Here is a 71,013-nt window from a genome sequence, read left to right on the forward strand (position 1 = left end):
GACCTTGAAACCTCAGGGAGATTGCCTGCATGGATTTCAGAGCTGATTCACGCAGGTGATTCCTTCTAACTCCCATTTTATCTCTTTGGAATGGAAGTGTCCATAACTGTTATCATGTGCCTGCCCTGCAGTTGTGTTTTAGAAGAAGATAACTTGTTTTCTGGTATTGCAGGTGGGCAGATGGAGGATTTACGCCAGGATGGATTATAGTCAAAATCTTTCCCATATCTGATGTAGATAATTAAATTTAGGACTTTTGAGATGATGGTTCTTGGATAGATTTTGCACTTGATTTAATGTTTTAAGGATTGACATTTGGGGACATATCCAAAGTGTTAAATATAATGGACCTGTGGGTTGGATGTAATTCTTTGGGGGCTGAGGGTGGACTGTGGCAGTGTGAGTTATTCTTTGAATCTGTGGATAGACTTTTTTATGGCAAAAGCATCTTCGCCGAACTTGATTAATTTAGAGACCCTCAGATCCCAATACTTTCCTGAATTATTTGGAAATGTAGTCACAATTGTTTATGTTAGAGGCAGGCAGAGGGATATAAGACTACAGAATAAGAAGTAAACAGTGCGACCACTGATGTAAGGTAATTTACTCCAGGCTGTGAAGATGGAGGAAGGGGCCATGAGCCAGGGGATACAAGGAACGCAGCTCTAGAAGCTGGGAGAGGCAAAAAATCCCAGACCCTCCCTGTTTGAATCCTTTTGGAGTTTTATAGCAAAATAGCACAGCCCAGGTAGTTTATAAACAACAAACATTCATTTGTCACAGTTCTGGAGGCTGGGACGTCCAAGATCAAATTGTCAGCGTGTTCAGCTTCTGGGGAGGGTCCTCTTCCCAGTTGGTAGTTGGCAACTTCTTGCCGTGTCCTGGCATGGTGGAAGGGACAAATGAGCTCTCTGGGGTGTCATTAGAAAGGCACCAATCCCACTCATGAGTCCTCCACTCTCATGAACTAAGCACCTCACAGTGACCCCATCAACTAAAATCATCATATTTGGAGGTTAGGATACAACAGATGAATTTTGGGGCGACACACATACCCAGACAATAGCACTCCCCTACAGTCTCTGGAGGAAGTATAGCCCTGCCCCTTCCTTGATTTCAGACCAGGGAAACTGATTTCAGGCTCTGACTCCAGACTGTGAGAGAAGAAATGTGTGTTGATTTATTTAAGCCTCAATTTTGTGGTAATTTGACACAGTGATCATAGGAGAGTCACACAGGCTGGGATGTGAGTCACGTTACCAAGGGTCCTCACATGCTGCTCCCTGCTGTGTGGTGACCATCAGCACTGCCCAGGGACTGGAACACTCTCAGGGTTGTGGTCTGTGTGGATGCGCCTTTCCAGGAAATCACCACTGAAGGAGAGGCCTGAAAGAATGAGGTGCTGATGTAGACTGTGCTTCAACCTGGCACAGCTGTCCACCCATGACTTTGTCACCATGTGATCATGATTGTCCTACCAGAATGTCATGTGAGTGATGCTGGGCCAGAGACTAGAAACAGAACCCATCCTGGACTTTTATATCCTTGCTTTCCCCAAGCATAATTCCAGGTTTCAAAAATACTGTGAAAGATAAATTTTAGGGAGAGATCTACAGTCCAAGAATCTCAAATCCGACAGCAACCAAATGTTCCCAGATGACCCCACAACAGACACTTCCAAAGAACAAAGAAACTCTTCATCCCCACTGAAAAACATGAATAAATGACAAGGGTCTTTTGGCAAAATATCCTCCCTGGATTTGGTCAAAGAGCACTTGGGATCTTAAAATCTTTGTGGAAAAGACTAGTGTCCCCAGGGAACATCATCCTTTGTCTCAGATTCCTGGCTCTTTGCTCTGAGGAGTCATGAGAATCATCATCCCTGCATCTCCTCAGCCAGCACAGCTGCCCTCTCCCTCAGGGTTCTGACACACTCAGGATGTGGATTATCACACTGTGTCTCACGCAGGAATGCACGGCTGTGTCCTTAGATCTCAGACTTCTCAGCTTCATGTAGGCTGTGCTCGTGGATGTGTCCCTGATCATGATGACTCTGCCCTGGAACTTCTGTGCATAGCTTGTGCCACCACTGCTTGGGTAGATCCATCCCATTACTCAAGCCCTTGCCCAGGGGCCTGTCGCACTCTTTTCATATAGCAGCTGGTGAAGGTGTATCCAGATGCCTTGCAGGAGACCTTCTATGATGCCCTCCAGGCTTCCTCACCTCAGCCCCAGACTGCACCAGCTGCACTTGGGAGTGGACACCTGTGGAGAGGAGACATGAGTGTGTGGAATCCTCCTTCACTGCTCCTGGTTCCCTGCTCAACCCAGGGACTGGGGAGCCGCTAACTTGTAGCCACTTCCCTAACCAGGAAGAGGGTTCTCCATCTCCAGTCCATGGTGAGGGGCTGTGCTCTCCGTGCTTCTGTAGGGGATGGGGCGGTTGTTGGGTGATGCTCTCAGGAAACAGACATATCTATATGTACCTCAATAGACCCTGATCATTTGCATATTCATGAAGCAGCATACTTCATAGCTGAATTTGTGGCCCAATCTGAGAATGAGCAGACAGATGATACAGTGACCATGTTCAACAAGATGAGGAGGGTCCTAGTCTTAATCTTTGTTTTAAGATGTGTGTTTCCTGATGTATCCAGAACTGTGTGCAGACCCTAAGGAACAAGCGCCCACAGGACATGCTTCTCACTGTGAACCCACCTGAACCTGTTCTGGGCTTTGATATCTGAATGTCTTATCTTGGGATCAGAGTATCTGACAAAATTTTGGAACCTTGACCTAAAAACAACATCTTTGTCATTCAGATTGTCACTATTAAGATATCTAGGGGCCGGCCCCGTGGCATAGTGGTTAAGTTCACATCTCTGCTTCGGTGCCCTGGGGATGAAAGGTTGGGTGCGGATCTACACACTGCTCATCAAGCCATGTGTTGCAGCGTCCCACATACAAAATAGAGGAAGATGGGCACAGACGTTAGCTCAGAGCCAATCTTCCTCACCAATAATACATCTATATCTATCTATATCTATATCTATATCTATATCTATATCTATATCTATCTATATCTATATCTATCTATATCTATATCTATATCTTTATCTATATCTACCTATATCTATATCTATATCTATATCTATATCTATATCTATATCTATCTATATCTATCTATATCTATATCTATATCTTTATCTATCTATATCTATATCTATATCTATATCTATATCTATATCTATATCTATATCTATATCTATATCTATATCTATCTAGAAGTCCTTGAAACCTCCTTTTTAATGTGGTTTTCCTTTTCTTATTGTGTTTAGTAAATTCTCCCAATAGAATCAGATATTAAAAGACACTTCAAAAATCCTTGCCTAAATCTGTTTTTAGATTGTTTGTTTTTGAAAAAACAGAAACCCAGACTTGATAGGAAAGCCCCAGCCCCTTGGCACCTGCTCCTGAGGCTGGAACCCTGTGCTGGGTAGTCTTGAGCGACCCCTGCAGTCCAACCCCTGCCCTGCAGGAAGGGTCTTGTCTGGACTCACAGGGCATTTACCTCTCAGCGTCTCTTGTCCAATATTAATGGCCATGCACAGGCTTCAGAATGCTGCTTCCTGGGGCACTGAGAACACCATCTGGAGCATGAGCCAGGGACGGGGCTGTGGACAGACATGGACATAGTGACCCTTGGCCACCCTCATCTGATCACCCTCCTCTGACCACCTTTATCTGATCACCCTCAATACCTTACCACCCTCATCTGTTCACCCTCCATATCTGATGACCCACAATATCTGATCCCCCTCATATCTGATCACCCTCATATCTGACCACCCTCAACTCCGATCACCCTCAATATCTGACCACCCTTGTGTCTGATCACCCTCATGTCTGACCACCCTCATCTGTTCAACCTCCATATCTGATGATCCTCAATATCTGATCCCGCTCATATCGGATCAGCCTCACATCTGGTCACCCTCATATCTGATCACCTTCATCTGTTCAACCTCCATATCTGATGATCCTCAATATCTGATCCCGCTCATATCGGATCAGCCTCACATCTGATCACCCTCATATCTGATCACCCTCATGTCTGACCATCCTCATATCTGACCACCCTCATGTCTGACCACTCTCATCTGATCACCCACATATCCAATCATCCTCATATCTGATCACCCTCAAAATATGATTGGGTTCCCCATCCCCTCCACCGCAGTGATGTCTGACCTCCTGGCCAGCCTTCAGCCAGAATCCTGTTACATGGGTTAAACCAGGATGCCCCAGCTCTGATGATTCCTCTTAGTAGTTTCCATCCACTCCCCCCACCTGCCTCTTGGCTGTTAATCCCACTGGCCGCTCCTGCTTTCGTGTTTGAGCCCAATCAACACCCCTCGTGCAGTGGGCACTACACCTATCATGATGACCACTTGGAATAAAGTGTGCCTTACCACCTTCAACAAGTGACATGAATGATTTTTCGTCTGGCAGGATCAGATGGGCAGCCCCAATGCCCCCTGACCTCCAGCCCTTTCTCTGGATGCTGGCTGAGAACAGCAGAGGATGGTGGGCTAGCTCCTCCAGCTCAGCCAGGAAGGACACCTTGGGACAAGGACAGTCTGTGTGAGACACTCACCTTGCACACCAGCCCTGTGCCAGTTTCTGCAGGTCTGGGCGCCTGCTCTGTGAGGTGCCACAGGCAGAGGGATCCCCCCCGACAAGGATTCAGCTTGTCCTGTGAGCGTCAGCAGGGCCCCTGGGGAGCGGGCCCTCAGGCTCGCTTTAGTGTGTGTGGGAAAGAGCAGATTTTCTACATGGGGGTCTGGAGCCGCATCTTTGTACCAAGGCCTGTGCTTCTGTGTATCACATCTCCCGTTCCATGAAGGGCCACATCATAGTGGGCTCTCAGGAGAGCGAAGGTCTGTCTCTAGTGAGGGGCAGGCACATGTGGTGTCAACATATCCAAGAGAACCAGGATCACAGCAAAGCCAGACCCTTCCCCCAATAGCTCCCCTCACCCCAACCTGCTACTGCTGGCCCATTAGCATAGCTAAAATCTGCAGACCTGACTGTGCCAACTGTTGGCAAGTATGCTATGACACCCCAGTAGCAAAGAGCACACCAGCGCCAAACTCTTGGTTTCTAATACCATTCCACAACAAAAGAAAACAGAATTATCTAGAGAAATGGCTAGTTCTAGGGCTTGGACAGGAATATGAAACATGAGGCTGGAGCATCATGTCGTTGAGGGAATAAGGAATTGTTCAGAAAACAAATCACAGGGGAATTTCAAAAAGATCTAGGAGCCAAGCCCAAAATGCCCCCAAAGGGTACAAAAGTATCCATACTGATACTAAAAAATGAAGAAACGAAACACATGGGGGGAGGGGACCAATCTCCCACAGAGAAGAATTCAAAGTAACTGATGCAATTCCCCCTTCAGGATGGAGCTGAAGCCCCAGCCCTTGACGGTGGCCTCACATAGGGACTTGGGAGAGCTTCTGGATGTCCTCAGATTTGTGGACAAGCTCTTACAAATGATACCCAAAACATGTTCTCTGAAAAAAATTGATAAATAGAATGCATCACAATCAGAAATGCTTGTTTTGCGGAAGGCAGAATTATAGGAATCTAAAGGCAAGCCAGAGACAGAAAGATACATTCTCAAATAGCATATTTGGTGCAGACTTGTACCGTGAATACACAAGGATACTTACAACTGATCAAAATAAAACAGACCACTCAATTACAAATGGACCAAATGCCTGAACCTCATCAAAGAAGTTACACAGATGGAAAATAAGCCGATGAAAAGATGCTCAACATCATAAGTCACTAGGGAATTGCAAATTAAAACAAGGAGATACCACTACCCACCTATTAGCATGGTGGGAATCTAAAACACTGACAGCACCAAATGCTGGAGAGGATGTGGAGCAGCAGGAACTCTCACCCAGGGGAGGGGGTGCAACATGGCAGAACCACCTGGACGGGATTTTAACACTCTCTGTACTACTATAGTAACCTAGACTTCTCACCTGATGGAGCGGACCTGATCTATGGTAGTCACCCCAGTCATTTAAATACTTAGGTTCAAACAAAACCCGGCATGGGAATGCTGCCATCTGCCATATTCACGGAGAATCTCCTCACCCACTACAGTTTGCTCTCAGGGTGATTATTGAGTGGAGAATCCCCCATGAAGTACATGTATACATGGTTCTGTTGGTCATTTCCTCGATTTCTTACCCCAGTTTCCTAAGAAAGCCTTGAACCTAACTGTCCCTGTCATCTCCTCAGCCCAGCACAGCTGCCCTCTCCCTCAGGGTTTCTGACACGCTCAAGATGTGGGTTATCACACTGTGTCTCACGCAGGAATGCACAGCTGTGTCCTCAGATCTCAGACTGCTCAGCTCCATGTAGGCTGTCTCGTGGACATGTCGCTGGTCATGGTGACTCTGCCCTGGAGCTTATGTGCGTAGTCTGTGCCACCACTGTTTCGGTGGATCTGTCCCATCCAGTCAAGCCCTTGTCCAGGGGCCTGTTGCACCCGGTGCATGAAGTACTCAGTGAAGGTGTATCCAGAAGCCTTGCAGGAGACCTTGACTGATGCCCCAGGCTTCCTTACCTCAGCCCCAGACTACACCAGCGGCACCTGGGAGTGGACACCTGAGGAGAGGTGACGCGAGTGGATGGAATCCCCCTTCACTGTTCCTGGTCTCCTCCTCACCCCAGGGACTGGGGATCCCCTTACCTATAGCCACAACCACCAAGAGGAGGTTTACCATGCTCTGGTCCACGCTGAGGGTCTGTGCTCTCGGGGCCTCGATAGGGGCGTGGGTTGGTGCAGAGTGATGCTCTCAGGGCACAGACACGTCCATATTTAACCTAGTACTCATCACTTATTTGCGTGATCCTGAGGCTAAATATTTCATAGTCAAGACTTGTCTTAACCTGAGAGAAGAAGATCCGTGACACAAGAACCATGCTCAGTGGGATGATGGGAGCCCAAGTCCTAATCCTTGTGTGAGGATATGTGTCCCCTGCCATGTCCCTGAACTCTGTGCAGACAGAGCTCCTCCCACTGAGGAATAACCCCCCACATGACATGATCCTCATTGTGAACCCACCTTTGAATGGAACAGAGTCCACCTGAACCTGTTCTGGGCTCTGATGTCTGAAGATGTTGTTCCTGGGATCAGTGTGTCTCCCAAAATGCTGCTCTCATTGAATTCATAGAACCATCCCGGTCTTCCAGCTCCTTACACTTAAGATATCTAGAAACCCTAGAAATGCCCCCTTAGAGTGTGGTCTCACTGAGTCATGGAGTCAGGTAAACACTTCCAGCAGATCTGATTATTTATAGACCTCAGCAGTCTTTGGCGTGGGGTACGAGGTGGTGTGGGATGTGGGGGATATGGGGGATGTGGGGGATGGGGTGGTGTGGGGTGTAGGATGTGGTCAGGTATGGGGTGGTGTGAGTGTGTTGGGTTCGTGTGGTGGTTGGTGTGGGACCCACAGTGGTGTGGGATGTGGGGTGGGGTTGGGTATTGGGTGTGTGAGTGGCCTGGGGCACACAGTTGCGTGGGGAAAGGGTGGTGTGTTCAGGTGGCCCAATGGCCGCATGGCAGGTGTAGTGCCAGCTCATGGGGCCAGCCCCATATTCGTGCTGCCCCTGCTCAGCCAGAGAGGCTCACAGATTCCTGGCACGGTGGGGTCGCTGTGCCTTCCAGCCGCGGTCCCCACGTGTCCCGAGGGAGGGAACATCCTGAGCTGTTGGACAGATGCCAGCAGATGGTGGCCTAGTGCCCTCCTGGTCTGGGAGGTCGAGCAGGGATGCACTTCGGAGGGAGGTCTGGCTGAGATTTGGGTGGCTCGGCTTGGTTTCAGGGACTGATGGACTTGGACAAGAGCCTTGGGGTGGTGACCGCTGCCGAGTTGGGGAAGCATGGGAAATTGTGGGCCGTGCCTGTGTCTGTCTCCCCAGTGGGTTTGGGTTCCGGTGCACTGCTGTGGGAGTCACTACACCCCGGGGATATGGCACCGTTCAGAATCCTGGGGACAGCGTCACTGCCTCGTGAGGGCAGGGCAGTGGCTTGGACTGTGGGGACTGAGGTTTTAATGGGTCCTGTGACACTGTGGCCATAATCATACGTAGAAGAGCAATAACACAGTGACACAGACCCACCCTTTAACCCTTCTGAGAGGTGGCGTGGGTGGGGGCCTGGGAGGTAGAGGCGGACCTGTGGACAGAGGCAGAGATCAAGAGGGGCTGGGGTGGGCTCAGCAGGCAAGTGTCCTGCTGGGAGCACGGGGAGACTCAGGTGCAGGTGCAGGGGAGGACTCGGTGTCTCTTCTGCCTGACCCCATATCCCCTCTGCTCCTCCTGCCTGAGGGTCCCTGCTGGAGCACCCAGAGCCCTGTGAGGGGGCAAGTGCCGTAGTGCTGTCCTCCAGAGGGGCAAGGGGGTTCCCAGAGCGGCTGCAGTGAGGTCTGCTGGCCAGACAGCTGCGTCTCTTGCTTCGGACAGGATTCCAGATCTCCCAATTAGTCCTGTGTCTTCAGGGGGCCAGCAGGCGGGCTAGGGCCGCCCTCCCCAGGCCCAAAGTGCCGGATGCCTAGGTGAGTGTGGTGATCGGCCTGCATCCTTAGAGTCGGCTGTGGGGACTGCGGTTGTCCTGAGGAAGGGATGAGCTGTGAGGGCTGCAGGGATGGCTTCTGCCACCTGGGATCCTCATAGCCTGGTCTCTGAGTTCATTGGGCCCTTGCTGTCCATGGCAGGCGTTCACTCACTGACCGTCAGGGGCCTTCCACGTGAGTTAAGTGGTGGAAACAGGTTCTTTCAGTCACTACTGACGGTAGGGACAGGGTGATCATGATCTGCATCTGGCTTTGCACAGAGCACATGGTCGTGTCAGAGGGAGAGTGAGGGGCCTGGAGGGCGGAGCGGGGCTCCCATGAGGGATCAGACGGGTGGTCTGTGTAGACCCCATGAGGCCGCCGAGTCCGCTGGCCGGAATGAAGAGTCCGCTCCTGTCCTCACAGAGACTGGGGCCCCAGGCCTATCTTTCTTGGTGATTCTGTCTCCGAGGAGCGGGTCTCAGTCCTGGATGGAGACTCTCCTGTGTTGTGGTGACACACGCACCTCAAAGGGAAGAGGCAGGATCTCAGAAAATGCTCTGAGGACTGGGCCAGGCTGTCAGGTGTCTGCTGTAACCCACGGCTGATTTTCTTGGCAGTGCTGAGATTTCTCAGGCCGGCCTTTTATGGGGGCCAGGGTCTTCCTGGGGATGTAGGCTTGAGGTGCGGTAGTCTCTTGGTGCAGGGGTCTGGATGGACTCCCCTGGCCTGGGCTCTCGGACCTCAGTGTGCACGCACGGGCACAGCATGGCTGTCATGGGAGGCCTCAGGTTCTAGCCTTCAGGGTTACAGGACTTTGTGTGGGGGCGTTGTATGTGGATTGGGCTGTGGGCGGGACCTTGGAGGGGTTTGCTGAGGGGCTCCCAGGGCTGAGGACAGGCAGGGCTGACCCTCAAGCCCTTGAGGGAAAAGTTGTCACCAAGACGGATGACAGCTCCACTGTGGGTGTGCTATGTATTTGTAGTGTGACGAACATGTCCGAGCCCTGGGGTCTCTCAGCTGCCGCTGCATTCTCCGGGGGCGGTTGCCTGGTTAGAGGCCGGGTCCTCAGTGTGGGGTTTGGCAGGAGGTGTGGGTGGGCCAGCTCCTCGGAGGGGTTTTCCCTGGAGGACACTCTCTGCGGTGGATACCTAGCACGGTGGGCCTCCTGGCCATGACCTTAGCGAGACACCACTCAACTGAGAGCCTGCACAACCCCGCTCCTCAGGGAGAGGCCCCTGTAGCCCTCTCAGGCCAGGCCAGGAACGGGACCCACCTGCCCCAGGATCGGTAGCAGACTTGAGGTGCTCCCACCCTGCGTGAACGCTGCCTCCTGTCACATTGGTCGAACTCCTATACAGCTGAGCACAGGCCCAGCTCCAGCGTCCACTCCTGTCAGCCTCCCCAAGGGCCTCTGGTTTCGTTTTGGGATCTTGACCTCGGAGGGTTTGCCCGGGACAGGCTCTGTCCTTCCTGACTCCTTTGTCCAGTGGTGTTGAGAGCCACGGTGCTTTCTGTCAACTTGCCGGGCTCTGTGCCTGTGGCTGTGGGAACAGTGTGGTCATCGCAGAGTGCTTTGAAGCCCCCATGGCAATGAAGGCTGTGGCTGGACACGAGCCCATGGGCTGAGTGGTTAGGGGCGGCCCTGGAGGCTCAGGGTCTGGGTTCTGAGCCCGGGGAGCACTGCATCCTCAACTTGAGGACCCATGGACCCCAGCAGGTTTTTGCTGCAGGGTCTGTCACTGTGGTAGTAATCAGAGTAGCTATCATAGTAACACAGTAGGAAGGACCTTGACAAAAATCCCTGTGTGTGGCAGGAGGGGCCCCACCCTGCAGGAGCCTCCTGGCCCACGTGTCCAGGGGGCCCGTCCACCCAGGTGCCCAGTGCATCTGTCTCCTCCATGATCGTGTGCAGGTGGGGTGGTCAGGCTGCCACGATCAGCTCTTGTTTCTCCAAGAAGCACGTGGGTGACCCCCCCCCCACTGAAGGGGTGGGCAGAAGCAAGCCTTCATGGGAGGGTCCCCAGGGCTTGGGGGCACCCCAAGTCCTTTTAGGGTCCAGGCAGAGCTGGGCTGAGGCAGCTGACCCAGAGGACGGCCCCATCTCCTGCTGGTGGTCTCACACAGGCTCGGGGTCCTTGTCCGGATCCGGCCGAGGACTGGCCTTGGGGAGGGTGTCCATCCCGGAAGGTCCTTGTGTCTGAGTGTGCGGCGAGTGTCCTCAGTGGGCCCCCCTGGGGAGGTCGGGTTCATCCCAGGCCGACAGGGCTGCTGGGCTCTGGGGTGGACGGTCCAGCCTGGTGAGTCCCAGGGCCGTGGGCACATGGGTCCACGCCTTCTCCTGAAAGTAACATTTCCAAAATCAAATTCAATCATCTTTTCCTGAAGCGGAACCCATGCCACCTTTCTGGTACACAGAGGGCCGAGCCCCAATTCTCTTGGGGCAAGGCATGTGGAACTGGTGGTGCTGGATGTGGGGTGCTGTGGGGTACTGGGTCGTTAGGTGTGGGTTTGTTTACGGTATGAGGTAGTGTAGGATGTGGGGGATGTTGGTATGGAGTGGCGTGGGGTGTTGGGTTTTTGTGGTGTGGGTGGTGTGGGGCGCAGAGTGGCGTGGGATACGGTGGTGTGTCCAGGTGGCCCAATGTCCACAGGGCAGATGTAGTGCTTCTCGTGAGGCTAGCTCCTTCTTGTGTTGTTCCCGCCCAGCCAGGGGACACAGAGAGTTCTGGCAGAGTGGGGTCTGTGTGCCTTCCAACTATGGCCCCCACCTGTTCTGAGGGAGGGAGCTTCCAGAGCTGCTGGACAGATGCCAGTGGACGGTGGCCTGGGACGCTCCTGCTCTGAGCGGTCCAGTAGAGGTGCCCCTCGAAAGGAGATGTGGCTGAGATTTGGGCGGCTTTTGCTCGATGGGTTCACAAACTGATGGACTTGGACAGGAGCCTGGTGGTGGTGACCACCACGGCGCCGGGGAAGTGTGGGGGGTTGTGGGCCGTCCCTGTCCAGTCGCCCCCAAGGGTTTGGGTTCTGGCTGCACCTCTGTGGGAGTCACCACACCCCTGGGATGTGGCCCCGTTTAGAATCCTGGGGGCATCATCACTGCCTCGGGAGGACAGGGCTGAGGCTGGGGCTGCAGTGGTGGGGTTTTTGATGGGTGCTGTGACACTGTGGCCACAATAACTAGAACTAGAATGGTAATCCCACAGCGACACAGACCCACCCCCAAACCCCTCCAAGGGGCAAGGTGGTTGGGAATTGGGGGTGGAGGTGCTGACCTGTGGCAGAGGCCAGGAGTCCAGAGTTGAAAGCAGGCAGGGGTCATTATTCTTGTTGCCACTGACCCTGGGACTCCGGCTCCAAATTGTGCTCCAGGTCCTGTGAGGGCCACTGAGGGAACGGCAGCAGCCTTAGCTCCTCCTGGACACAGACCTCTGGCTCTGCCTCGGGTCAAGCCATCTCCTCCCTGGCCACCTCCTTTGCTGTCCATCTGTGCCTCTGTCTTGTCTAAAGCCTTTGGGGAATTCACGTCTGTGGCGATAGGAGACCTCAGTGATTCTCCAGGAGGCCTGCTCTTCGCTGGATGCAGCTTCAGGCCTGTCTGGTCCAGCAGGGCCTGAAACAGGTGCTGGGGATTAGACCCAGGTGTAGTGAGGCCCAGGTGTGGGGAGGCCCTGCCCCTGGGACCCTGGGCCACCTTCCCTGGGTGGCGGGTGGGAGGTGGCAGGTAGTGGTGTGGAGCCTGGGCCCAGTGCCGCTGGGGCAGAATCCGCATGTCCAGCACCTGATGCCCTTCCCAGCACCGCCAGGCTGTAAGGTTTAAAGATCCATTTACATCAGATTTTTAAAAATCTCTTTACAAACACTTGTCTGCACTTGGTGACAATTTGAGGAGACAAAGCACAAGGGAGGCCGCTCTCCTCATGCCCTCTGCCCCCCCCCCTCAGAGAACTCAGGCCCTTGTATGGTCTTAGGTGTCCCTCCTGGATTCCCTGTGCAAAGACCTTGCCCCCTGCCTGCTGTCCCACCTCCTCTATGGGGCCGGCGGGACGTCCTGCTTTGCCTCTCGGGGGTCTCCTTTTCTATTATAATCAATGAGCTGCTCTCTGACCCTAGGGGAGAGATTTCGGGTCAGTAGCCGGGTGTGCTTTGCTCGGGGATGGAGACGGTGGCCCTAGTGCCCTTGTCAGATGGAGTTTCCAGACGGGGGCTGTGTCACTGTGGGAGTAGCAGTAACCATCTCTACAGTACTGTCAGGGTGAAACACCGCCCGACAAAATCCTCCTTCCTTGCCCTGTGCCTGCTCTACTCCTGCTGGCTCAGGGCTGGCTCTGGGCAGGCAGCCTGTGTTTCTGGTGGTTTCTGCTCTGAAACTCGGGGTGAGTGGAGGATGAGCAGGTGGAGACTCTGTAGGTGCAGAGGCGGCTCTGCACACGACCTCCTGTGTTCACTGGCTGGCGAGCTCTGGGAGGTATGGCCCTGTTGTAAGAGGCGGGTGGTGGTGGACGAGGAACACCTGGCTCTCTAGCGCAGGCGGCCCTAGTGTCCACCGTGGCCTGCCCAGTGGCCGGTTTCCCCGGCTCGGGGGTCTCGCTATTTCAGTCCTTCCCTCTGCGCCCCTCTCTGACACTGTCCCTGGTGTGGCCAGCGAGGGGCCTCCTCCCCCGCCCCTGATCTCAACTCTGCTGGAATTTGCCAGAAGGCTTGGTGCTCTAACTGGTGAGGTTTCCAGAGGACTTCATCCTGAGAGGCCGGCTCCCAGCAGTGGGCACGAGGAGACTCCCCACCTGTTCCCTCCGCACCTGCCTCAGCCCCACTGCACGGCCCAGGTGTCTCCCTGGTCTGGGTGTCTCTGAGATGAACATCCTGGACACTTTCATTTCCTGGCTCCGGATAAGCGTGGACTTCCTCCCCAGAGACTCTTGTGGCGTCTGCATGCTCAGAGTACCTCGTGTGCTCAGAAGACCTCAGCCTTTGACCTGGGATCTGGAGCCCTGCCCACAGTGCTGTCCTCCCGAGGGGCAGTGGGGTTCCAGAGCGGCTGCAGTGAAGTTGCTGGCCAGACAGCTGTGTCTGCTGCTTCGGAAAGGACTCCAGAGGTCCCCATGTGTCCTGTGTCTTCAGGGGGAATGAGCAGGTGGGCGGGGGCCGCCCTCCCCAGGCCCAAAGAGTTGGATGCCCAGGTGAGTGTGGTGCTCGGCCTGCAGCCTTCGAGCCGGCTCTGCAGTCAGGTCTAGCCCTGAGAGAGGGATGACCTGTGAGGGGCTCGGGGATGGCCTCTGCCACCTGGGATCCTAATAGCACTGCTCTGAGTTCATTGGGCCCTTGCTGTCCAGGTCAGGTGTTCACTCAGTGACCGTTAGGGGCCTTCAATGTGAGGTAAATGGTGGAAACAGGTTCTTTCAGTCACTATTGACAGCAGGGATGGCGTGAGCTGCATCCTGGTTTACACAGATTGCAGGGGTGTGTCAGAGGGAGAGCAAGGGTCAGGGAGCGGGGAGCGGGGCTCCTTTGAGGGATCAGGAAGGGAGGTCCGTGTAGATACCCAGAGGCCGCTGTGTCCGCTGGCGGGAATGAAGAGTCGGCTCCTGTCCTCACAGACACGGGGGGCCGAGGCTTGGGCCAGGCCAGGAACGGGACCCACCTGCCCTGGGATTGGCAGCAGTCTGGAGGTGCTCCCACCCCTTCTGACCCTCCCCAGCCTCTGTTATCTGGTGAGCTCCTAGGCAGCCAGGCACAGGCCCAGCTCCAGTGTCCACTCCTGTCAGCCTCCCCGGATACCTCTAGGGGTCCTGTTGGGAGCTTGACCTCTGACTCTTTGCCCGGTGTGGGCTCTGTCATTCCTGATTCCTTTGGCTGGTGGTGTTGAGAGCCAGGGCGGTTCCTGCCAGCGTACTGGGCTCTGGGTGTGTGGCTGTGTGGGGTCACTGTGGTCACCTCAGAGCCCTTAAGCTGCCAGCCATGGGTGAGGGCTGTGTCTAGACATGAGCCCATGGGCTGTGTGGTTGTGAGCAGCCCCTCCTTGCCTTGAGGCTCCGCGGATCCCAGCAGGTTTTTGCTGCGGGGTCTATCACTGTGGTAGTAATCAGAATAACTATAGCCACGGAGTAGGAAGGTCGTTGGCAAAAAATCCTGCTCATGGCAGGAGGTCCCACTCCATGCTGGAGGCCCCTGACCCAGGTGTCCCCGGGGTCTGTCCACACAGGTGCCCAGTGCATCTGTCTCCTCCACGATAGTGAGCAGGTGGGGTGGCCTGGCTGCCACCCAGAGCACCTGTCTCCCCAGGAAGGGCAAGAGTGACCCCCATTGAAGGAGTGGGAAGCTGCAAGCCTCTGTGGGAGTGGGCTCTGGGGCTATAGGGGGCACAGTCCTTTTAGGGTCCAGGCAGAGCTGGGCTGAGGGGCCACCCCAGAGGGTTGCCTTGTCTCCCGTGGGTGGTCTTACCTGTCTTGGGGTCTGTGCCCAGATCTGGCCAAGGCCTGGCCAGGGGGTGGGTGTCCTTCCTGGAAGCTCCTTGTGTCTGTGTGTGCAGTGAGGTTCCTCAGTGGGCCCCCTAGGGAGGTTGGGCTAGGACCAGGCTGACTGGGCCATGGGCTCTGGTGTGGACTGTCCAGCCAGGTGAGTGCCAGGGACGTGGGCACTTGGGTCCACCCCTCCACCTTGAAGAAACATTTCCAAAGTCCAATTCAATCAGCTGCCCCAGAAGGTGAGCCCCGCCAACCTTCCTGGTACCCACAGGGCAGGGCCCCAACCCATTTGGGGCCGCACGTGGGGAATGGGTGGTAGGAGGTGTTGGGTTCAGTGGTTGATGTAGGGTGCAGGGTGATGTGGAATGTGGGGCGCTGTGAGGTGTGGATGGCGTGGGGCGCACAGTGGAGAGGGGTAAGGGTGGTGTGGCCAGGTGGCCCAATGGTGACAGGGTGGAGGTACTACCAGCACACTGGGACAAATCTACCTTTGTGTCGTCCCTGCCCAGCCAAGTGGCTCACAGGGACCTTGGAGAGTGGGATCTCTGTGCCTTCCAACCCTGCTCCCCATGTGTCCTCAGGGAGGGAGCTTCCCCAGCTGCTGGCTGGACACCAGCAGACGCAGGGTTTCCGTCCCCCATGGCCTGGGAGTGCCAGCAGGGGTGTCCCTCAGAGGGTGGTCTGGCTGACATTTGGGCGGCTATAGCTTGTTGGTTTCACGATCCGATGGATTGGGACAGTGGCAAGGCAAGGCGACCACTGCTGTGTCTGGAAAGCATGGGGGATTGTAGGCTGTCCCTGTCCTGTGGCCCCAGAGGGTTTGGGATCCTGTGGCACTGCTGTGGGGGTCACCACACCCCTGGGATGTGGCCCCGTTCACAATGTGGGAATGGCGTCAGTGCCTTACAATGGCAGGGGTTAGGGTTTTTGATGGGCACTGTGAGGCTGGGGTTGTATCATGTATACCCATGATAGTAATGCTATAGTGACATGGACCCACCTCCAAACCCCTCCGAGGGGCAGGGTGTGTGGGAACCTAGGATGTAGAGGCTGACCTGTGGCTGAAAGCAGAGCCACAGGGAGGCTGTGGGTGGGCTCAGCATGCGGGTACCCTACTGGGAGCACGGGGAGACGCCTCCTGGCAGGGGATGACAACCATGCCCAGCCCTGTCTTGAGGCTCCACGGCCACGTCGGGCTGGCATCTGTGCCCATTTTGGAGCCCAACTCCACTGTGATGGCCTCTGGGTTGATAAATTGTCCCCAGACTATGGATGGGTCATCTTGGGGCCAGCAGGTGCCTCCCACCCAGGAGGCCAGAGGTGGTAGCAGGCAGGAGTCATTATTATTGTTGCAGCTGACCCTGGATTCTGGGTACAAATGGTGCTCCTGGTCCCGTGAGGGCCACTGAAGGTCTCGCACCAGCCTTTGCCCCACCTGGACATGGGCCTCTGGCTCTCCCTCCTGCCAAGCACAGCCTCACTGGCTATCGTCACTCGCCGTCCCACTGTAGCTCTGTCCCGTCTAATGCCTGCCTGGATTTCACAGCTGTGGTGACAGGAGACCTCAGTGATTCTCTGGGAGGCCTGTTTTTCCCTGGATGCAGTTTCAGGCCTATTGAGTTCTAATAGGGCCTGAAGCAGGTGCAGTGGTGGAGGTACAGGTGCAGGGAGAAGGTGCAGGTGGATGGGAGGAGGTACAAGTGCAGTGGAGGAGGTACAGGTGGAGGGAAGGAGGTGTAGCTGCAGTGGAGGAGGTGCAGGTGGAGGGAAGGAGGTGCAGGTGCAGTGGAAGAGGTGCAGGTGGAGGGGAGGAGGTGCAGGTGCAGGTGAAGCCCAGATGCACCAGATGCCCAAATGTCTCTCCTGCCCTACCCCACATCCCCTCGGCTCTGCTTGCAGGGGGGTCCCTGCTGGAGCACCCAGAGCCCTTTAAGGGGGACGTTTGTTGGGCCAGCACAGGACCCTGCCTCCTTGAGCACACATGGGTCTCCTGAGCCTGGAGCTCGGCCGAGTCTGAGCCTCTTTACGGCCCTCTCTGGCCTCTGGGCCTTGACTCCATGGTGAATGTGGGTGACTCTCCATCGTTGGGCCCGCGAGCTCTTGTTTGTTCAAAGGCGTTTTCTGTCTGGAGCAGGGACGTTGTTCCCTATCTAGTCCCCCGTCAGAGCCACCTGGAGCCTCCAGAGAGTGCCAGCAGCTGTCAGGGATGCCTGGGGCTGTGCTTGATATTTGTATTCTTAAGTCCCCCCAGAGATCCCGGAGCTGTGTGCTGGCCCTTTGCTGGGACACTGCCCTGCTGGCCTATGTCCCATAGGGTCTTCAGGCCTGGGGAGCGAGTCTTCCCTGGAATTCCGCCTCCTCCGCACCTCGTGTCCCTTCCCAGGTCCAGGCTGTGTCTTTGCTCTACAGTCTCAGCGGGTGATGCTCCTGGGACCCTGGCCCATGTCCTGCCTGTGGCGGTGGTGTGGAGCCTGGGGACCAGCCCCGCATGGGGCTGAAGCCGCAGGTCCAGGACCTGGTTCCCCTTCCAGTACCATCAGGGGAAATGTTTTAAAGACACATTTATGTCAGCTATAAAAAAAATGTCATTATAAATGTAGTGTCTGCACTTGGTGACAGTTAGAGGAGACAAAGCACAGGGGAGGCTGCTCTCCTTCCCTCCACTCTCCTGACACCGCCCGCACCCCCCGACGCTCCACAGAGATCTCAGGCTCCCTTGTGCTCTTAGGCGTCCCTCCTTGATTCCCTGTGCAAAGTCCCTTTAACCCTTGCCTGCTGTCCTACCTCCTCTGTGTGGCTGTCGGATGGTCCCCCATTGCTTCTCTGGAGTCTCCTTTTCTTTTATAATCAGTGAGCTGCCCTCTGACCCCGGGGGAGAGATTTTCTGGTCAGGAGCCAGGTGTGTTTTACTCAGGGACGGACACGGTGGTGCTGAGCGGGTGTGTTTGGCGGGGCTTTTGGACGGGGGCTGTGTCGCTGTGGGTGTAGCAGGAACTCAAACTGCAGCACTGTCACGGTGACACAGGCCCCCACAAAATCCTCTTGCCCAGCTCTGTGCCATCTCCACCCTTGCAGGCTCAGGGTGGCTCTGCTGGGACAGCCTGTTTCCAGGGTTTCTGCTCTGAAACTCGGGGTGCGTGAGGGACGAACGCCCCCGAGCCTCCACAGGTCCAGGGGTGGCTCTGCACAGGGCCTCCTGTGTTTCCTGGCTGGCGAATCTCGGGGGCAGGGCCCTGGTGTAGACGGGGCTTGGTGGTGAATGAGGAACACCCGGCTCTCCAGCTCAGGCAGCCCTGGGTCTCCTGTGGCCCGTGTGCTGTCCACTTTGCCTGGTTAGGGGGTTCTAGCTGTTTCTCTCCTCTCTCTGTGCCCTTCTCAGAAACTGTCCTTGGCGTGGCCAGTGAGGGTCTGCCTACCCGCCCCTGATCTCATCTCTGCTGGAATTTGTCAGTGGGTCTGGCGTTGTAACTTGTGAGGTTTCCAACAGACTGTACCTGGGAAAGGCTGACTACATCATCAGATGCCGGCTCCCAGCAATGTGCATGAGGAGACTCCCCACCTCTTCCCTCTGCGACTTTCTCCGCGGTGCTCCCACCCACACAGCACAGGTGTTTCCTTGGTCTGGGTATCTATGAGGCCAACCTCCAGGACACTTTCATTCCCCATTTCAGGGTGAGCATGGACTTCCTCGCCAGTGGCTATCCTGGTCCCCTGCACCCCAGGGCACCTCCTGCTGCGGGCACCTGGTGTGCTCAGATGACCTCAGCCTTCTGCCTGGGAGCTGGAACCTTGGCTACCTGCTGTCCCCGGTGCTGACCTCCTGAGGGGCAAGAGGGTTATCCGAGCGGCTGCAGTGAGGTCTGCTGGCCAGACAGCTACATCTGCCCCTTCGGGCAGGATTCCAGGGCCCTTGACCGGCCCAATGCCATTGGAGGTGAGTGGGAAGGACGGGATGACCTCCCCAGGCCCATGGAGGTGGATGCTCCAGAGAGTCCAGGGCCAGGCCTGTAGCTCTTGAGCAGGCTGTGGGGTCAGGTCTTGGCCTGAGGGAGGGGTGACCTATCAGGGGCATGGAGATGCCCTCTGCTACCTGGGATCCTCATAGCATGGGCTCTTGGTTCACTGGGCCCTTGCCATCCAGGAAAGGCATTCACTCAGTGACCGTCAGGGGCCTTCCACTTGAGTTAAGTGCTGGAAACATGTTCTTTCAGTCACCATTGATGACAGGGACAGAGTGACTTGCATCGGAGTTTTCAAAGAGGACACTGGCGTGTCAGAGGGAGAGTGAGGGGTAGGGAGGGGGAGCAGGGCTCCCATGGGAGATCAGGAAGGCTGGTCCGTGTAGACCACACAAGGCTGCTGTGTCCGCGGGCTGGAATGAACAGTTGGCTCCTTTCCTCACAGAGACTGGGGGCCAAGGACCATCCTTGCTGATGATTCCGTCTACGAGGTGCAGGTCTCAGTCCTGGATGGACACACTCCTGGGTTGTGGGGACACACTTCCCTCAAAGGGCAGAGACAAGATCTCAGGAAATGCTCCGAGGACGGCTCTGGGCTTTGTCAGGTTCGGCTGAAACAATGGCTGAGTCTCCCAGCAGTGCTGGGCTTTCTCAGGCCAGGATTTATGGGGGCTGGGGTCTTCCAGGGCATGCAGGCTTGGGCTGCTGGCAGCCATCCTGGGGTACAGTCATCTCTTGGTGCAGGGGTCTGGATGGCGTCCCCCGTGCCTGGGCTCTGGGATGTCCGTGCACACACACGGGCACAGCACGGCTGTCATGAGAGGCCTCAGGTTCTAGCCTTAAGGGGTCCAGGGCTCTCGGAGGGGCCATTGCAGGAGGACCTAGCTGTGGGCTGGAGCTCTGAGGGGTTTGCTGAGGGGCTCCCAGTGCCGAGGCCAGGCAGGGCTAACCTTCAAGCCCTTTGGGGAAAAGTTGTCCCCAGGACAGATGACACTCAAGTGTGGATGTGCTGTGTAGTTGTATCGTGAGGGACACGTTCCAGCACTGGGGTCTCTGAGGCTGGTGCAGCCGCCACTGCGTTCTCAGGGGAAGGCACCTGGTTAGAGGCCAGGTCCTCTGTGCATGGTTGGGCAGGAGTTGTGGGTGGGCCGGAACCTCCGAGGGGCTTTCCCTGGAGAGACTCACTGTGGTGGATATCCAGCATCGTGCGCCTCCTGGCAATGCACTCGGTGAGACACACCTCAACCGAGAGGCTGCACAACCCCGCTCCAGGAGGAGAGGGCCCTGGAGGCCTCTCGGGCCAGGCCAGGAATGCAACCCAGCTTCCCCAGGATCTGCAACAGATGGGGAGGTGCACCCACACCCCAGGACCCCTGTCCCCCAACCTTTGGGCGAGCTCCTATGCAGCTGAGCACAGGCCCAGCTCTAGCGTCTGCTCCTGTCAGCCTCCCCGAGGGCCGCTGTGGGTCCTGTTGAGAGCTTGACCTCTGAGGGTTTGCCCGGGACAGGCGCTGTCCCACCTGATTCTTTTGGCTGGTGGTGTTGAGAGCAGGGCGGTTTCTGCCAGCTTGCCAGGCTCTATGCGTGTTGCTGTGTGGTCAGCGTGGTCAATGCAGAGTTATTTGAAGCCCCCATGGGGGTGAAGGCTGTGCCTGGACATGAGCCCATGGGCTGAGTGGTTGGGAGTGGCCCTGGAGGCTGAGGGTCTAGGTTCTGAGCCTGGGAACAGCCCATCCTAGAATTGAGGCCCCACGGATCCTAGCAGGTTTTTGCTGCCCGGTCTGTCACTGTGGTATCAGCCGTAGCTGTAGTCTCTATATTAACATAGTAGGAAGGTCCTTGACAAACAGTCCTGCATGGAGCAGGAGGGGCCCCAGCCTGCAGGAGCCTCCTGCTCCATGTGACCAGAGGGGCCCATCCTCACATGTGCCCAGTGCATCTGTCTCCTCCATGATTGTGAGCAAGTTGGGTGGTCTGGCTGCCACCCTCAGCCACTGTTTCCCCATGAAGGGTGTAGGTGACCCCCCACTGAAGGGGTGGGCAGAAGCAAGCCTCCATGGGAGCGGCCCCAGGGCTTGGGGGGCACCCCCAGTCCTTTTATGGTCGAAGCAGAGCTGGGCAGAGGCAGATGCCCCAGAGGGCAGCCCCATCTCGTGCTGGTGGTCTCACACAGGCTCGGGGTCTGTGTCCAGATCTGGCCGAGGATGGGCATGGGGGCGTGTGTCCATCCCTGGAAGCTTCTCATGTCTGAGTGTTCAGCGAGGGTCCTCAGTAGGCTCCCTGGGGAGGTCGGGTTCAGGCCATTCCAACAGGGCTGCTGGGATCTGGGGTGGACGGTTCAGCCTGGTGAGTCCCAGGCATGTGGGCACGTGTGTCTACCCCTCTTCCTGGAGGGAACGTTTCCAAAATCAAATTCAATCTGCTGCCGTGACGGGGTGCCTTGCCCACCTTCCTGGTCCACAGGAAGTAGGGCCCCAAACCACTGGCGGCAGGGCATGGGGGCTGGTGGTGTGGGGTACTAGGTGGCGTGGATTTGGAGTGCTATGGGATGTAGCATGTGGGATTTGTAGGGTGTGGGCTAGTGTACGGTCCAGGGTGCTGTGGGATGTGGTGAATATGGGGAGTGGGGGTCCAGTGATGTGATGTATGTGGTTAATGGGTTGTGGGGTTTGTGCAGTATGGGGTGCTGTACTGTATGGAGGAAGTGGGGTATGGGGTGGTGTGGGCGTTGTGTGGTGTGGGGTAAACAGTGGCGTGGGAAACAGATAATGTGGCCAATGGCCACCGTCTGAGAGTAGTACCTGCCCCACATTCGTGTTATCGCTGCCCAGCCAGGCCGGCTGCAGGGTCCTGGCAGAGTGGGGTCAATGTTCCTTCTAGCCCTGACCCCCACTGTTCCAAGGGTGGGAACTCCTGAGCTGCTGGCCAGATGCCAGTGGACGGTGACCTTGTGCCCATCCTGGCCTAGGAGGTCCAGCAGGAGTGCCCCTTGGAGGGCGGTTTGGCTGAGATCTGGGCGGTTCCTGCTCGTTGGTTTAACGGTCCAACAGACTTGGACAGCAGCCAGGCGGTGGCGACGGCCGCCGTGTCGGGGAAGCGGGGAGGTTGTGGGCCCTCCCTGTCCTGTGGCCCCAGCGGGTTTCGGTTCCAGCTGCACCACTGTGGGAGTCACCACTCCCACGGGATGTGGCCCTGTTCAGAATCCTGGGATGACGTCACCACCTCGGAAGGACGGGCGTAAGCTCAGGCAGCAGGAACGGGGTATTTGATGGGTGCTATGACGCTGTGGTCATAATCATATGTAGAATAGTCATACCACAGTGACACAGACCCACCACCAAACCCCTCTGTGGGGCTGTGTGGGAGGGAACCAGGGGTGGAGGGGCTAACCTGTGGTTGGAGGTAGAGCCCAGGAGGCCAGAGGGGGCAGCAGGCAGGAGTCATTTTCTTGCTGCTGCGGACCTGGCTCTCCGGGTCCAAACTCTGCCCCAAGTCCTGTGAGGGCCACTGAGGGAACGGCACCAGCCTTAGCTCCACCCAGACACGGGCCTGTGTCTCCTCCTCCCTGGCCATCTCCTTTACTGTCTGTCTGTGCCGCTGTCTTGTCTAAAGCCGTTGGGGAATTCACGGACCAGGTGACGGGAGACCTCAGTGATTCTCCAGGAGGCCTGCTCTTCCCTGGATGCAGCTTCAGGCTTATCTTGTCCAGCTGGTCCTGAAGCAGGTGCAGGGGAGGAGCTGCAGGTGCAGGGTAGGAGGTGCAGGAGCAGGGGAGGCCCAGGTATACGGATGCCGAGGTTTGAGGATGCCCTGGTGTGTCTCCTGCCCAACCCCACATCCCCTCTGTTCCGCTTGCCTTGATGGGTGTTCCCTGCTGGAGCACCCAGAGCCCTGTGAGGGGGATGCTTGCTGGGGCAGCACAGGGCCCTGCCTCCTGAGCACACACGGCCCTCCTGAGTCCTTGCAGCTCCAGGCCTGGAGCACAGCTAAGTCTGAGCCTCCTTAGGCTCCTCTGTGCCCTCTGGGCCTCGACTCCATGGTGAATGTGTATGAGTGACCATCATCAGGCCCGCCAGCTCTGGTTTGTTCAGGGGCATTTTCCCTGTGGAGCAGGGACACTGGTCCATATCTAGTCACCCCTCACAACCACCCGGAGCTTCTAGAGAGAGCCGCCATCTGTTGGGGATGCCTGTGTCAGTGTTGGCGTCTGTTTTTCTCAAGTTCCCGAGGAGGTGCTGGAGCCAGAGGGCGAGCCCTTTGCTGGGACTACCACCCTGCCGGCCCCTGTCCCCAAGGGTCTTCAGGCCTGGGGAGCAAATATTCTCCAGAATTCTGCCTCCTCTGCACCTCAGTGTCCATCCTATGGCAAGGCTGTGCGTTTGCTCTTTAGGTTTTTTACTGGCCACACACATAGGTTCTTTGCCCACCACACAAGAGAGAGACCAAAATAGAAACTGGAACGCCAAGCTTGTGGGTGGAAATGTTTCATTTCGGGTAACGTCAGTCGGGAGAGGACAGTAAGCCCTTGGTCATCTCCTCCAAAGATGTGGGGTGCGCGTTTTTACAGGTTTTCAGGAACGTGGCTGCTTGTGGGGAGGGGAGCCTGTGGCCTTGCTGGTTGGCACTTTCCCTTCAGCCTGTGTTTGGCCTTGGGAGGCTGCTTGCAGGGAGGGGGACGGCGAGATGCGGGAACCGCAAGTGGACGTCCTTTGCCCTGTGCGTCTGTGATGTGCCGTGGATGCTGGTGCCAGTAGCTGGGGAGCTGGGTGCTGGGAGCATTCAGCTTCTTGATATTCTCTGGATATGCGTTTCCCTGTGACAAACTTCAAGGATACAAAGTTTAGAGAGACCGATATTTACATATGAATGCACCTTAGAGAAGCAGGGAGAGGAGAGGGCTGCTCTGGGTTTTATCCTCATATATACTGGGTTTAATGTAGGGGAACTGATGTCAGGGCCGGCATCAGTCTCAGTGGGCAGCGCTGCTCCTGGGACGCTGACCCATGTCCCCTGGGTTGTGGTGGCCGATGGCGGTGGCAGAGGCCACCTGGCCCAGCCCCACTTGGTTGCGGGTGGCACTGGCTGTGTGGAGCCTGGTCCAGCCCCACAGTGGGGGGAAGCCACACGTCCAGGACCTGGTGCCCTTCCCAGCACCACCAGGTGGTAAGTTTTAAGGATACATTTCCATCAGATTTTAAAAAATCTCTTTATAAACGTGTGTCAGCATATGGTGACAATTTGAGGAGACAAAGTACAGGGGAGGCTCCTCTCCTTTTCTCCACTCTCCTCACATTCCCTGGGCTCCACCCCAGAAATCTCAGGCCCCCTCATGGGCTTAGGTGTCCCTCCTGGGTTCCCTGTGCAACGTCCCTTGCCCCTGCCTGCTGCCCCACCTCCTCTCTGGGGCCTGTGGATGGTCCCCCTTTGCTTCTCTGGAGTCTCCTTTTCTATTATAATCAGTGAGCTGCCCTCTGACTCGGGGGGACAGATTTTGGTCAGGATCCAGGTGTGTTTTGCTTCGGACAGACACGGGGGCCCTGGGAGCCTGTGTTGGGAGGAGATTTTGGATGAGGGCTGTGTCACTGTGAGTGGAGCATGAAATACTATCACAGTAGAGTCACGGTGAAACAGGCCCCCACAAAATCCTCCCGCCCTGCCTTGTCCCCTCTCCACCCTTGCAGGCTCGGGAGGGCTCTGCGGGGACAGCGTGCATTTCCAGTAGCTTTTGCTCTGAAACTCAGGGTGACTGGCGGATGACCCCACCTGAGCCTTTGTGGGTCCAGAGGTAGCTCTGCAGAGGGCATCCTGCGCTCGCTGGCTGGCGAGACCCCGCGGCATGGTCCTGGTGTAGGAGGGTCTTGGTGTTGGATGAGGAAGACTTGGTCCTCCACCACAGACACCCCTGATGTCCACCGAGTCCAGTCGGCAACCGGTTTCCACAGCTCGGGGGTTTGGCTGTTTCTGTTCTGCTCGCTGCGCCCCTCTCAGAAACTGACCCTGGCGTTGCCAGTAAGAGTCTGCCTCTCCCACGCCCATCTCATTTCTGCTGGAATTTAATGATGGGGCTGGTGTTCTGACCCACAAGGTTTTCCACTGACAGGCACCTGGGCACGGCTGACTGCTTCCTGAGAGGCCGGCTCCCAGTGGTGGGCACAATGAGACTCCCCACCTCTTCCTTCTGTGCCTAATTTGGGGAGACCTGTACCCGCACCACACGGGTGTTTTCCTGGTCTGGGTGTCCCTGAGATCAACCTTCCGGGGCACTTTCATTCCCCGGCTCTGGGTGAACATGGACGTCCTCCCCAGAGACTCTTGCAGCCTCCCGACCCCCAGGGCACCTCCGCTGCTCACAGGGCCTCAGCCTTCCTCTTGGGAGTCAGAGGCTCGGCTCAATGTCCACAGAGCTGACCTCCTGAGGGTCAGGTGGGTTCCCAGAGTGGCTGCAGTGAGATCTGCTGGTCCGATGACTCTGTCTGCCCCTTTGGACAGGATTCCAGAGTTCCGGAGGAGCTGCTGCCTTTGGGGGGCAATCAGTCGACCTGGGTCTCCCCAAGATGCGCGGGGAGGTGGATGCCAGGTGAGTCCTGTACTCAACCTGCAGCTCTTGAGCCGGCAGGGAGATCAGGGCTTCGTCTGAGGTGGGGCAGGCTATTAAGGACTTGAGATGGCCTCTGCCACCTGGGATCCTAATAGCATGAGCTCCAGGTTCCCTGGGCCCTTGCCTTCTAGATCAGGAGTTCACTCAGTGACCAAAAGGGGCCTTCAGTGTGAGTTAAATGGTGGAAACAGGTTCTTTCAGTCACGTCAGGGACAGGGTGAGCTGCATCCGGTTTTGCACAGAGGACAGGGGCGTGTCAGAGGGAGAATGAGGGACAGGAAGCGGGGAGCGGGGCTCCCAAGAGGGATCAGGAAGGGTGGTCTGTGTGGACCACACGAGACCTCTGTGTCCGCTGGCTAGAATGTGGGGTTGGCTCCTGTCCTCACAGAGACTGGGGGCCGAAGCCCGTCCTTCCTGTTGGTTCCGTCTCCGAGGAGCGGGTCTCAGTCCTGGATTGAGATGCTCCTGGGTTTTGGGGACACCTGCACATCAAAGGGAAGAGGCGGGGTCTCAGGAAATGCTCAGAGGGTCCGGCTGTGGTGTCAGGTGTCTGCTGGAACCAATGGCACTTTCTCCCAGCAGCACTGAGCTCTCTTGGCTGGCTGTTTAGGGGGGTGATATCTTCCTGGGTATGCAGCCTTGGGCTGCCAGAAGCCGCGTTGTGGTGCAGTCGTCTCTTGGTGCAGGTGTCTGGATGGAGTCCCTTTGGCCTGTGCCCTGGGATCCTGGTGTGCACGCACGGGCACAACACGGCTGTCACGAGAGGCCTCAGGTTCCATCCTTCAGTGGTCTGGGGCACTGGAGTGGATGTTGCAGGAGGACTGAGCTGTGAGTTGGCCCTCTGAGGGGTTTGCTGAGGGTTCCCAGGGCTGAGGGCAGGCAGAGCTGACCCTCAAGCCCTTTGGGGAAAAGCCGTCACGAGGACAGATTACACTCAAGTGTGCGTGTGCCATGCAGTTGTAGTGCGAGGGACATGTCCCAGCACTGGGGTCTCTGAGGCTTGTGCAGCCGCCACTCGGTTCTCTGGGGCTGGCGCTTGGCTGGAGGACGGGTCCTCAGCGCATGCTGGGCAGGAGGTGTGGGTACGCTGGCTCCTCCCAGGGGCTTTCCCTGAAGGCCACTCACTGTAGGCTGATATCTAGCACTGTGTTCATCCTGGCCATGACCCTAGCGAGACATCCCTTGACCAAGAGCCTGCGCAATCCACTTCCTGGCGGAGAGGCCCCTGGAGCCCTTTTGAGTCAGGCCAGGAATGGGACCTACCTGTCTCAGGGTCAGCAGGAGACTGTTAGGTGCTCCCACCCCCAGGGAACACTTCCCCCCCAACCTATTGGGTGAGCTTCTCTGCAGCTGAGCACAGGCCCAGCTCCAGCACCTGCTCCTGTCAGCCTCCCCGGGGGCCTCGGGGCATCCTGTCGGGAGCTTGACCTCTGAGCGTTTCCCAGGCACAAGCTCTCTCCTTCCGGATACCTTTGGCTGGTGGTGTTAAGCGCAGGGCGGTTTCTTCCAACTGGCATGCCTTCAGGCGTGTGGCTGTGGGGACAATGTGGTCACCACAGAGCTCTTTGTAGCCCCCATGTGGTGAAGGCTGTGCCTGGACACGAGCCCATGACTGAGAGCTTGGGAGTGGCGCTGGAGGCTCAGGGTCTGGGTTCTGAGCCTGGGGAGCACTGCATCCTGGAATTGAGGCCCGGCAGACCCCAGCAGGTTTTTGCAGCTGGGTCTGTCACTGTGGTAGTAGCCGTAGCTGTAGCCGTAGCTACCACAGTAACACAGCAGGAAGGAGCTTGGCAAAAAGCCCTGCATGTGGCAGGAGGGGCCCCCCTGCCGGAGCCTCCTGGCCCAGCCGATCTGTGGGTCCCGTCCGCACAGCTGTCCACTGCATCTGTCTCCCTCATGATTGTGAGCAGGTGGGGTGGTCAGGCTGCCAACCTCGGCCCCTGTCTCCCCAAGAAGGGTGTGGCTGACCCCTCTGCTGAAGTAGTCGGCAGAAGCAAGCCTCCATGGGAGGGGGCACAGGGCTTTGGGGAACCCCAAGTCCTTTTAGAGTTTAGGCAGAGCTGGGCAGAGGCAGCTGCCCCAGAGGGCAGCCCCATCTCCTGCTGGTGGTCTCACACATGTTTGGGGTCCATGTCCGGATCCTGCTGAGGACTGCACTAGGAGAGGGTGTCCATTTCTGGAAGCACCTCATGTCCGAGTGTACAGTGAGGGTCCTCAGTGGGCCCCGCCGGGAAGTTGGATTCAGGCCAGGACGACTGGGCAGCTGGGCTTTGGGGTGGACGGTGCAGCCAGGTGGGTCCCAGGGACGTGGGCACATGGGTCCACCCCTTCTCCTGGAAGGAACGTTTCCAAAATCAAATTCAATCAGCAGCCCCAGAAGCAGATCCCCTCCCACCTTCCTGGTACCCAGTGCACAGAGCCCCAATTCCCTTGGGGCAGTGCATGGAGCACAGGTGGTGTGTGATGTGTGGGGTACGAGGTAGTCTGGGACGTGGGGGATATGAGGTATGGCGTGTTGTGGAGTATGAGGTAGTGTGGGATGTTGGGTGCGAGGGGCTGTGGGTTGTAGGGTGTAGTCGGGCACAGGTTGGTGTGAGTATTTTGGTTTCCTGTGGTGAGCGTGGTATGGGGGGCACAGTTGGTGTGTCCAGGTGGCCCAATGGCCACAGGGCAGGTGTAGTGCCAGCTCATGAGGCCAGCCCCACCTTCACGCTGCCCCTGCCCAGCCAGGGGGGCTCACAGAGTCCTGGCAGAGTGGGTTCTCTGTGCCTTCCAGCCCTGACCCCCACGTGTCCTGAGAGAAGGAACTTCCCGAGCTGCTGGCCGGATGACAGTGGATGGTGGCCTTGGGGGCCAGCAGGGGTGCCCATTGGAGGGGGATCTGGCTGAGGTTGGGCGGCTTTGGCTCGTTGGTTTCATGGTCTGATGGACTTGGACAGGAGCCTGGCGGTGGTGACAGCTGCTGTGCGGGGAATGTGTGGGGTGATGTGGGCCGTCCCTGTCCTGTGTCCCCAGAGGGTTTGGTTCCGGCTGCACTGCTGTGGGAGTCACCGCACCCTGGGATGTGGCCCCGTCCAGAATCCCTGGGACGGCGTCACTGCCTGGTGAGGGCAGGGCTGTAGCCTGGACTGCGGGGACGGGGTGTTTGACGGGTGCTGTGATGCTGTGGTCATAGTCACGTGTGGAAGAGTACTACCACAGTGACACACGCCCACCACAAACCCCTCCAAGGGGCGGGTGGGCAGAGACCTGGGGTGGAGAGGCTGACCTGTGGACGGAGGCAGAGCCCCAGGGAGGCTGTGGGGTGGACTCAGCCTGCGGGTGTCCTGCTGGGAGCACCGGGAGACCCCTCCAGGCAGATGGTGGCACCCACGCCCGGCCCGTCCTGAGGCTCTGCGATCACATCAGGCTTGCGTCTGTGCCCATTGTGCTGAGCGGAGCAGCTGCGTGGAATGAGGGTGCTGGGTGTCCCGGCTTTGAGCTGGACGTGTTCCCAGACTCTTCTTTCAGAAATTTCTGCCTCTGCCTTTCTGTGGGACCAGCTGGGGGTTTCACAGGCTGTAAAGCAAGGTGGCCATTTGTGGGTGATGTGCTGGTGAGGGCAGGATTCAGGGAGGATGGAGGCAAGTGGTGTGAGCAATTGTGTGTGAGTGAGCGAGTGGGTGTGCTCACGAGTGTGTGTGAGTGAGCGAGTGGGTGTGTGCAGGAGTGTGTGTGAGTGTGAGCAAGTGTGTGAGTGAGTAAGAAGTGGGTGTGTGCAGGAGTTGAGTGTGAGTGAGTGTGAGTGTTGCTCCAGTACACAGTAAGCGAGGTGTGGGCTCCCCGATGGTCTGCAGCATCCCAGGCCCAAGGGTGCACCGTGCATCCAAAATGACCTAGTCACTGTGTCTGTGGGCTTTGAGGTTATCTTCTTGACTTAACATAAGTATGGCCACGTTTGTCAGCTTGGCGACCCTGGGAAACTAGCCACACTAAAAGAATGCAGAGAAGCTGCTTGTGGTGGGAACTGGCCCTTCCCCCACAATACTAGCTGCAATTATTTAGATTATAAAACTCCTGGGATTTCCAGGACAGGCCCAGACCAGCCAACTGTGTTGGTCTGAGATAAGTACCGGGAGTTATAGCGCACGTACTCATGCGATAACAGCGCGAAGGAAAAATACCAAAAGTTCCCATAGAGATGGTCTCTAAGCAGAAACATGCATAAAAGCAACTCAAAATTCTGCTTGGGTGAGAGTCTCACCAGAGGGGGCATGCCTTGCCCAGGACCTCTGTCGATCTGCAGTCCCACCTAGCCGTGTTAACTCAAGGGACTCTCCACGGTGTAAGGGCGTGGATGTTGTAATTACCTGATCCGATGTTTTTCTCTTGGTCGGCCTGACGTTTCTCTTTTTGGTGGATCTGATGTAATTTCCCTTCGGTCAGTCTGACGTTTCCTTTTTCGATCGACCTGATGTTTTTCCCTCCTGTTATTTGACCTATATGAATCTGTTCTGTCTCGGTGGATCTGACGTTTCCCTTTTTGATTGACCTAATGTTGTTTCCTCCTTTTATTTGACCTATTCTGATCTGTTTGCGGGCTTTCACCTTTACCCTTCCCTATAAAATAAAATGTACATTCGGTCCACTTGTCTGGGTTGGAAAGTTTCTTTTTACGCCTCTGGTCGAATCCACTGAACCTCTCAAAACACTTCTTGCTTCTGGGAGGCCGGGAGTCCCAGGGCATTCTCGCTGGAAGGCTCCTGATGCAGCATGGCCCCACTGTGCCCAGGGGTGTCATTCATGGCCATCCTGTGTCACTTCCCTGAGCCCACCAGGCAAGGCACAATCACCCAATGCTCTTCAATTCCAGCTATTAAAAATGGGAGAAACCCTAGCCAGCCCTGATGGCCTAGTGGTTACAGATCAGTGAGCTCCACTTCGGCAGCCTGGGTTTGGTTCCCGATTGTGGAACCACATTGTCCATATGTCAGTAGCCATGCTGTGTTGGTGGCTCACATAGAAGATCTAGAAGCATTACTGGATACATAACCGGGTTCTTTGGCCCCCACAAAATAAAACTGGAATGCCAGGCTTATGGCAAGAAAAGAGTTTTTATTTTGGGTGAGGTCAGCCAGGAGGTGAGAGGTCTCAAATTTTTCTCATCTCCGAAAAGATGCAAGCGAAAAGGTTTTAAATGTTGAGAGGAATGTAGCTTCTTGCAGGGAGAGGGGGCTGTGGCCTTGCTGGTCGATGCTTTCCCACCAGCCTGCGTTTGGCTTTGTGAGGCTGCTGGCAGGGAGGACGATGGCAAGGTAAGGGAATTGCAGATGGTTGTCCTACAACTGTCACCATGGTGGAGGGTGGATTCTGGTGCCAGGAAGCCAAGGAGTTGAGGTCTGAGAAGCTTTAGCTTCTTCACATTTTCTGGACACGAGTTTCCCTGGAACAAACCTCCAGAACCTGTGCTTAGCTCAAACTTCAGTGTGAGCCCAGCTGGAGGCCACCCGGGCTTTACTGATTTGTAACTTCTATTTGCCTTGTGAAGTTCAGTGACAGAAGATTCAAAAAATGATATTTACATGTGAATGCAATTTAGAGAAGCAGGAAAGAGGATGAGTGCTTTTGGTTTTAACCCCATATTTTCTGGGTTTAATGTAGGGGACCTGATATCAGGGCTGGTATCAGAAGGAGTTACAACTATACACGACTATGTACTGGGACTTTCAGGGGTGGGGGGAAGAAAAAAAAGGGAAGATTGGCAACGGATGTTAGCCCAGGGTGAATCTTTCCCAGCAAAAAAAAAAAAAAAAAGTAAAAGAAAATGGGATCAACTGCATCATTATGGAAGTGCTTGAAGGGCAGCCCCCCACAGTGCCATCCCTGACACTGAGATGAAGGCCATCGAGCCCCAGGGTGCTTATGCTTCATGAAGGAGGCTCAGGGGGCGATTCTCTGGCAGTGGCTCCCAGTGGTCTCTCTCTCTCATCAACCCCAGGGGAGCAGGGAATACGTGGGTGTTCTCAGCAGCTCGGCTATCACCTTATCCGTTAGGATGACCTCAGCCCAGCTCCCAGGACTCACACTTTCAAGGAGCCCTCACACCCCACTGCCCAGCCATCGGGCTAAACTGGATGTGGTGTTTGTTTTGTTTAAAGCTGTTCTCTTGCATGGCTGTTAAATCAGAAAGGAGTGAGGGACAGCAACGCCCTGGCTCACAGACCCTCAGGCAAGGTAGATGCACAACAAAGTCTGGAGGAGCCGCCAACTTTTGTCCAAGTCCTTATGCACAGGAATTCCAGAGTGGTCTGCTGTTGGGAAAGCTGTCTGTGCAACGTTCACGTGGATGGAGCATAAAGGGAAAAGCATGGGAACATATTCAGAATACTCAGAGAGAGAGCAGGCAAACGGTTTGCGAGACTTGCTGAGATGTCTTTGTAACACAAAATCCGACCAGTTTTTCAAAATGTGATATAGATAATTGCAAAGAAAATGCCTTCTCTTTTTGAGAGAACATTTGGAACCTGTCACACAGTGCACCCCACGTGTCATCACATCGTCATTAGTGTTCTTGTTGTTGAGTCGAAGAGGCGCTGGTGTTTCTCAGCAACAGAGAGAAAATAGACTTAAAGAACCAGCAGCCTCAGGAGCTGTGAGACAATGACAGAAGATCCAGCGTCGGCATCGCCGGAGCCCCAGGAGGAGTGGAGAGATGGCGGGAGGGGTATTTGGAGAAATAATGACCGAAAACCCAACAAATTTGGTGAAAGACACAAACTTCCAAATCCAAGAAGGTGAGTGAATGCAAAGAAGCGTAAACTCAAGGATATCCACAACAAGACATCACAATCAAACCTTCGAAATCCAAAGACAGAGAAAAAAATCTTGAAAGGAGCAAGAGAGAAAGGAAACATCACCTAGAGAGGGACGTCAATTCAATGTCTGTGTGGCTCATCCAAGCCCAGGGAAGCCAGAAGGATGCTGCCCAGTAGTTTTCAAGTGCTGAAAAGAAAGACAATCAATTGTGAATTCTGGATCCAGTGAGAGACTCTCCTGCAGGAATGAAAGGGTAAGGAACACGTTCTCAGATGAACAAAAATGGAAAGAATTGATTGCTAGCAGAGGTACTGGTAAAGACCGGCTGAAGGACGTTCTTCAAACAGTGGGGATTTTATGGAGGAAAGGATCTTGGGACATCAGGAAGGAGGAAGGAACAGTGGAAAGAGCAGAAGCGCACACAAAAGACTCTTCTTTTTCTCAAGAGTTTTATAAGTCATTTGATGTTGAAAGAAAAATTACAGCAACATCTGATACTTAAGACATTATTAAAAGTGAGGAAGATAACGGGACCGCGTGGAGGTGAGGCTTCCTCGTACTGTGAAGTGGCTGAGTTGGCAGACTGTTGGCATGCCGATGGCAGCCACTGGGAAAACTCTACCAAAGACACACTCAGAAACACTGTAAATACTCTAAGACGAGTAAATCAAGATGCAGTCCCAAAATATGTTCACACACCTTCAGGAAGGCAAGAAGAGAGAAAAGGAGGAATGCAAACCAGAGGAAACAAACCAAAAACGCATATCACAAGGCTTAAGGGCTAACATATCGACAATCCCCTTAAATGACGGCCAGATACGGTAACTAAGGCAGAGACTGGCAGAGCGGATACAGAGCAGCCCGACTGTATCTGGCTTATGAGAAAGTCACTTCTGATTCGGTGACAGGGAGATGGAGGATGCAAGGTGGGAAGGACAGAACATGCAAACATTAATTAAAGGTCACGAGTGGCTCATTAATGTCTGATAAAGCAGACTTCACAGCAGTGAAAATTACTAGGGACAAAGAGGGACATGAGTCAACTTGGGAAGGATCCATCGACGAGGAAGACATAGTCATCCTAAATGCGTACTCACCAAAGGACGCAGCCTCAAAATAGGTGAAAGCAGAACTGTACCACCCCTATTATTACTAGCTTCTGATTGACTGTCCATGGCATCCTTCCTGCTTCCCAGGGACATTTTAATAATGCCATTGACGTTTTATTTACTTTGCTACTCTTTCACTCCCCAACTCCCATCTAAGGAATGTGCATCGCATTCTTTCGTGGTTTCACGTCAGTTAGTGTACTTTCTTACTATTTCTCCTCTTTCTAAGATGCCACACATCCTGTCCTAGAAGTGGGGACACCGATTAATAACGGTTCATTAATTTCTTCCCCGTGTTTGTGCAGGAAACCCTTTTCAGACATGTGTTTTCTGTCTGTCCTCAGGCTCCTTCTTGCTCACACGACCTCCAGCTGCCTCTAGTGGTGACCTCCGGTCAGCTTCCCCTTTGCAAACAAGGAAGAAGATCCAGACCAGGGACAGAGGCAGGTGACTCGGAGGACACCCACGGAAAAGAGATGCCCTGAGGCGAGGTGAAACGAGTGAGGGAGACGGATGGCCTGGTCAGCGGTGTGTCCCCAGAGGGTCTTTTCTTGGATGAGGCCAGCTGGAGCTTGGTGTCCTGGTTCAGTGTTGTCATGGTGGCAGAGATGGCGGGCAATGAAATGAGAAGGGCGAAAATGTGCACAGCACCTGGGGATGAATTCTAGCAGATGGTGTGTGTGGGACTGGAGGGCGCTGTGTGGAACGAACCTGGTGTGCGCTTGTCTGACAAGGGACTTGCAAAAGCAGCCTGGATGCTCATGACAGTGATGTGACAGAGAGAGGAAGGATGATACTGGAGGCAGTGGCTCAAAATGATCTGCGCGACGGAAATATATTTGGAACAAATACTTTTATTTCTATTCATAAAATTGATTAGCTTTTTGTAGGAAATTTTTAAATTCTAATAATAAAAAATGAAACCATTTTAACTATACACAATCTGATAGCATCCGTTACTTACTTCACTGAGCAGAATGAATAGACCCCGCCATGGTGGGCTCTCCTGTAGGCCATGGGCCCAGACATGGCGGGACAGTGAGACGGGCATCTGGCAATTGTCTCCTTAAGCCAGCCTGGGTTGTTTATAAACCCGGGTAGATGAGCTATGATCCTCTCAGACCTGACTCAAAGTGCTTTGCTCTCCTGACCTCTGCAGAATCCACCAGTTGCCCACCTGGCCCTCACGGCCTACAGCACAGGCTCTTAGGAACCACTGACTTCAAAGTAAAGGCCTCAGACGCTTTGAAAATAAAAAATTCATAAACATCGTGACAGTTCCTTCACATGATTAAAACCACAAATTTAAAATATTTTTTGAAAATAAGTTTCAGAGAGATGTTACATTCAGTTTAGTTGTACAGTGTTACGAGTTTAGGCTTATTGACATAAAGACATGTAAACCCCAAAGGGGAGACGTAGTCAGAGAGCATCATTCACCATTCATCAGTGGGCAATCCCGATCTGTGAGATAAACTGTGCATTTCCACGGGGATAGAAGTGATGGGATCTTCTCTATGGAAAGCCACTTGTTGTTCCCCACCTGTGTGCGAATCCAGACGTTCTGCACATTAGGGCCCCTTTGCTGTCACTGTGTGGTCTGAAAGGAACCAGCATATCCTCGTATTCTAAAAGGGGCAGCATGACTCTGGGTGACAGCTCTCAGCTAGTAGACACGTGGCAGCTTTTATATGACAGACATCGTAAAGCATTTACAATACGTGTTTATGATTACTAAACGCTCATTGCATCCTTGGAACACACATATTTACATATCCTGGGAAAATGTCCATCTTGGAAAAATACTATCTTGGGGAAAAAAAGACCAGAAGACATATTCCTCAGCCTTAGTTTCTATTTAGAGTCTGAGGTTTCCGAATTTGAGATTATTGGCAGTTTTCCTCCAATTTTGATGATGATCAGCTAATTTAAGTGGATGATTTATTAGCAGAGAAATTCCAAAGACTGTCAAGAGATGTGTCCTTGGCTGATATCGCAGTATCTATTGCTTCATTAAAAATCCATGTGAAATATGTTTGAACTAACAACCCTGGGGAGACCTCACAGGACTGCAGGTGTTTGCTGCAGACGGCACCTGCCCCACTGGTTGCATCCTCTTCTGGAGCCCTTTGGCAGTGTTTTCAAAACTCCCTCAGTGCAATCTGTTGTTATGTCAGCTGTCACTCATCTTTATAAGGATCTTACATATCAGGTCATTTAAATTCATCGCACCCATGTCAGGAAACTTACTGCCCACGATGTATCGGTGTGGTCCATTTCCAGCCCATCAATTTCTGTCCCATGATCTCGATGTCTACCACTTTGCCAAGACCACACTCTCTTACATACTATATGTCTACAGTAAGTTCTGGAATCTGTCTGTATTAGTATTCTAACGCTGCAGTGCAGGATTGTCAGGTATATTTTTCAATATATTCATTTTCCTGTAAGTTTTAGAATTCGCTTTTGAATTTCTATAAAGTAAAAATTCTGTAGGGATTGTGATTTTGACTGCATTGACTCTATAGAACAATTAGAAGAAAATTGTCACGTTAAAAATATAGAATCTTCCAACCCACGTCCAAGACACATTTTTCTATTTATTCAGGCATTCACAAATCTCTCTAAACAATGTTTTAGAGTTTTCACTATAGAAGTCTTTCTCAACCTTTGTTATATATTCTTGGTTTTTTATGTTTTTAATGCTATTGTAAATGGAATTGTTTTTTTAAAATTTATTTTCTAATTTTTGTTGCTAGTAGATAGACAATTGATATTTGTATATTGACTTTCAATAAGAAGCTTTCCTAAGTTTATTTATTAGTTCTAGGAGTGTTTTAGAAAAGATTCCTTCTGGGTTTTCTACAAGCATAATCATATTATTGCTGAATAAAGAGAGTTTTACTTTTTACTTTCCAAGCTTTCTGGCCTCTTGATTTCTTGCCTCGTGGGCAGACGAGTTCCCCCAGTACACAGTTAAGCCTAGAGGACAGCTTTCAATATTCCAACGTTAATATGATGATACCTGTAATATTTTTACATATCTTTATCAGATACAGGAATTTAACTTCCAAATTTATTTAGCCGAGACGTATCATGACAGTGGTACTCAACTTAATCAAGTTTTTCTGTCCCTGAATCTACTGAACTGGTAATATGTTATTTCTTCTTTATCCTATTAAGGTGTTGAATTATACTAATTGGTTTTTTATTGAGGTGAAATCCACGTAATATTAAATTAGATATTTTCCAGGTAAAGATAGCTAAATATTCTTGTTACTTGTCATCTTTAAGATATAGAATGCCTAGATATCAATTTGACATAATAACTTTTTAATTGATACATTTATATTTCAATATGATTGTCTCTGTAGTGTTAGCTAACACCTCTATGGTGTCACATAATTATCATTTCTTCTAGTGATGGAAACAATTAAGATCTAGTCTCTTAGCAAGATTATGGTTTATATACAGTTTTGCTGTCTATAATCAGTGTGCTGTGTGTTAGATGTCCAGGACTTATTCATCTACTAGCTGCAAGTATTTACCCTTAAACAACATCTCCCACCTGCCAGCCCCTGGAAACTACCATTCCCCTCTCTGTTTTTCAAGTTCTGTTTTTTTTAGATTACACATATGATGATATCTTACAGTATTTGTTTTTCTATTTCTGACTTATCTCGCTTAGCATAATGCCCTCATGATCCATCCGTGTTGTCATAAATGGCAGGATTTCCTTCTTTCTCACGGCTGAGAGGTATTCTATGTATATACACACTACATCTTCTTTATCCATTCATCTGTTGATGGGCATTTAGGTAGTTTTCATATATTGGCTATTGTGAATCATGCTGCAATGAACAAAGGAGTGCATATATCTCTTAAAAAATATGTTTTCATATCCTTTGGATATATATACACGGAAGTGAGATTGCTGGATCATATGGTATTTCTATGTTTAATTTTTTGAGGACCCTCCATACTGTTCTGCATAGTGGCCAGATCAGATTAAAATCACACCCACAGTGCACAAGGGTTCCCTTTTCTCCACATCTTGACCAACACTAGTTATCTCTTTTCTTCTTGATGGTAACCATTCTTACAAGTGTGGGGTGATATCTCATTGTGGTTTTGATTTGCATTTCCCTCATGGTTAGTGATGGTAAGCATCTTTCCATGTATCTGTTGGCCATTTGTATATCTTCTTTGGAAAAACATCTGTTCAATTTCTCTGTCCATTTTTTAATCGGATTTTTGTTGTTGTCATTGAGTTGTATGAGTTCTTTATAAATTTTGGGTATTAACCCTTTATCCAATACATGGTTTGCAAATATTTTCTCCCATTCCATATGTTGACTTTTCATATTATTGATTATTTCTGTTGCAGTGCCTAAGCTTTTAAGTTTGATGTAGTCTCACTTGTTAATTTTTTCTTTTGTTTGTGCTTTTGGTGTCATATCCAAAAGATCATCGCCAAGACCAATGTCAAGGAGCTTCTTCCCTATGTTGTCTTCTATGAGTTTTATGGTATCGGGTCTTATGTGTAAGTCTTTGATCCATCTCTAGTTAATTTTTGTGAGTTGTATAAGATAGAGGTCCAATTTCATTGCTTTACATGTGTTTATCCAGTTATCCCAATACCGTTTGTTGAAGAATCTATTCTATCTTCATTGAATGTTCTTGGTTTCCTTATCAAATATTAGTTGACTGTTTACGTGTGGGTTTAATTCTGGGCTCTCTATTCTATTCCATTGGTCTATGTGTCAATTTGTATGCCAGTACCAAACTGTTTTGATTACTATAACTTTGTAGTATAGTTTGAAATGAGAAGGTGTGATTCGCCTGGTTTTGTTCTTCTTTCTCATAATTTCTTTGATTATTCAGGGTCTTTTGTGGTTCCATAAAATTTTCGGATTGTTCTCTTATTTCTGTGAAAAATGCTATTGGAGTTTTGATAGAGATTGCGTTGAATCCATAGCTGGCTTTGAGTAGCACAGAAATTTGGATAATATTATCTCTTCCAATCCATGATCATGAGAATGTCCCTCCATTTGTTTGTGTCTTCTTTGATTTCCTTCAACAAAATCTTGACGTTTTCAGTGTACAGATCTTTCACTTCCCTGGTTAAATTTATTCCTAGATATTTTATTATTTTTGATGCCATTGTGAATGGGATAGTTTCTTTATTTCTTTTTCATATGTTTCGTTGTTAGTCTATAGAAATGCAACTGATTTCTGTGTATTAATTTTACTTTCTGCAACTTTACTAAATTCATTGATTAAATCCAACAGTTTTATGGTTGAGTCTTTGGGATTTTCAATATATAAGATCGTACCATCTGCAAATAGAGACTGTTTTACTTATTCCATTCTGATTTGGATACATTTTATTTCTTTTTCTTGCCTAAATGTTCTTGGTAGGACCTCCAGCACTATGTTGAAGAGGAGTGGCGAATGGGCATCCTTATCTTGTTCCTGATATTAGAGGAAAATCTCTCAATTTTTAACTGTAGAGTATGTTAGTTGTGGGTCGGTCATACCTAGCTTGTATTATATTGAGGTGTGTTCCTTCTAGACCCAATCTATCGAGGGTTTTTATCATGAAAGAATGTTACATTTTGTCAAATGCTTTCTCTGCATCTATTGAGATGCTCATGTGATTTTTATCTTTCATTCCATTAATGTGCTGTGTCACATTTATTGATTTGTGTATGTTGAACCATCCTTGCACCCAAGGATAAATCCCACTTGGTCAGGTTGTATAACACTTTAATGAGTTCTTGAATTCAATTTGCTAATATTTTGTTGAGGATTTCTGCATCAATGTTCATCAGGGATATTGACCTGTAGTTTTCTTTTCTTGTAGTGTCCTTATCTTGCTTTGCTATCAGGGTAATGCTGGCTTCATTCCCTCCTCTTCAACTTCTTGGAACATTTGAGAAGGATTGACATTAATTCTTTTTTTTTTTCTTTGATGAGGAAGATTGGCCTTGAGCTAACATCTGTGCCCAACTTCCTCTATTTTGTATGTGGGATGCCACCACAGCATGGCTTGATAAGCATGTGTACATCCGCACCGGGATCTGAACCCGTGAACCCCAGGCTCTCGAAGCGGAGTGTGGGAATTAACCACTATGTCAGGCTGGCCTTGACATGAATTCTTTTTTAAACGGTTGGTAGAATTTGCCAGTGAAGCCATCTGGTCCTGGGGTTTTCTGTGTTGGGTGCCTTTGGTTACTCATTAATTCTCTTTATTCTTTCTTGGTCTATTCAGACTTTCTATTTGTTTCTGGTTCAGTCTTGGTAGGTTGTATGTTTCTAGAAATCGATCCGTTTCTTCTAGATTATCTGATTTCTTGGTGCGTAATTGTTCATAGCGTCTCTTATGATCCTATGTATTTCTGCGGTGTCAGTTGTTGTTTCTACACTCTCATTTCTGATTTTATTTATTTGAGTCTTTTCTCTTTTTTTCTTAGTTATTCTTACTAAAGGTGTTCAGTTTTATTCTTTTTGAAAAACCAGATATTAGTTTTATTGATCTTTTCTATGTTTTCTTCTGTTCTCTAGTTCATTTATTTCTACTCTAATATGTATTTCCTTCCTTCAGCTAACGTTGGGCTAAATTTGTTCTTCCTTTTCTAGTTCCTTGAGGTGTCAAGTTAGGGTGTTTATCTGCAATCTTTCTAATTTCTTAATATATACATTTATCACGGTCAACTTCCCTCTCAGAACTGCTTTTTGTAGTGTCTCATAGGTTATTGATATCTTGTGTTTCCATTTTCATTTATTTCGAGATATTCTTTGATTTTAATTTCCGTTTTGATTTCTTCTTTGACCCATTGGTTGTTCAGGGGTATGTTGTTTAGTTTCCACGTATTTGTGGATTTTCCAGCTTTCCTCAGATGTTGATTTCTAGTTTCATGCCACTGTGGTTAGAAAAAGACATTTGGTATAATTTTGATCTTCTTAAATTTGTTGACAAGTTTTCTTGCCTCACATATGATCTATCCTGCAGAATGTTCCATGTGCACTTGAGATGAATGTGTATTCTGCTACTGTTGGATAGAATGTTCTATAAATGTTTGTTAGGTCCATTTGGTCTAATGTATGGTTCAAGTCCAATATGTCCTTGTTGATTTTCTGCTGGGTGATCTACCCATTGCTGAAAGTGGGGTAATGAAGTCCTCTCCTACTATTGCATTGTTGTGTATTTCTCCCTTCAGATCTGTTAGTACTTGCTTAATATATTTAGATGCTCTGATGTTGGGTGTGTATAGATTTACAATAGTTATATCTTCTTGATGAATTAATCCTTTTATCATCATACAATGACCTTCTTTGTCTCTTATTACCATTTTTGTATTCAAGTCTATTTTGTCTGTTATAAGTGTAGCTACTCTTGCTTTCTTTTGGATCCTGCTTGTGTGGAATACCTTTTTCCATCCCTCCACTCTGAGTCTATGTGTGTGTCCTTAAATCTGAAGTGGGTCTCTTGTAGACAGCATACAGTTGGGTCCTGTTTTTTTATCCATCCAGCTTCTCTGTGACTTTGGAGTGGAGGATTCAAGCCACTTACATTTAGATGGTTATTGATACGTAAGGACTTCCTACTGCCAGCTTGTTACTGCTTTTGGCCGTCTTGTACCTTACTGCTTTTTTCCCTCTGTGTCCACCTACCCTTACCTTGTACATTGGTGATTTTCCCAGCTGTCTGTTCTGCTTCCTTTTTTCTATCTTTTGTGGCTTTGCTCCAGGTTTTGGCTTTGTGGTTGCCATGGGGCTTACATAAAACATCTTACAGATAAAACAGTCCATTTTAGGCTGATAGCAACTTGTCTTTGATTGCGTATAAAGTCCCCACTCTGTTATATTATTTATGTCGTAAATTTACCTCTTTTAATGGTGTGTGTTTGTGAACAATTTGTCGTAGCTGTGGTTATTTTTACTACTCTTTTCCTTTTACCTTTATACCGTGTTGAGTGGCTAATGCACCCTCCTAATATGGAGTTATATTTTTCCAATTCTGACTATTTTTCACCTTTACCAGAGTGCTGTGTACTTACGTATGTTTTTATGTCCCTCTGTAATGTTTTTTCATTTCCACTTGAAGAGCTCCTTTCAGCTTTTCTTACAAGGCTGGTCTAGCAGTGGTGAACTCCCTCAGCTTTGGTTTGTCTGGAAAAACCTTTATTTCTCCTTCATATCTGAAGGACAACTCGGCAGGATGAAGTATTCTTGGCTGCCAGTATTATCTTTCAACACTTTGAATTTATCATTCCACTCTTTTCCGCTAAGAAATCTGCTGACAGCCTTATGGAGGTTTCTGTGTAGGTTGCTCTCTTTTTTCCACAAAGAAAAGACATGAAGAAAGAAAGGATTCTTTCTTGGTCATTCACTCTTGACGTTTCATTTTAGTTTCTCTTGGAGAAGGTCTCTTTCATTGAGATAATAGGGGGATCTATTAACTTTGTGGACTGGTACATCCAAGTGTTTCCTCAGGTCTGGGAAGTTCTCAGCTATTATTCTTTAAATAAACCCTCTGCCCGCTTCTTCTGCTCTTCTCCTTCTGGAATTCTGACCGTTCTGATATTTGTCTTTTTGATGGAATCCCATAGCTCGTGTGGGCTCTCTTTGCTCTCTTTAAATCTTTGTTCCTCCTTTTCTCCTAACCATGTTATTTCAGAATTCCTATCCTCCAATTCATTTATTCTTTCTCCAATCTGGTCTACTCTGTTAGAAATTCTCTCTGTTGCATTCTTCATCTCATTCATTGCATTATTCAGCTCCAGAATTTCTGTTTGGTTCTTTGTGTAATTTCAGTCTCTTTGGTAATGAACACATCTGTTCATGTATTTTATTCCTGATTTCATTGAATTGTCTTTCTGAGTTTTCTTGTAACTTGCTGAGTTTCTCCATAAATGCTATTTTAATTTCTTTATCAGTTAGATCACAATATTCTAGCCTTTGAGCTCAGTTTCCTTTGATTCATTCATTGATTAAAAGGGGGGATGAAAAGGAGCAATGACTTATGTAACCATGTACAATGCCTTCTGTAACCATGTCACTAGATTAGACATTTTAGAGTAAACAATTTCATGACATTTAATGCATTTCCCAGTTGTGCTCCCCATCCCCCGTCTATTTCCTAACCTTCTTTTCCTGGCATATTCCCCAATCCATCATCTAGTCATGACACAGTTTGCATTTTTTATATTGTCATATTTAACTTGCTAAGTTGTCATTTAGGATTTTTGCCTCTAGATTCATGGGAGACAGCAGCCTGTCATTTTATTTCTTGTAATATCATTGACAGGTTTTGTTTAACAGTTATACAGGTTACATGCAACTAGTAAGGAAGTGTTCTCTATTCTCTGAAAGAATTTGTGTATGATTGTATTTTTTGTTCTTAGATCTTCACGGATTTTGACACTATATGTTGGAAAGAGGTTGATTTCCACAAACTGACCTATAGTTGCAGTGCTGACCCAATCAAAGCTTCAGAACATCTGATGTTGTTGTTGTTGAAGTTTACAACCAGATACCAACTGTTTGTGAAAGTAAAAGTAGCCAAAAAATAGCCAAGGCAACCTGAGGACGTTAAACAACTTTGTAGGAGTTGGCCTACTTGATATCTAGAGAGATTATAGACTTGCAGTAATTCAGACAGTCTGGAATTGGGAAAAAGGGAGATGACTGAACCCATGGCACTTGAAAGACAGGATGGAAGCAAGCCTGGGCTGATGCAGTGGGCATTGGCTGCATTGTGACAATGGTGCCCACAGTGCACGAGGAAAGTTTGCCTTTTAGGGGGTAGCTATGGATCATTTGGATGTTTGAATGGGGAAAAATAAACTGGGTCTCTCCTGCTAATCATACTAAATAAATCAGTTCCAGGTGGATTGTAGACTTAAATGTGAAAACTAAAAAATTAGATCTTTGGATCCAAGCACATTTTAATTTTCATGCAATAGTTAGAGATTTTTTAAAAACAGGATCTAAAACACAATACAAAGAATAGTTGGATATATTGGATTTTAAAATTAAAAATTCTGTTCATCAAATGACACCATTAGGAAAATGAATTTAGATACAAAAAGGTGGAGAAAGTTCTTCAATATATATTTATCCATCAAATGAATACAAAACGCCAAACGAAATAGACCAGACAAAAAAAAAGAGCAATCTCTGGTATTGGTGAGGATGTAGGGCGGTTAGAATTTTCATGTACTTTTGGTGTGAGAGTAAATTTGATGTGAATATCTTGAGAATTGGTTTGGCAATAGCCACTAATGCTGAAAAGAATGGTACTCTGTGAGTAGAAGTTCCACTCCTAGGAATGAGGTAGAAAATGGAAATTGCCCTTTTGTAGGTCAAACACAGTTAAATACCTGGAGACTTAAAAATTTGCAAATAACTCTATTTTTGACATATATTTACCCACCAGAATTACTTATATGTGTTCACTAAGTGATGTGAACAATTTTACTCCCAGCAGCATTTTGTATTAGCCAAAACCTGGATGCCCCCGCATGACGTCTCACAGTAGAATGTTTTCAGTGTACGTAAATGTCCATGTGAAGCGTACCAACTTAGTGTGGATATAAACGAGCATCCCATCTTTGTGATCTCATTTACACAAAGTCAAATATGGGCAGAACTAACCTATGGATTTGACATCCAGATGCCACTCGTTTGCAGTAGAGTCTGGATGGGACAAAAAGGGTTTTGGGGGCTCTGTGTCATTCTGAGTGTTGACCTGGGTTCTCCTCAAGGAGCTGTGTGCAGGTGGTAAAATCTATGGTACTGCTCACTGAGGACTGGCACTCTTTTCTGTACCACTACTCTCCTTCCACACCATTTTGCCTCAACAGTGATTGATGGGTGTGTGGTAACAAGACCTGATCTAAAGCCTTGTCCAAACAGTCTCCAGTGATAAGCCCTCCAGAATATTATTCCCTCTAGAAGTATGTTTGGAACTTTCTTATCCTGACTTCTAGGAACAAAGGTCAGGCAAAAGGAAGATGGGAACGACCTTCAGTCACACTTTAGAGGCTGTGGTGGATCTCCTGAGATCGAAGGGCAGAAATGTCTGTCTTTGGGTCCTTCGTACACTTTATGGAAGAATTTGCTCCCCTTTCTCCTCCAGTCTCCCGTTCTGAGCTGGGCTTCTGTTCACTGCTTTGGTGAAGGGTCTTAATTTACAGTAAGGTAGCTTGTCTTGTTGTACGTGCCCTGGAGGAGGGCAAATCATTGTTTAATTACATTGTTGGAGGCTCATCTTGGTATGTCATTTGGAGATGTGGATATTGACTCACTGCTCTTCATTCTTCTAGGGACAAGCCATGTTTTCCCGAATGAATAACCCCTATTACTAGTGCTATAAGGCATCAAACCAGGAAAGAGAACAGATCTCAATATCCTAAGGTTAAACAATTTTCATGGTGAACTATCTATGCAACCCATTGTCATCTCTATCCTGAGCTCAGTTCTACAGTCTGTCTATCAGGTGATGAAGCCAGGTTGATGGAGAGATGAGAAGCAAGGGGCTCATCTAAACTCTCTGTAGGTCTCTGGATGACCTTGAGCCCCACAGGGACCACTGAGAGCTGGTGACCAAAAGGAGGTCTCCATTTCCCTGCTGACCAGTGAGTTCCTAGTAAGAGGGCTCCATCGTGCTCCTCTCCACCTCCTGCCCAGCCAAGCGTGGCTGTGTGCTCCTCATGTCAGGCTTGACCAGGGCTCTGGAAACTACTCCAGAGGGAACTTTGAGAGCCCAGACCACTTGTCCACTTTCACTCCTGGTACCCACACAGGGCTGGGGTCAGAGGGAACTCAACAATACGTGTGGGAATGCGGCACTGAGAATGAATAAAGGAAAAGGAGAACAAATGAGTAGAGTTCCTTAATGCACCGCAGGAACCTTGAGAACTGGGGTGATGCTACAGTTTGGTTTGCTTGTTATGAACACTGTGGCCTCCTGCCCATGTATGTCACCACATATGTGAAAAACCCTGGTCTTTTATGCTTGGAACCAAAGAATGGTGTGTTAGAGGCACCTGGGGAAGCAGTATTCTTGGAGAATAGTTCTTTTATTTTTTATTGTGAAGAGGAAACAATTTGGGAAGGAAATCCTTGCCTGGCCTATCCCTGCACATGCCTCTGTGGCTGGTTCTTGAGCTCAGGGAGTCCTGAGTGCCTCCTGGTGTCCTGGGTCCCCTGATGGTCCTGAGTGTCCCCTGGTGGTCCTGAGCACCCCCTGGTGTCCAGACTGCCCCCTGCAGCCCAGCCCCTCCTGTCTCCCTGCAGGGAGGTTTGTGTCTGGGCTCACGCTGACTTCCCCTCACTGTGTCTTTCGCACAGCAATACACGGCTGTGTCCTCAACTCTCACACTGTTCATTTGCAGATGCAATGTATTCTGGGAGTTGTCTCTGGAGATGGTGATTCGGCCCTTCACGCAGTTAGCACACCTTACGCTACCACAGTTGCAGGTAGTGGGTGACACCCACTTCAGCACATTCCCTGGATTCTGGGAGTCCCAGAGCATGCCAGCGCTACTGAAGATGGTAGCGGATTTACAGCAGAGTCTCGTAGACATACCAGGCTGCAGTGTGAGCTTCTCACCCTGCACACCTGCAAACACAAAGACATCCTGGTCAGGAAAATCTCACACATCCACCGTTTTTCTCACTCATATCCTCTCACATCGTCAAGTTCTCTTGTTCTCCATAAATTACCTCTTAAAATAGCAGCAAGGAATATCCAGCTCAGCCCAAACTTCATGGTGAGTCGTCTGTGTTCAGTCCTGATCACCGAATGGGAACACCTGGGAATCGCAGGGCTGGTCTCCTCTCCCAGTGCTGCAGGGTCGGGGCTGGGCTGGTTTTCATCAGCAGAGGGACGGCCCTATTTGCATATCCTCTGACTATATTTGACGGTCTGGGGCTCGACACCAACATAAAGGGCAGAGTCCCTGAGTGTGATGTCCAAGGGCACATACTTGGTGAGAATTAGCCCCATTATCTGGGCCTGTGCTCCTCAATAGTGGACCCGACTGCCTCCTGAACCATCTCCAGGACAGAGTTCAGCAGGCCTAGTGATGTTTGGAGAACACCCTCCCTGTAAGGAGAATATGTGTGAATTTTATGCATTCTACTATGTACCTAAGAATTTATAGTGAAGCAACTCAGATGTATTTTCAGAAGTTCCTGAAATTTCACTTTATTATCCATCTGCCTATAAATTTTTCCAAGCAATGATCCATATTTTTACATGCAATAACTTTACTGATGAATACTTGACGTGTAGTAAACTTCACAGTTCCACAGTGTGCAGGCATTATCTAAATCTGTGGGTATTTTATGGACCTGGAGCAAGGAGCACAGTAGGAACAGCCCCACCCACTTCCCCTCTAACTGGCATCATGCCCAGTGACTCGCTTGAGGAACTTGTGGTGCAGCCCAGCTCATTTAGGGTCTCATGTAAGAGAGGAGCAGGGACGCAAAGAACCACCTCCCTGGCAGGGACAATGGAGTGTATAACTAGGATGGGGCTGTGATTTTACAAGGGGGAAGGAAGAATAGGTTTAACTCTTTGTAAGCCCACTAGAGTATCTTTGGATCTGCTCAATTTTGATGACATATGGACAAGTGCAAATCTGAATACACCACTGAGTGAATGATAACTAAATATATTTGTGTGTGAACACAGCAAAGGGAAAATGCAAGTCTATGTTGTCCGCCACATTGTATTTAATGAAATGACCATATGCCATGGACACAGGATCCAAAAACTAAAATCTCCTCTTATTTCACCTCTCTGTCACCTACCAACTGACCATCCATAAGAAGATCAAACCATTCAGTATTCGAAAATAGACCCCTAATTTATTTTAAAACATATGTCATTTCAGCAAAACTAAATGGTCTGTCTGTACTTGCCCTACAGCATCTCCACACCATGTCACTCCCTGTGGAAATATTCCACTGCATCCTCATCGTTAGATGCTGAGGAGAAGACACCTGGCCTCACCTCCATCTCCTTCAGTCCCAGACCCCAGTGTGTCCCTCTCCTGAGCCTGCAGATGCTGAACTACGTGAGCAGCTCGGTGGAGTGAGGGGGGATGTTCTCCTCTTCATGGGGAGCATGAGCATGAGGGTCTGGAGATAAAGATGCACCTGGAAAAGGGCCCACAGGCTGCAGACCCTGTAAGAGTGGATCCCGTGTGAATGTTGACATTGGTGCCCTCGCCCCTGAGTGTGATCTGGCTCCCTGACCTTCAAGAAGACCAACAGGACTGAAGTGTTGAGACAATGCTTTTCTGTCACTAGAAATTGGAGATACTGAGAAGCCTTGAGAGAGAGACATGGAGCTGATGGAGAGACTGTGGGCTTTCAACAACCACAAGGACCATTTACACAGGATCTCTGTACATAGACATCAAGGGGAAACTTTAAAGAAAAAGTAATAAAATAATTATTCAAATACGTTAAATTCAGAGTACCTGATATCAGGACAAAGCTCTTATGTAAGTTTAATTTGATCATCTTTGAAATGGAGATCAATGTACATCTAAATTCATATAGTTATTGCCATGATTTTATAAGTTAATATTATCAAAGTTTCGGGTCTTTGGGGACTTTGGTTATTACATATGAGAGTTTATTCTAAAAAGAGAGGACACGGCTGTGTTTCCACACCTTTCAGGAAGCTGTAGTTACTGTCTGCATGTCAGGAAGAGGTTTACAGAGCCTGGAGATAAAAACCCTTGACCGGAGACCCGCCCTTAACCCACCCCCTCTGTGAGGACATGAGCTCAGTAGCTCCTGAGCACCCCCTGGTGGTGCAGAGCGCCCCCTGGTGGTCCTTTGCACCGCCTGGTGGTCTTGAGAGGCCCTTGGTCATCTGAGCACCTACTGCTAGACCTGAGTGCACCTTGTGTTTCCAAAGTCCCCTGGAGAGAAATAGACACTGTTTTTTTGCCTCTCCGCTTTATCCAGCATACAATGGTGGACACTTCCAGCATAAGCACTGTATGCCTTCTGTTCAAAGGATGTCTCCTCTCAGATATTTCCCATCGAATGACCCCCTCACTCTGCTCCATGCTGTAAATCCCCAGCTACCTTTGCTGCATTCAGAGGAGAGACCTGTTTCTCTCTCCTACTGCAAACCCCCTACTGCAAGTGTCTTGAACAAAGTCTTCCTCACCATCTTAGCAAGTGTCAGAAGGACTTATTCTTTGTAAGCAGAGACAGAAAATGAAAGAAAGTGTTTGGATTCTCAAAACTCCACTGACAGATCACAGGCTGGTAAAGGGCTCAGCTTCCAACCTGTTCCACCATTCAAGAAAAAGGAAGGGAAGATCTGTGGTTAGAACAACAGGCCCAGAGGTCGAAGACTGAGCCACAGAAGATTCTCCTCAGACCTTGAAACCTCATGTCGTTTGCCTGCACGGATTTCAAAGTTGATTCACACTGGTGATTCCTTCTATCTCCCATTTTATCTCTTTTGGAATGGAAATGTCCATAACTGTTTTCATGTGCCTGCCCTGCAGTTGTGTTTTAGAAGAAGAGAACTTGTTTTCTAGTATTGCAGGTGGGCAGATGGAGGATTTACGCCAGGATGGATTGTAGTCAATTTCTCTCCCATATCTGATGTAGATGGTTAAATTTAGGACTTTTGAGATGATGGTTCTTGGATAGATTTTGGACTTGATATAATGCTTTAAGGATTGACATTTTGGGACATATCCAAAGTGTTAATATAATTGACCTGGGGGTTGGATGTACTTCTTTCAGGGCTGAGGGTGGACTGTAGCAGTGTGAGTTATTCTTTGAATCTGTGGATAGACTTTTTTATGGCAAAAGCATCTTCGCCGAACTTGATTAATTTAGAGACCCTCAGATCCAAATACTTCCCTGAGTTATTTGGAAATGTAGTGACAATTGTTTATGTTAGAGGCAGGCAGAGGGATATAAGACTACATAATAAGAAGTAAACAGTGTGCCACTGATGTAAGGTAATTTACTCCAGGCTGTGAAGATGGAGGAAGGAGCCATGAGCCAGGGGATACAAGGAATGCAGCTCTAGAAGCTGGGAGAGGCAAAAAATCCCAGACCCTCCCTGTCTGAATCCTTTTGGGGTTTTATAGCAAAATAGCACAGCCCAGGTAGTTTATAAACAACAAGCATTCATTTGTCACAGTTCTGGAGGCTGGGACGTCCAAGATCAAATTGTCAGCATGTTCTGCTTCTGGGGAGGGTCCTCTTCCCAGTTCGTAGTTGGCAACTTCTTGCCATGTCCTGATGTGGTGGAAGGGACAAGTGGGCTCTCTGGGGTGTCATTAGAAAGGCACCAATCCCACTCATGAGGCCAGAAACTGATTTCAGGCTCTGACTCCAGACTGTGAGAGAAGAAATGTGTGTTGATTTATTTAAACCTCAATTTTGTGGTAATTTGACACAGTGATCATAGGAAAGTCACACAGGCTGGGATGTGAGTCTCACGTTATCAAGGGTCCCCACATGCTGCTCCCTGTTGTGTGGTGACCATCTGCACTGCCCAGGGACAGGAACTCTCTCAGGGCTGTCGTCTGTGTGGACACACCTCTCCAGGGACTCAGCACTGAAGGAGAGGACTGAAAGAATGAGATGCTGACGTAGATTGTGCTTCAACCTGGCACAGCTGTCCACCCATGACTTTGTCACCATGTGATCATGATTGTCCTACCAGAATGTCATGTGTGTGATGCTGGGCCAGAGACTGGGAACAGAATCCATCCTTGACTTTTATATCCTTATTTCCCCAAACACAATCCCAGGTTTCAAAAGTAGTGTGAAAGAGAATTTTAGGGAGAGCTCTCTAGTCCAAGAATCCCAAATCTGACAGCAACCAAATATTCCCAGATGACCCCACAACAGGCATTTCCAAAGAACAAAGAAACTCTTTATCCCCACTGGAAAACATAAATAAACAACAAGGGTCTTTTGGCAAAATCCCCTCCCTGGATCTTGCTAAAAGAGCACTTGGGATCTTAAAACCTTTGTGGAAAAGAGTAGTGTCCCCATGAGAACATCATCCTCTGTCTCAGATTCCTGACTCTTTGGTCTGAGTAGTCAGGAGAATCATCATCCTTGCATCTCCTCAGCCAGCACAGCTGCCCTCTCCCTCAGGGTTCTGACACACTCAGGATGTGGATTATCACACTGTGTCTCATGCAGGAATGCACGGCTGTGTCCTCAGATCTCAGGTTGCTCAGCTCCATGTAGGCTGTGCTCCTGGACGTGTCACTGGTCATGGTGACTCTGCCCTGGAGCTTCTGTGCATAGTCTGTGCCACCACTGTTTCGGTGGATCCGTCCAATCCAGTCAAGCCCTTGTCCAGGGGCCTTTTGCACCCGGTGCATGAAGTACTGAGTGAAGGTGTATCCAGAAGCCTTGCAGGAGACTTTGACTGATGCCCCAGGCTTCCTCACCTCAGCCCCAGAATGCACCCGCTGGATTGGGAGTGGTCACCTGTGGAGAGGAGACACGAGTAGATGGAATCCCCCTTCACTGGCCCTGGTCTCCTGCTCACCCCAGGGACTGTGGATCCCCTTACCTGTAGCCACAGCCACCAAGAGGAGGATTCCCCATCTCTGGTCCACGGTGAAGGGCTGTGCTCTGGGGGCCTCTGTAGAGGCAGGGGTGAGTGCAGAGTGATGCTCTCAGGGCACAGACACGTCCATATTTAACCTAGTACTCATCCACTTATTTGCATGATCCTGAGGCTAAATATTTCATAGTCAAGACTTGTCTTAACCTGAGAGAAGAAGATCCGTGACACAGGGACCATGCTCAGTGGGATGCTGGGAGCCCAAGTCCTAATCCTGTGTGAGGGTATGTGTCCCCTGCCATGTCCCCAAAGTCTGTGCGGACAGAGCTCCTCCTACTGAGGAATAACCCCCCACACGACATGATCCTCATTGTGAACCCACCTTTGAATGGAACAGAGTCCACCTGAACCTGTTCTGGGCTCTGATGTCTGAAGATGTTCCTGGGATCAGTGTGTCTCCCAAAATGCTGCTCTCATTGAATTCGTAAAACCATCCTGGTCTTCCAGCTTCTTACACTTAAGATATCTAGAAACCCTAGAAATACCCCCTTTGAGTGTAGTCTGACTGACTTATGTAGTTAGGTAAATGTTTCCAGCATATCTCCTTATTTATACAGTCTTCAGCTCTCTTTGGTGTGGGATACGTGGTAGTGTGGGATGTGGTGGATGTGGGGTATGGGGTGATCTGGGGTTTAGGGTGTGTTCAGGTACGGGGTGGTGTGAGTGTGTTGGGTTCGTGTGGTGGGTGGTGTGGGGCAAAGAGTGGTGTGGGATGTGGGGTGGGGTTGGATATACGGTGTGTGAGTGGCCTGGGGCACACAGTGGTGTGGGGAATGGGTGGTGTGTCCAGGTGGCCCAATGGCCGCATGGCAGGTGTAGTGCCAGCTCATGTGGCCAGCCCCACCTTTGTGCTGCCCCTGCTCAGCCAGGGAGGCTCACAGAGTCCTGGCACAGTGAGGTCGCTGTGCCTTCCAGCCACGACCCCCACGTGTCCTGAGGGAGGGAATTTCCTGAGCTGCTGGACAGATGCCAGCGGATGGTGGCCTAGTGCCCTCCTTGCCTGGGAGGTCCAGCAGGGGTGCCCCTCGGAGGGAGGTCTGGCTGAGATTTTGGCAGCTCGGCTCATTGGTTTCACTGTCAGATGGACTTGGACAGGGGGCTGGTGTTGGTGACCACGGCCGAGTTGGGGCAGCATGGTGCGTTGTGTGCCGTGCCTGTGCCTGTCTCCACAGTGCGTTTGGGTTCCAGATGCACTGCTGTGGGAGTCACTACACCTCTGTGATGTGGCCCCGTTCAGAATCCTGGGGACAGCATCAGTGCCTCCTGAGGGCATGGCAGTGGCTTGGGCTGCGGGGACGGAGTTTTTGATGGGTGCTGTGACGCTGTGGCTGTAATCATAGGTAGAAGAGTGACACAGACCCACACACTAACCCCTCCAAGACGTGGCGTGGGTGGCAACCTGGGAGGTAGAGGCAGACCTGTGGACAGAGGCAGAGATCCAGAGTGGCTGTGTGGCAGGATCATCATTCAGGTGTCCTGCTGGGAGCACGGGGAGACGCAGGAGCAGGGGAGGAGGTGCAGGTGCAGGGGAGGCCCCAGTGTCTCTCCTGCCGGACCCCACATCCCCTCTGCTCCTCCTGCCTGGGGGACCCTGCTGGAGCACCCAGAGCCCTGTGAGGGGGGCGTTTGCTGGGACAGCACAGGGCCCACCTCCCGAGAACACATGGCCCTCCTGAGCCCTTGCAGCTCCAGGTCTGGAGCACGGCCAAGTCTGAGGCTCTTTAGGCCCCTGAGTGGCCTCTGGGCCTCGACTCCATGGTGGATGTGGGTGACTGACCATCGTCATGCCCTCCAGCTCTGGTTTGTGCAGGAGCCTCTTCCCTCTGGAGCAGGGATGCTGGTCCATATCTAGTCCCCCTCAGAACCACCCGGAGCTTTCAGAGAATGCCGGCTTCCATGAGGCATGCCTGGGTTAGTATTGGCATTTCTTTTTTTCAAGTTCCCCAGGAAATCCTGGAGCTCGAGGGCTGGCCCTTTTCGGGGAGCCCTGCCCTGCCCGCCCAAGTCCCTGAGGGTCTTCAGGGACAGAGAACGAGTCTTTCCCAGAATTCTGCCTCCTCTGTAGCTTGTGTCCCTGCCCAGGGCCAGGCTGTGTCCTTGTTCTACAGTCTCAGCAGGCAGCCCTGACCCTGGGACCCTGGGCCACGTTCCCTGGGTGGCAGGTGGGAGGTGGCGGGTAGCGGTGTGGAGCCTGGGCCCAGTGCCGCAGGGGCAGAAGCCGCAGGTCCGGGACCTGGTGCCCTTCCCAGCGCTGCCAGGCATAAGGTTTAAAGATCCATTTACATCAGATTTTTAAAAATCTCTTTACAAACCCGTGTCTGCACTTGGTGACAATTTGAGGAGACAAAGCACAGGGGAGGCCAGTCTCTCCGCATCCGCCAGGCCCCCCCGCCCCCAGACATCACAGGTGCCCTCATGGTCTTAGGTGTCCCTCCCGGATTCCCTGTACAAAGTCCCTTACCCCCTGCCTGCTGTCCCACCTCCTCTACGGGGCAGCGGGAGGTCCCCCTTTGCTTATCTGGAGTCTCCTTTTCTGTTATAATCAGTGAGGTGCCCTCTGACCCCGGGGGAGAGATTTCTGGTCAGGAGCCACATGTGTTTTTCTCAGGGAGGGACACGGTGGCCCCGGGATCCTGTGTCTTGTGGAGCTTTTAGATGGGGCTGTGTCACCGTGGGAGTAGCAGTAAGTACTATCACAGTACTCTCACAGTGACACACGCCCCCACAGATCCTCCTGCCTGGCCCTGTGTCCTCTCCACTCCTGCCAGCTCGGGGCTGGCTCTGTGCAGAGAGCCTGTGTTTCCAGTGGTTTCTGCTCCGAAACTCCGAGTGAGTGGGGGTGAGCCGGTGGTGGAGCTTCTGTGGGTCCAGAGGCGGCTCTGCACAGGCCCTCCTGCGTTCACTGGCTGGCAAGCCCCTGGGGGCACGGCCCTGGTGTAGGAGGGCCTTGGTGGTGGATGAGGAACACCCGGCTCTCCAGCGCAGGCGGCCCTGGTCTCCACTGCAGCCTGCCTGGTGTCCAGTTTTCCCAGCTCCGGTGTCTCGCTGTATCAGTCCTTCCCTCTGCTCTCCTCTCAGAAACTGTCCCTGGCATGGCCATTGAGGGTCCTCCTCCCCTGCCTCAGATCTCATCTCTGCTGGAATTTGCAGGTGGGTCTGGTGTTCTAACTGGTGAGGTTTCTAGAGGACTTCATCGTGAGAGGCTGGCTCCCAGCAGTGGGCACGAGGAGACTCCCCTTCCCTCCGCGGCTGCCTCAGTGGGCCCACCTCCCATGGCCCAGGTGTCTCCCTGGTCAGGGTGTCTCTAGATCAACCATCCTGAACACTTTCATTCCCCAGTTCCAGGTGACCTCCTCAGAGACTCTTGAGGCGTCTGCACGCACAGGGCACCTCCTGTGCTCAGAAGACCTCAGCCTTTGTCCTGGGAGATGGAGCCCTGTCCGCAGTGCTTTCCCCTCAAGAGGAAAGGAGATCCCAGAGCGGCTGCAGTGAGGTCTGCTGGCCAGACAGCCGTGTTTTCTGCTTGAAGAGGATTCCAGAGCTCCCCATTTGTCCAGTGTCTTTGGGAGTTGAGCAGGCAGGCCAGGGCCTCCCTCCCCAGACCCAAAGAGGTGGATGCCCCGCTGAGTGTGGTGCCCGGCCTGCAGCCTTGGAGCCGGCTGTGGAGACTGCGCTCGGTTGAGGGAGGCATGAGCTGTGAGGGGCACAGGGATGGCCTCTGCCACCTGGGATCCTCATAGCGGGCGATCCGACTTCACTGGGCCCTTGGCGTCCAGGTCAGGCGTTCACTCAGTGACTGTAAGGGTCCTCTCACATGAGTTAAATGGTGGAAGTCAGTACTGACGGCAGGGCCAGGGAGCTACATCCAGGTTTGCACAGAGGACCCAGGCGTGTCAGAGGGAGACTGAGGGGCAGGGAGGGGGGAGCGGGGTTCCCGTGAGGGATCAGGAAGGGTGGTCCTTGTAGACCCCACGAGGCCGCTGTGTCCACTGGCCAGAATGAAGAGTCGGCTCCTGTCGTCACAGAGACTCGGGGCCGAGGCTCATCCTTCCTGGTGATTCTGTCTCCAAGGTGCTGGTCTCAGTCCAGGATGGAGACGTTCCTGGGTTGTGGGGACACAGGGACCTCCAAGGGAAGAGGCAGGATCTCAGGAAAGGCTCTGAGGACTGGGCCAGGGTGTCAGGTGTCGGCTGTAACCCAAGGCAGATTCTCCAGGCAGCCCTGGGATTTCTCAGGCCGGCCTTTTAGAGGGCCTGGGGTCTTCCTGGGGATGCAGGCTTGGGTGCGATAGTCTCTTGGTGCAGGGGTCTGGATGGACTCCCCTGGCCTGTGCTCTGTGATCTTGGTACACACACACCGGCACAGCACAACTGTCACGAGAGGCCTCGGGTTCCAGCCTTCGGGTTCCGGGACTCTGGGAGGGGGCATTGTAGAAGGATCGGGCTGTGGGCGGGAACTTGAAGGGTTTTACTGAGGGGCTCCCAGGGCTGAGGGCAAGCAGGGCTGACCCTCAAGCCCTTAGGGGAAAAGTTGTCACCAAGACGGATGACAGCTCAACCGTGGGTGTGCCATGTAGTTGTAGTGTGTTGGACATGTCCCAGCCCTGGGGACTCTGAGGCTGGTGCAGCCGCCACTGCATTCTCCGGGGCTGGTGCCTGGTTAGAGGCCCGGTCCTCAGTGTGGGGTTAGGCAGGAGGTGTGGGTGGGCCGGCTGCTCTGAAGGGGCTTTCCCTGGAGGCCACTCTCTATGGCGGATACCTAGCACGGTACGCCATGACTCGCTGGCCATGACCTCAGCGAGACACCCCTCAACCGAGAGGCTGCATAACCCCACTCCTCAGGGAGACGCCCCTAGAGCCCTCTCAGGCCAGGTCAGGAACAGGACCTAACTGCTCCAGGATCAGTAGCAGCCTTGAGGTGCACCCCCCCACCATGTGAACCCTGACTCCCCGCCTCATCGGTTGAGCTCCTATACAGCTAAGCACAGGCCCACCTCCAGTGTCCACTCCTGTCAGCCTCCTTGAGGGCCTCTGGTGTCCTTTTGGGAGCTTGACGTCTGAGGGTTTGCCCGGCACAAGCTCTGTCCTTCCTGACTCCTTTGTCCAGTGGTGTTGAGAGCCATGGTGCTTTCTGCCAGCTTGCCGGGCTCTGTGTTGGTGGCTGTGGGTCAGTGTGGTCACCGCAGAGTTCTTTGTAGCCCCCATGGTGTGGAGGCTGTGCCTGGACACGAGCCCATGACTGAGTGGTTGGGAGTGGCCCTGGAGGCTCAGGGTCTGGGTTCTGAGCCTGGGGAGCACTGCCTCCTGGCCTTGAGGCCCCACGGACCCCAGCAGGTTTTTGCTGCTGTGTCTGTCACTGTGGTAGTAATCAGAGTAGCTACCATAGTAACACAGTGGAAGGAGCTTGACAAAAAGCCCTGCGTGTGGCAGGAGGGGCCCCACCCTTTGGGAGCCTCCTGGCCCACATGTCCAGAGGGGCCCGTCCGCACACGTGCCCAGTGCATCTGTTTCCTCCATGATCGTGATCAGAGGGGTGGTCAGGCTGCCATGCTCAGCCCCTGTTTCCCCAAGAAGGGCGTGGGCGACCCCCCACTGAAGGGGTGGGCAGAAGCAAGCCTCCAAGGGAGGGGTCCCAGGGCTTGGGGGCACCCAAAGTCCTTTTAGTGACCAGGCAGAGTTGGTCAGAGGCAGCTGCACCAGAGGGCGGCCCCATCTTCAGCTGGTGGTCTCACACAGGCTCTGGGTCCGTGTCCGGATCTGGCCAAGGACTGGCCTGGGGGAGGGTGTCCATTCCTGGAAGCGCCTCGTGTCTGAGTGTGCAGCGAGTGTCCTCAGTGGACCCCTGAGGACGTCGGGTTCATCCAGGCCGACAGGGCTGCTGGTCACTTGGGTGGACAGTCTAACCACAAGCGTCCCAGGGACGTGGGCACATGGGTCCACCCCTTCTCCTGGAAGGAATGTTTCCAAAATGAAATTCAATCTTCCTCCCCTGAAGCGCAAGCCCTCCCACCTTTCTGGTACTCGGAGGGCAGAGCCCCAATTCCCTCAGGCAGCGCATAGGGAACAGGTGGTGTGGGATGGGAGGTGCTGTGGGGTACTGGGTCGTTAAGTGTGGGTTTGTTTATGATATGAGGTAGTGTAGCATGTGGGGGATGTGGGTACGGGGTGGTGTGGGGTGTTGGTTCGTGTGGTGTGGGTGGTGTGGGGCACACAGTGGCGTGGGATGCCATGGTGTGGCCAGGTGGCCCAATGTCCACAGGGCAATGTAGTGCCAGCTCGTGAGGGTAGCCCCTTCTTTGTGTTGTCCCTGCCCATTCAGGGAGGCACAGAGTGTTCTGGCAGAGTGGAGTCTGTGTGCTGTCCAGCCGTGGCCCCCACCAGTCCCAAAGGAGGGAGCTTCCCAAGCTGCTGGACAGATGCCAGTGGACGGTGGTCTGGGACCATCCTGGTCTGAGAGGTCCAGCAGGGGTGCCCCTCAGAGGGAGGTGTGACTGAGATTGGGGTGGCTTTTGCTCGATGGGTTCACGGTCTGATGGACTTGGACAGGAGCCTGGTGGTGGCCTCCGAGCTGGGGAAGCGTGGGGGGTTGTGGGCCGTCCCTGTCCAGTCGCCCCAGAGGGTTTGGGCTCTGCCTGCACAGCTGTGGGAGTCACCACACCCAGGGGATTTGGCCCCGTTCAGAGTCCTGGGGGCATCGTCACTGCCTTGGGAGGACAAGGCTGAGGATCTGGCTGGGGGACGGGGTTTTTGATGGGTGCTGTGTCACTGTGGCCATAATAACTAGAACCAGAATAGTAATCCCACAGTGACACAGACCAACCCCTAAACCCCTCAGAGGGGTGGGGTGGGTGCTAACCGGGGATGGAGGAGCTGACCTGTGGACGAAGGCAGAGACCAGGAGGCCAGAGGTGGCAGCCGGCAGGGGTCATTATTCTTGCTGCCCTGACCCTGGGACTCCGGCTCCAAATTGTGCTCCAGGTCCTGTGAGGGCCACTGAGGGAACAGCAGCAGCCTTAGGTCCACCTGGACACAGGCCTCTGGCTCTGCCTTGGGTCAAGCCATCTCCTCCCTGGCCACCTCCTTTACTGTCCGTCTGTGACTCCGCCTGATCTAAAGCCTTTGGTGAATTCACGGCTTTGGTGACGGGAGACCTCAGTGATTCTCCAGGAGTCCTGCTCTTCCCTGGATGCAGCTTCAGGCCTGTCTGGTCCAGCAGAGCCTGAAGCAGGTGCAGGGGAGGAGGTGCAGGTGTGGGCAGGCCCCGGTGTCTTTCCTGCCTGACCCCATATCCCCTCTTCTTCACTTGCCTGGAGGGGTGGGTCCCTGCTGGAGCTCCCAGAGCCCTGTGAGGGGGGCGTTTGCTGCAGCACAGGGCCCTGCCTCCTGAGCACAAACCTCCCTCCTGAGCCCTCACAGCTCCAGGCCTGGAGCACGGCCGGGTCTGAGCCTCTTTAGGCCCCTGAGGGGCCTCTAGGACTTGACTTCATGGTGAATGTGGGTGACTGACCATCATCAGGCCCCCAGGCTCGTGTTTGTTCAGTGACCTCTTCTCTCTGGGGCAGGGACTCTGGTCCATATCTAGTCACCACTCAGAACAACCTTCTAGAGAGTGCTGGCACCTGCCAGGAGTTCCCTGGGTCCGTGTTGGCGTTTGCTTCTCTCAAGTTGCCCAGGAGAGCCGGGGGTATCTGGCCCTTTGCTGGGACCCCTGTCTGCCAGCCCGTGTCCCTGAGGGTCTTCAGGCCTGGGGAGCAAGTCTTTCCCGGGATTCTGTTTGCTCCGCACCTGGTGCCCCTACCTAGGGCCATGCTGTGTCTTTTCTCTTTACTCTCAGGGGTGGCCCTGATCCTGGGACCCCGGCCCACATCCCCTGTGTGGCAGGTGGGAGATGGGGTATAGTGGTGGAGAGCCGGGGCCAGCCCCACATGGGCGGAAGCCGCAGGTCCAGGACCTGGTGCCCTTCCCAGCACTGCCAGGTGATAAATTTTAAACATACATGTACATCAGATTTTTAAAAATCTGTTTACAAACATGCGCCTGCACTTGGTGGCAATTTGAGGAGACAAAGCACAAGGGAGCCCACTCTTCTTCCCTCTGCTCTCCTCATGCCCTGTGCCCCCCGGGGGCCCCCAGAGGTCTCATGCCCCTCATGGTCTTAGGTGTCCCTCCTGGACTCCCGGTGCTAAGTTCCTTACCCCCTGCCTGCTGTCCCACCTCCTCTACGGGGCAGCGGGAGGTCCCCCTTTGCTTCTCTGGAGTCTCCTTTTCTATTATAATCAGTGAGAGACCCTCTGACCCCAGAGTAGAGATTTCTGGTCAGAACTCGGCTGTTTTTTGTTTGGCAATGGACACAGTGGCCCCGGGAGACTGTGTTTGGTGGAGCTTGTGAACGGGGGCTGTGTCACTGTGGGAGTAGCAGTAACTACTATAACAGTACTGTCATGGTGACACACGCTCCTACAAAATCCTCCTGCCAGACGCTGTGCCCTCTCCACCCCTGTTGGCTCCAGCTGGCTCTGAGGGGACACCCTGCGTTTCCCGAGGTTTCTGCTCCGAAACTCAGGGCGAGTGGGGGATGACCCAGTGGAGCCTCTGTGGGTCAAGAGGCGTCTCTGCACTGGGCCACCTGCGTTCACTGTCTCGTGAGTCCCCAGGGGGCACAGCCCTGGTGAAGGAGTGGGGTTGGTGGTGGATGAGGAACACCCACTCTCCTGTGCAGACAGCCCTGGATGCATCCTGGCCCTTGTGGCAGCAGTTTTCTTGGCTCAAGGGTTCTGGGCTCTTGGATCTCGGTGTGCATGCACGGGCACAGCACGGCTGTCACGAGATGCCTCGGGTTCCAGCCTTCAGGGGTCTGAGGCTCTGGCAGGGGTGTTGCAGGAGGACCGACTGTGTGTGGGCCCTCAGGGTTTGCTGAGGGTTCCCAGGGCTGAGGACAGGCAGGGCTGACCCTCAAGCCCTTTGGGGAAAAGATGTCACCAGGACGGATGACGACTCAAGTATGGGTGTGCCATGTAGTTGTCGTGTGATAGATATGGGGTGGCATGGGGCTTGGGTGGTGTGGGGTACACAGTGGCATGGGGAACGTGTGGTGTAGCCAATGGCCACCGGGTGGGAGTACTGCCTGCCCCATGTTTGTGTTATCGCTGCCCAGCAAGGTGTGCTGCAGGGTCCTGGTAGAGTCGGGTTGCTGTGCCTTCCAGCCCTGAACTCTACGTATCCCAAGCGAGGGAACTTCCTGAGCTGCTGGCCAGGTGCCAGTGACGGTGGCCTTGTGACTCTCCTGGTTGGGGAGGTCCAGCAGGGGTGCACCTCAGAGTGAGATCTGGCTGAGACTTGGGCGGCTTTCACTCATTGGTTTCATGGTCCGATGGACTTGGACAGGAGCCAGGTGGGGTAACTGCTGCCATGTTGGGGAAACAGGGGATTTGTGGGCTGTCCCTGCCCAGTCGCCCCCAAGGGTTTGGGTTCTGGCTGCGCTGCTGTGAGAGTCACCACACTCCTAGGATGTGGCCCCGTTCGCAATGCTGGGGGTGAGGTCACTGACTCAGAAGGCAGGGTGGAAGCTCTGGCTGTAGGGACAGGGTTTTTGATGGGCGCTGTGACACTTTGGCCATAGTAACTGGTACCATAACAGTTATCCCACAGTGACACAGACCCATCCTCTAACCCCTCCGAGGGGCGGGGTGGGTGGGAATTGGGGATGGAGGGGCTGACCTGTGGACGGAGGCAGAGCCCAGGAGGCCAGAGGTGGCAGCAGGCAGGAGTCATTATTCTTGCTGCTGCTGACCCTGGGACTCCAGCTCCAAGGGAGACATTTACTGGGACAGCACAGGGCCCTGACTCCTGAGCACACACGTCCCTCCTGAGCCCTTGCACCTCCAGGCCTGGAGCACGGCCGAGTCTGAGCCTCCTTAGGGTCCTCAGTGGCCTCTGGGCATCGATTCCATGGTGAATGTGTATGACTGACCATCATGAGGCCCGCCAGCTCTGGTTTGGTCAGGAGCATTTTCCCTCTGGAGCATGGATGCTGGTCCATATCTAGTCCCCCTCAGAACCACCGCAGCTTCTAGAGAGAGCTGGCATGTTGGGGATGCCAGGGTCAGTGTTGGCGTCTGTTTTTCTCAAGTTCCCAAGGAGTTCCTGGAGCCAGAGGACTGGGCCTGTGCTGGCAACACCCCCTGCAGGCCCCTGTCCCCCAGGGTCTTCAGGCCTGGTTCAAATATTCTCCAGAATTCTGCCTCCTCTGTACCTCGGTGTCCATCCCATGGCAAGGCTGTGTGTTTGCCCTTCAGTCTTTTTACTGGCCACTAACATACGTTCTTTACCCGCGACACAAGACAGAGACCAAAATAAAAACTGGAACACCAGGCTTGTGGCAAGGAATCGTTTTATTTCAGGTAACTTCAGTCGGGACAGGGGAGTAAGCCCTCGAATTTGTCTCCTCCAAAGATGTGGGGTGCGCGTTTTTACAGGTTTTCAGGAACGTGGCTGCTTGTGGGGAGGGGAGCCTGTGGCCTTGCTGGTTGGCACCGTTCCTTCAGCCTGTGTTTGGCCTTGGGAGGCTGCTTGCAGGGAGAGGGACGGCGAGATGAGGGAACCGCAGGTGGACGTCCTTTGTCCTGTGCCTCTGTGATGGGCTGTGGATGCTGGTGCCAGTAGCTGGGGAGCTGGGTGCTGGGAGGATTCAGCTTCTTGATATTCTGGATATTACTTTCCCTGTAACAAACTTCAAGGATACAAAGGTTAGAGAGACCGATGTTTACATATGAATGCACCTTAGAGAAGCAGGGAGAGGAGAGGGCTGCTCTGGGTTTTATCCTCATATATGCTGGATTTAATCTAGGGGAACTGATATCAGGGCCGGCATCAGTCTCAGTGGGCAGCACTGCTCCTGGAACGCTGACCATTGTCCGCTCGGTTGTGGTGGCCGATGGCGGTGGCAGAGCCAATGTGGCCCAGCCCTGCAGGGTTGCGGGTGGCAGTGGCTGTGTGGAGCCTGTTCCAGCCCCACAGTAGGTGTAAGCCACAGGTCCAGGACCTGATGCCCTTCCCAGCACCGTCAGGTGGTAAATTTTAAGGATACATTTCCATCAGATTTAAAAAATTTCTTTACAAATGCATGTATGCACATGGTGACATTTTGAGGAGACAAAGCACAGGGCAGGACACTCCTGGTCCGCTGCCACTGGGTTTTCTGGGGGCTGATGCCTGGTTAGAGGGCGGGTCCTGAGTGTGGGGTTTGGCAGGAGGTGTGGGTGGGCAGGCTCCTCCGAGGGTCTTTCGCTGGAGGCCACTCACTGTGGCGGCTGTCTAGCATGGTGGGCCTCCTGGCAATGACCTCACTGAGGCACCCCTTGACCGAGAGCCTGCCCAACCCCGCTCCTGGGGGAGAGGCCCCTAGAGCCCTCTGGAGTCAGGCCAGGAACGGCTCCCACCTTCCCGAGATCGGAGGCAGATTTGAGGTGCTCCCACCCCCCGGGAACCTTGCCCAGCCTGTGTTATCCTGTGAGCTCCTATGCAGGGGAGCACAGGCCCATCTCCAGCGCCCGCTCCTATCAGCCTTCCTGAGGGCCTCTGGGGTCGTGTTTGAAGCTTGACCTCTGATGCTTTGCCAGGGGCAGGCTCTACCCTTCCTGATTCCTCTGGCTGGTGGTGTTGACAGCCAGAGTGTTTTCTGCCAAGTTGCCAGGCTTCAGGCGAGAGGCTGTTGGGTCAGTGTGATCACCACAGATTTCTTTGCAGGCTCCATGGGGTGAAGGCTGTGCCTGGACATGAGCCCATGGGCCGAGTGGTTGGTAGAGTCCCTGGAGGCTGAGGTTCTGTGTTCTGAGCCTGGGGAGCAGCCATTCCTGGCCTTGAGCCCTCACGGACCCCAGCAGGTTTTTGCTGCTGGTTCTGTCACTGTGGTAGTAGCCGTAACTACCATAGTAACACAGTAGAAAGGAGCTTGACAAAAAGCCCTGCGTGTGGCAGGACGGGCCCCACCCTGTGGGAGCCCCCTGGCCCACATGTCAGAGGGTCCTGTCCGCCCAGGTGCCCGGTGCATCTGTCTCCACCATAACCGTGAGCATGTGGGGTGGTCAGGCTGCCACCCTCAGCCCCTGTCTCACCAAGAAGGTTGTAGGTGACTCCCCCACTGAAGTGGTGGGCCGAAGCAAGCCTCCATGGGAGGGGCCCCAGGGCTTGGGCACATCCAAAGTCCTTTTAGGGTCCAGGCAGAGCTGGGCAGAGTCAGCTGCCACAGAGGGCGGCCCATCTCGTGCTGGTGGTTTCACACAGGCTCAGGGTCCGTGTCTGGAGCTGACAGATGACTGGCTTGTGGGAGGGTGTCCATCCCTGGAAGCTCCTCATGTCTGAGTGTGCAGCGAGGGTCCTCAGTGGGCCCCCTGGGAGGTCAGGTTCATCCCTGGCTGACAGGGCTGCTGGGCTCTGGGGTGGACGGTCCAGCCAGGTGATTCCCAGGGACATGGGCACATGGGTGCACCACTTCTCCTGGAAAGAACATTTCCAAAATAAAATTCAATCAGCAGCCCCAGAAGCGGATCCCCTCCCACCTTCCTGGTACCCAGTGCACAGAGCCCCAATTTGCTTGGGGCAGTGCATGGAGCACAGGTGGTGTGTGATGTGTGGGGTACGAGGTAGTGTGGGACGTGGGGGATGTGAGGTATGGGGTGGTGTGGGGTGTAGAGTGTGGTTAGGTACGAGGTGGTGTGAGTGTGCTTGGTGTATTTGGTGGGTGGTTTGGGGCACACAGTGGTGTAGGATGTGGGGTGGTGTTGGGTATAGGGTGTGTGAGCAGCCTGGGGAACTGAGTGGCATGGGGAACCGGTGGTGTGTCCAAGTGGCCCAATGACCATAGGGCAGGTGCAGTGCCTGCTAATGGGGCCAGCCCCACCTTCGTGCTGCCCCTGCCCAGCCAGAGAGGCTCACAGAGTCCGGGTAGATTGTGGTCGCTGTGCCTTCCAGCCATGTCCCCCAAGGGTCCTGAGGGAAGGAACTTCGCAAGTTGCTGACAGATGCCAGCAGATGGTGGCCTAGGGCCCTCCTGGTCTGGGAGGTCCCGCAGGGGTGCCCCTCGGAGGGCATCTGGCTGAGATTTGGGCGGCTTTGTCTCGTTGGTTTCATGGTCTGATGGACTTGGACAGGAGCCTGGTGGTGGTGACCGCTGCTGACTTGGGGAAGCATGGGGAGTTTTGGCCCATGTCTGTGCCTGTCTCCCCAGTGGGTTTGAGTTCCGGCTGCCCTGCTGTGGGAGTAACTACACCCCTGGGATAGGGCCCTGTTCAGAATCTTGGGGACGGCGTCACTACCTCCGGAGGGCCGGGCTGTGACTTGGGCTGCGGGGGCGGGGTTTTTCTTGGGCGCTGTGACACTGTGGCTATAATCATATTTAGAAGAGTAATACCACAGTGACACAGACCCACCCCCTAACCCCTCCGACAGGCAACACTGGTGGGTACCTGGGAGGTAGAGGCGGACCTGTGGACAGAGGCAGAGCACCAGGGGGGCTGTGGGCAGGCAGATCATGTGCGTGTCCTGCTGGGAGCATGTGGAGACGCAGGTGCAGGGCAGGAGGTGCAGGTGCAGGGGAGGTCCCTGTGTCTTTCCTGCCGGACCCCACATCCCCTCTGCTCCGCCTGCCTGAAGGTCCCTGCTGGAGCACCCGGAGCCCTCTGAGGTGGACGTGTGTTGGGGCAGCACAGGGCCCTGCCTTCTGAGCACACACGGCTTTCCTGAGACCTAGCAGATCCAGGCCTGGAGCATGGCCGAGTCTGAGCCCCTTTAGGGCCCTGAGTGGCCTCTGGGCCTCGACTCCATGGTGAATGTGGGTGACTGACCATCATCAGGCCCGTCAGCTCTGATTTGCTCAAGGGCCTCTTCCCTCTGGAGCAGGGAGCATGCTCCATATCTAGTCCCCCTCAGAACCACCCAGAGCTTCCGGAGAGTGCCGGCATCCATGAGGGATGCCTGGGTGAGTGTTGGCATTTCTTTTTCTCAAGTTCCACAGGAGATCTTGGAGCTGGAGGGCTGGCCATTTGCAGGGACCCCTGTCTGCTGGTCCGTGTCCCCAAGGGTCTTCAGTCCTGGGGGCGAGTCTTTCTCAAGGATTCTGCCTCCTCTGTAGCTTGTGTCCCTGCCCAGGGCCAGGCTGTGTCTTTGCTCTACAGTCTCAGCAGGCGGCCCTGACTTGGGACTCTGGGCCAAGTTCCCTGGGTGGCGGGTGGGAGGTGGCGGGTAGCGGTGTGGAGCCTGGGCCCAGTGCCGCTGGGGCAGAAGCCGCAGGTCCGGGGCTTGGTGCCCTTCCCAGCGCTACCAGGCATAAATTTTAAAGATCTATTTACATCAGATTTTTAAAAATCTCTTTACAAACCCGTGTCTGGACTTGGTGACAACTTGAGGAGACAAAGCACAGGGGAGGCCACTCTCCTCATGCCTTCCGGGCCCCACCCTCAGAGAACTCAGGCCCTCATATGGTCTTAGGTGTCCCTCTTGGATTCCCTGTGCAAAGTCCCAGGCCCCCTGCCTGCTGTCCCACCTCCTCTGTGGGGCCCGTGGGAGGTCCGACTTTGCTTCTCTGGAGTCTCCTTTTCTTTAGAATCAGTAAGCTGCCCTCTGACCCCGGGGCAGAGATTTCTGGTCAGGAGCAGGGTGTGTTTGCTCAGGGATGGACATGGTGGCCCTGGGGCCTGTGCTGGTTGGAGCTTTTGGACGGGGGCTGTGTCACTGTGGGCGTAGGAGCAACCACCTCTACAGTACTGTCAGGGTGACGCACGCCCCCACAAAATCCTCCTTCCTGGCCCTGTGCCCTCTCCACTCCTGTTGGCTCAGGGCTGGCTCTGGGCAGACAGCCTGCGATTCCAGTGGTTTCTGCTCTGAAACTTGGGGTGAGTGGAGGATGAGCAGGTGGAGCCTCTGTGGGTCTAGAGGCGGCTCTGCCCAGGGCCCCCTGAGTTCACAGGCTGGTGAGTCTCCAGGCGGCACAGTCCTGGTGTAGGAGGGGTCTTGGTCTGGACGAGGAACACCCGCTCTCCTGTGTAGACGGCCCTAGACGCACCTGGGCCCCTGTGTCAGCCGGTTTTCCTGGCTCAGAGATTTATGGCTGTTTCTGTGCTGCTCTCTGCCTGTCTCGGGGGGCCCCTACCCACATGGCACAGGTGTTTCCCTGGTCTGGGTCTTGCTGAGATCAACCGCCTTGGACACTTTCATTCCTCGGCTCTGGGTGAGCGTGGACTTCCTCCCCAGGGAAACTCGTGGTCGCCCTGTACCCCAAGGCACCTCCTGCCGAGGGCACCTCCTTTGCTCAGATGGTCTCAGCCTTCAGCCTAGGAGTTAGAGCCAGGGCTGCCCATCATCCATAGCGCTGTCCTCCCGAGGGTAAGCGGCTCCCCAGTATGGCTGCAGTGTGGTCTGCTAGCCAAACAGCTCCATCTACCCCTTCGGACAGGATTCCAGAGGTCCCCATTTGTCCTGTGTATGCAGGGGTGAGCATGCGGGCTGGGGCCACCTTCTGAGGCCCAAAGAGTTGGATGCCCAGGTGAGTATGTTTCTTGGCCTGCAGCCTTCGACCCAGCTGTGGGGACAGTGCTTGGCCTATGAGGGTCTCAGGGATGGCGTCTGCCACCTAGGATCCTAATAACCTGGGCTCTGAGTTCACTGGGTCCTTGCTGTCCAGGTCAGGCATTCACTCATTGACCGGCAGGGGCCTTCCATATGAGTTAAATGGTGGAGACAGATTCTTTCAGTCACTACTGATGGCAGGGACAGGATGAGCTCCATCCAGGTTTGCACAGAGGACACTGGCATGTCAGAAGGCGAGTGAGGGGCAGTGAGCGGGGCTCTCTTGAGGGATCAGGAAGTGTTGTCCGTGTAGACCCCACGAGGCTGCTCTGTCCGCTGGCCGGAATGAAGAGTCAGCTCCTGTCCTCACAGAGACTAGAGGCCGAGGCCCATCCTTCCCGGTGATTCCGTTTACCTAGGAGCAGTCCTCGATGGAGATGCTCCTGGGCTGTGGCGACACAGGCGCCTCGAAGGGCAGAGGCGGGATTTCAGGAAATTCTCCGAGGACAGGGCCGGCTGTCAGGTGTTGGCAGGAACCAATGGCAGATTCTCCCTCAGCATCAGGCTTTTTCAGGCCAGACTTTTAGGGGGGCTGGGTTCTTCCTGGGGATGAAGGCTTGGAGTGCTAGCAGCTGTGCTGGGGGCAGTCGTCTCTTGGTGCAGGGGTCTGGACAGAGTCCCCCATGCCTGGGCTCTGGGATCTCCGTGTGCACGCATGGGTACAGCATGGCTGCCACGAGAGGCCTCAGGTTCTAGCCTTCAGTTGTCCAGGGCTCTGGGAGGGGGCGTGGCAGGAAGACCGACTGTGGGTGGGCCATGGAGGGGTTTGCTGAGTGTTCCCAGGGCCGAGGGCAGGCGGGGCTGACTCTCAAACCCTTTGGGGAAAACTTGTCACCAGGACAGATGACAACTCAAGTGTGGGTGTGCTGTGAAGCTGTAGTGTGAGGTACAGCTCCACACCCGGGGAACCCTGCCAGCCTGTGTTATCTGGTGCGTTCCTATGCTTCTGAACACAGCCCCAGCTCCAGGGCCCGCTCCTATCAGCCTCCCTGAGGCCTCTGGGGTCCTGTTAGGAGCTGACCTCTGACGCTTTTCCGGTGCAGACTCTGTCCTTCCTGATTCCCTTGTTTGGTGGTGTTGACAGCCAGAGTGGTTTCTGTGAGCTTGCCAGGCTCTGGGCATGTGGCTGTGGCATCAGTGTGGGCACCTGAGAGCCCTTGCAAGCCCCAGCCCCGGGTGAGTGCTATGCCTGGACACGAGACTGAGGGCTGAATCATTGGGGGTGGCCTTGGAGGTCGAGGATCTGGGTTTGGAGCCTTGGGAGCAGCCCCTGCCTCGAGGCCCCGCGTATCTCAGCAGGTTTTTGCTCTCGGGTCTTTCACTGTGGTAGTCACCATAGTCATCCTCGTAACACAGTAGGAAGTACCTTGAGAAAAAGCCGCGTGTGTGGAAGGACGGCCTCCTCCCTGTCCGAGGCCCCTGGCTCCGCACTGAAGGGGTGGACAGAAGCAAGCCTCCATGAGAGCAGGCCAAGGGGACATGCGAGGCACCCCAGGTCATTTAAGGTTCCATGTAGAGCTGGGGGCGGGCTGCTCCAGAGGGTGGTCCCGTCCACTGTTGGTGGTCTCTCACAGGATCTGGCTCTGTGTCTGGATCAGACGGAGGACTGGCTGAAGGGAGGGTGTCCGTTCCTGGAAGCCTCTTGTGTCCGAGCATGCTTGAGGGTCCTCTGTGGGCCTCCCAAGGAGGCCGAGAGGGCTTGTGGGCTATAGGGTGGACAGTCCAGGCAGACCAGTCCCGTGGAACTGAGCACGTGTGTCCACCCCTGCTGCTGGAAGGAACATTTCCAAAGTCAAATTCAATCAGCTGCCGGTGAAGGGGAGCCCCACCCACTTTCCTGGTACCCAGAGGGCAGGGCCCCAGCCCATTGGGGCAGGTCATGGGGAGTGGGTGTTGTGGTGTGGGGTGTGGTTGGGTATGGGGTGGTGTAAGTGTGTTGGGTTCATGTGTTGTGGGTGGGGTGGGGCGCACAGTGGGGTTCGTTCCAGGGTGGTATGGCCATGTGGCCCCTGGGCACAGGGCAGGTGTAGTACCAGCTCACAGGGGGCAGCCACCCCTTCCTGTCGTCCATGCCCAGTCAGGAGGGCTCACAGGGTCCTGGCAGAGTGGGCTCTCTGTACCTTCCAGCTGTGTTCCCCGTGTGTCCCAAGGGAGGGACCGTCTCAAGCTGCAGTCGAACACTAGCAGATGGTGGCCTTGGGCACTCCTGGTCTGAGAGGTGCCCTTGGAGGGTGGTCAGGCTGAGATTTTGGCAGCTTCAGCTCGTTGGTGTCATGGTCTGATGGACTTGGACAGGAGCCTCGTGGTGGTGACTGCCGCCGTGTCGGGGAAGCGAGGGGGCTGTGGAGCGTCCTTGTCCTGTGGCCCCAGTAGGTGTGGGTTCTGGCTGTGCTGCTGTGGGAGTGACCACACCCCGGGAATGTGGCCTCATTCGCAATCCTGGGGACGGTGTCACTGCCTTGGGAGGGCAGGGCCGAGGCTCCGGCTGGGGGGATGGGGTTTTTGATGGGCCATGTGAGGCTGTGGGCATAATAACATCAGTAATTATCATAGTAATACCACAGTGACACAGACCCACCTCCTAACCCCTGCGAGGGGTGGGGTGAGGAAAACCTGGATGTAGAAAGTGACCTGTGGATGAAGGCAGAGCCCCAAGGAGGCTGTTGGGCAGAGTCAGCATGCAGGTGTCCCGCTGGGAGCACGGGGAGAACCCTGCTGGCTGGTGGACGGCAGCCAGGCCCATCCCTGTCCTGAGGCTCCATGGCCACGTTGGGCTGGAGTCAGGGCCCATTTTGGAGTCAACACCACTGTGATGGCCTCTGGGTTCATAAATTGTCCCCAGACTGTGGCTGGGTCACCGTGGGGCCAGCAGGTGCCTCCCACCCAGGACGCCAGAGGTGGCAGCAGGCAGGAGCCATTATTCTTGCTGCTGCTGACCTGGGGCTCTGCTTCCAAGTTGTGCTCCAGGTCCTGTGAGGGCCACTGAGGGAACGGCACCAGGCTTTGCCCCACCTGGACACGGGCCTGTGGCTCTGCCTCCTGCTAAGCACAGGCTCAGTGGCCACCTCCCCTAGCCATCCCCCCGTGGCTCTGTCCTGTCTAAATCCTCCCTGGAATTGAGTGCCATGGTGACAGGAGACCTCAGTGATTCCTCGGGAAGCCTGCTCATCCCTGGATGCAGCTTCAGGCCTATCCAGCTCCAGCAGGGCCTGAACAGGTGCAGGGGAGGAGGTGCAGGTGTAGGGAAGGCCCAGGAGTAGGGAGGCCCCAGTGTCTCTCCTGCCCGACCCCACATCCCCTCTGCTCTGCCTGCCTGGGGGTCCCTGCTGGAGCACCCAGAACCTTGAGAGGGTTACGTTTGCTGGGACAGCACAGGGCCCTGCCTCTCAAGCATACACGGCCCTTCTGAGACCTCGCATCTCCAGGCCTGGAGCCCGGCCGAGTTTCAGGCTCTTTAGGTCCCTGAGTGACCTCTGGGCCTCGACTTCAAGGTGAATGTGGGTGACTTACCATCGTCAGGCCCTCCAGCTCCACTTTGCTCAGGGTCATTTTCCTTCTGGACAGGAGATGCTGGTCCATAGCTAGTCCCCTCTCAGAACCACCTGGAGCTTCCAGAGTGTGTTGGTTCATGTCAGGAATGCCCAGCCCAGGGTTGGCATTTGTTCTTCTCAAGTTCCTCCGGAGATCCTGGAGGTGGAGGGCTGGCCCTTTGTTGGGACCCTGGCCCTGCTGGCTCTGGTTCCCGAGGGTCTTCGGGCCTGGGGAGTGAGTCTTCCATGGAGGTCTGCCTCCTCTGTACCTCGTGTCCTCTCACGGCCATGCTGTCTTTGCTCTTTAGTCTTAGCATGTGGTGCAGCCCCTGGGACCCTGGCCCACGTTCCCTGGGTGGTGGTGTCAGGTGGGAGGTGGTGGGTAATGGTGTGGAGCCCCGGGGGCCAGCCTTGCAATGGTCAGCAGCACAGTTCCAGGGTCTGGTGCCCTTTCCAGCACCGCCAGGCAGTAAGTTTTTAAAGAAGATTTATGTTGGATTTTTAAAATTCTCATTGCCAGTGTAGTGTCTGCACTTGGTGACAATTAGAGGAGACAAAGCACAGGGGAGACCGCTCTCCTCATGCCCCTAGGCCCCCGGCACAGAGATCTCAGGCCCCCGAATGGTCTTAGGTGTCCCTCCCGGATTC

The sequence above is a fragment of the Diceros bicornis genome, chromosome 24, assembly GCF_020826845.1.
Source record: "Diceros bicornis minor isolate mBicDic1 chromosome 24, mDicBic1.mat.cur, whole genome shotgun sequence".
Classification (NCBI taxonomy): Eukaryota; Metazoa; Chordata; class Mammalia; order Perissodactyla; family Rhinocerotidae; genus Diceros; species Diceros bicornis.